The following is a 68,892-nucleotide window of genomic DNA, read 5'->3' on the forward strand; positions in this document are numbered from 1 at the left end:
TTTATGTTGTCAGTAATGGGTTTCTAAAACTTTAATCCCTAATATATAAATTCGTGCAATAACTTGCGTGAGAAAAAACAATCAAACACGTACGTTGTTTGTTACTCACCCGCGCCCCCCCACCCCAAACACGTTCATTTTGCACGTTGCCTATTTGATAATACTCCCCAATGACCTTTATTTAGAACATATAAAGCTTCATCTGTTAAAATGTGTGGAGCAGCAAGCAACACTCTTTCTTAACAGGTATATATATATATTGTGAATCCAAGAGCACCCCAACAAATTAAAAGATTAATTTAAGCAGTATATGAAGATGGGCATGAAGATGATAAAAGCCATTGGCATGCTCTTCGTGGTTGTGATGGCATGTACTGCCAACGTGAGTAGTAGCGAAGAGCTATCGGAGTGTGCCAAAGAATGCGTATCCTCATGCTTGCGTCAAGTGGACGCCCCAACCATTTCTGCATGTGAAAACGCCTGCCAACCTAATTGTCAACAAATTTCTGGAAGGAGCAGTGCTATTCCTTGGGGATGGCCCTGATCATCTTAATTAAGTGATCAACGCCATTAATTACTCAAATATTATATATTTCTTAATTTTTATCTACGTAAAATAGCTACTAGTTTCACGGTGATGGGTGTATGTTTGCCAATAAAGAATATATAATGAGCCTTTCGATTGGCTTATTAATGGGAATTAACCTGTTCACATTGTATATATAAGCAAAGAGTTACAATTGTAATCAAGTTTGACAAACTCAAACTTGATACAAATTAGGAGAACTAATATAATACAAACAAGCAGAACAAATACAACTAGAACACAAATACAATTAAAACACTAAAAGGAAGAGATAAAAACAACTATAAGGATGAGTGAATCCAAAATAGACTATGTTAGTTCTTTAACAGTTTAAGAGCCTGTTTGAGATTACGTTTGAGAAATAGAGTTTTTAAGTCAAAAAGAGCTTTTGGCCAAAAGCTTTATTTTTTGAGCTTTTGCCAAAAGTGTTTTTTTTTTTTTTTTTTTTTTTTGCTATTTTTAGGCTTTTTTTACCCTTAAAAGCGCTTTAAATTTTTTTACCAAATGTGTATTTTTTTTTTTTTTTTTTTCAAACGGACTTTTTGAGTGTTAAAAGCACTTTTATGCCTCTCAAACCCAATCTAAGCATTATATTGGTCCAACCTTAAAGGCAGGCATCTCTCTCTCTTTCTTTCTTTCTTTCTTTCTTTTTTTTTTTTTTTTTTTTTTTGGTATTAATCATATTCAAAACTGGGCTTAATGGTACTATGGAAACTTGACTTCATAAAGATGGTGAGTGACAAACATAAACTTGAATAATCTGAAAATCCTCCTCAATTTATCTCATTGCAAAGGAATTTCAAAACCTTAACCGGTTTCCACTTTTATCAGATTGGTTGGGGTGTCGGGTTAGCCGGGTTCAAGCGGATTTTGCCCTCCCCTAAAAACAACAGTGTACTATGTACTTTTTATCATCATATGGACCCATCAAATCAATCATCATTATTTGCATAAAACCCCACCAATTTTCTTGTTGGTCCCCTTAGTTACTTTCTGAGATAAGGTAGCATACCAGCACAACATTTTATGTTGACTTACGGTAGATTAAACTAGTTGAAATAAATAAAGGCTAATGCATGTTTAATCAAAATATTCAATCTAATTTGTTGTTAAAAAATTAATAATTTTTTTTAATATTAAAATAAACAATAAAGATTGTAAGATTAAGAAAAAAAGTTTTAATTATTTATTTTTTTCACCCGAGGCAATCTGCATCCTTTGATTTTGCTCAAAGATCTTCAATAATTTTTTCATTGAAAGTAAGTCAAACTAGTTTTACTATTGTAGTATGCTTTAACAAGCGATGAAACTTACATGTAGCTACGTGTCGGGTTCGGATTGGAATAAGGCGAATTTGGCATTCAAGTTATCACCTTTCAACTAATATAAGATTTGAATTATTAAATTTAACCAAAAATACAAAATAATGAAAGAATTTTTAAATTTTGTTTAAAATTACAATTTTGACCTGCAACATCTTATGAGATAGAGGCATAATCCAAAGGGTTGATACAGTGCCACGTGAACCTTAAATGGGAAATAAAAATAATTTTGGAAAAGTTATTGGAGAACTGCAATTTCTAAAATTACTATTGAAGTTGTAATTAATTATTATTAAATCAAATAACAATTTTAAAACATACAAAGAATCATCAAAATTCTATATATCTGCAATCTTGATCATCACCGGATAAGGTAGTAACGTACCCCTGTTTCACACCTTAGACGTCCCTATCTTGATACTTCAGATACCGCTTGAGCTAACATGCGCCACTGGGTGTACAATACGCCCAACTTTGCTTAGCTACGCTTCACCCATCAAAACCCGACAGCAATCGTACGGCCAAGGAACCGAGCGACCTAAGCGGTGCGCTATGCCCCCACGGGGTAATTTAGCTCCACCGCTACAGAGAATGCTATATTGCGCCGGCTAAGAATGTTGCTCAAAACCTAGACAAAACCCCCCTTTCCGTCCTCCTCTCTCTCTCTCGCTGGTGCTTTTAAAGGTCAATCATATACACTACTCATCGCTGTTTCAGGTTCTATTGCTTATTTTGTTTACTCAATTGCCCTTACATTTCTGCTATTTCATTAATTTCTATGCTTAATGTGGTTTGAATCACAACAAACCCATGTGCAATTTCCCCAAATGATTTCAATCTAGGGTTTCAATCCTTAATGCTCGTTTGTAATCTGAACGAAAGTAATTGTATATGATTGAGTACTCCTATATGATATATACTATTAAATTTGTAGTATATTGATTGTGAATCTTGGTTGTAATGGGTAATGTTGAAATACCCAATTGGCTAAAAGGGTTGCCATCGGCACCTGAGTTTCGCCCAACGGACACTGAATTCGCTGACCCAATTGCCTATATATCGAAAATCGAGAAGGAAGCTAGTGCTTTTGGTATTTGTAAGATTATCCCACCATTGCCTAAACCTTCTAAAAGATATGTATTTTGCAACTTAAACAAGTCACTTTCAAAGTGCCCGGAATTGGGTTCTGATGTAAATACGTCGGGTGTTTGTTCTTCGCCGAAAATGAGTTCTGGGGATTGTGGTAATGAGGCGGAGGTCCGGGCTGTTTTTACTACAAGGCACCAAGAATTGGGTCAGACTGTGAAGAGAACAAAAGGGGTGGTGCAAAATCTGCAGTTGGGTGTTCATAAGCAAGTATGGCAAAGTGGAGAGATTTATACATTGGAACAGTTTGAATCCAAGTCAAAGGCTTTTGCACGGAGCATATTGGGAACGATTAAGGAGGTTTCACCATTAGTTATAGAAGCAATGTTTTGGAAGGCAGCTTCTGAGAAGCCTATATATGTAGAGTATGCAAATGATGTTCCTGGGTCTGGGTTCGGCGAACCGGAGGGCCAGGTTCGCTATTTTCACAGGAGGAGGAGGAAGAGGAATTTTTACCAGAGGAATAAAGAGACATCTGATTGCAAGAAAGATGTGATAGATAGTGTAACGGATTCCCCTAATAATGAGATCAAAGATTCTTCTGCCAAAAATGAACCAAATATGTCTTTGGAGACACCGAAGCCATCTTCTACTTCCTCAATATTGTCAGATGAAACTTCACATTGTTCTAGGCGAAAGAGTTCAAATGCTAGTAATGAGATGGAAGGTACTGCAGGTTGGAAGCTGTCAAACAGTCCGTGGAACTTACAAGCCATTGCTCGTTCACCTGGCTCACTTACGCGATTCATGCCAGATGATATTCCAGGTGTTACTTCTCCTATGGTCTATATTGGTATGCTTTTCAGCTGGTTTGCTTGGCACGTTGAAGATCATGAGCTTCACAGCATGAATTTTCTTCACACTGGCTCACCAAAGACTTGGTATGCTGTCCCCGGAGATTATGCATTTGCGTTTGAGGAAGTCATTTGCTGTGAGGCTTATGGTGGCAGTATTGATCATTTAGGTATGTGAACTTTTTTAGTGTATGATTATTTTATAAAATGTTTTGGGAGTTCAAAACTCTAGTTCAATCTTGCCAAATATTTTCTTGTAGTGTTAATTTTGGGTGTTCTTGTATGCACATATCAAAATAGTTTAATACAGAAGGCTATATTTCTATATTATATAATGATGGAGAGGAGTCTGCTGTTTGTATAGTGACAGGCGTCTTTGTTTCTGCTGGCATTACCTGTCTTGCATGGCTGCCTGTTAATAGATATAACTGAATTCTGCATATGTATGCCTCAACATTATGTCCATGTGATATCACAGCAAGCGCAAGTTGCTGACTTGGGATGACTACAATAGCTTTCAAAAGATGACCCACTGCAGAAACAGAAATTCTTTTGCCATTAATATGTTGAAGCATTTCTAGTGCATGTTTCACCTTTAAATGTGATTGTATTTTGTTCATTATATTGCATTTAGCCAGGATGTTTATCTTTTCCATTGAATATATAATGTCTGTGACTGATATTCCCATTTTTTTTTTCTTTTTTCAATTGATTATTCCCTGTGATAGCCTTATTAATGCTTAAACAATAGTAAATGATTTGTTTTCTTTTTCACCCTTTGAAAAAATGTTTGCTTTGTGGATCTCTGCTACTTAACTATTGGTTGCTACTAATATATATTGTGTTCATTTATGCCCATTTACTCATCTGTTGTGGAAATAGGGTTTTCAGTTTTTAGAATTTTCCCAGTATGTATTATTTTGGTGAGTACCTAAAATTTTCTAACCAATGTTAACTCTAGGTTTAGTGTAGGGGTGGCATTGAATGCCTGGGGATATAAAAATATCCCAAATGATAGTGTGTTTGTCCATGGTGTCGGACTAGTCAATTCTCTGATTGAATTGGATTATGGTAAAAAGAAAACAGATAAAGAAAACCTGCTATCGGAGTCAAACTGATGATAATTGCATTTCAAAATTGTGCTCTGACCTCTGATTGAGCATGCTCAAAAAACAGAAACTGTACATGCATAGAAATTTAGTAAACTTCTGGGGTCTTAGCCATTCAGTGTTGATTCTTACTTATTCATAATTAATATCAATATTTTTTAATGAATATAATTAATATCAATATAAAAAGAATATAGAATAGAATTTCAAATATATACCCCAAAGAAGTACCTTGCTGAAACAAAATTCAATTAGGTTGTCCCAAATTGGACCTGCCACTTGCAGGGAAGGTGATTTTGTAAGTAAATGAAGATGGTGAAGCATTATCAAAACTTGGTCCCACAAGTAATTTTGATTTTCTGGAAATTTTAAAAAAGAATCTTTTATTTGCAATTGTGTCCCGATTTGATTGGGATTTACTGTCCAAAAATTGACATTTCTTAGTGTGAACACTTCTTATTATTTTATTCTAAGTTGACTTCCTTTCAATCTGAATTAGTTTGTTGTGATTTCTTCCATAGCATTTTTGTAACTCTGGTCCAGTTTCTCTTATCTCCAGCTGCTCTCTCGTTATTGGGCGAGAAAACAACTCTTCTATCACCTGAGGTAGTTGTTGCATCAGGCATTCCTTGTTGTAGGTAGGTTTCTTCCATTCTATTTCATTAAGATCTTTCTGGTTCTTTAGCATCTGAAAATCAATGTAAAGATTATACTTTTCTGTAGTTAAAAATGTTGTAGGCATGATTTGTGGTGCTGTGAATGGTATTGTTGTTTCTGATGATTTCCTTGTTGAAGTTCTATTCATGACTATTTCTGGTTTTTCCTTTAGGTTAATACAGAACCCTGGTGAATTTGTTGTGACTTTTCCAAGGGCTTACCATGTGGGATTCAGCCACGGTAATTGCTTTATAGTTTGCATATTTTCAAGATTTTTTTGGAGTATATAATTGTTTTAATTTAGAAGCTCCTGCCCTGAAGATACTGCTCTTAATGTGTTGAAGGCATAGCATCTGCCAATTGCTCATGGAAATACTTCATGTTAATCCAAGACTCAACTAAGAAGATGGATATGTCCAAAATAGGAAAGAACACTTTCTTTATGAGCAAGGACCATTTTGGCTTGCAAATGTGTAGTTGGCCTTAAATATTCAAAAGAAGTTATAGGGTACCTTCCAAGTCTTCTGCCAAATGACTTAGTTGTATGGTTATGAGAAATGGTCAGGTGCTATAAGCAAACTCCTTTTTCTGCAAGGCCATCGGTAATTCATTTTTGTAATGGCTGATGTATTATTAGTGTTATATATACGAACTGCAAAAAGAACATTAAACAAGATTACAGAAGAAAGACGAGTGACAGGGGCACCCCCTTTGTAAGCAAAATATTATTGCTTCAAACTTATATATATATATATATATATATATATATAAACTCAGGTGCCAATTCGATTAATTGCCTACCTAATGAATTTCCACAATATTCACAAATTATTTATTAGACGAAAAACTCTCATACTCTGCATGTATAATAGCTCCCCTTAATATAGGGATTTCTCTGAGTCTTTCAATTGATCACTATAGCCTTTCTTTATGTAAACTAGGTTTTAATTGTGGGGAAGCTGCTAACTTTGGAACTCCACAATGGCTTAACGTAGCCAAGGAAGCTGCAGTGCGCAGAGCTGCTATGAATTATCTTCCCATGCTCTCTCATCAGCAGCTGCTATACCTGTTGACCATGTCTTTTGTCTCAAGGTTAGCTTATTATAGTTCCTTCAAATATTCTATTGATCCTAAGACGTTTAGCGAAACTAGTGACTGAAAAATCCTGTCCATGCTACTTCATAGACTTTCTCTATGAAGATCTATACAAACATAATTTCTCATGAATGATTCATATAAAAAAAAAAGGGACCGGGGGGGAGGGGGGGGGGGGGGGGTGAAGGACAGTTCTCTTGAATGTCTACTGATTGTAGTGAAATGAAAGTATTCTGGCTTGATTACTCTCTCCAAATATTTGATGTTCAATGGCCAGATTTTTGTGGATGTGCTTAAAATTTTGTATGTGTTTCTTATTTATCAAAAAAAAAAAAAAATTTGTATGTTTTTCTTTGTAAACTTTTTGAGAGGGTTTTCTTGTTACGATTTTGCTAGCTTTAGAATCTGTTTGGAATTGCGTTTGAGAAATAGAGCTTTTAAGTCAAAAAGAGTTTTAGGGCAAAAGTTTCATTTTTAAGCTTTTGCCAAAAGTGCGTTTTGACCATTTTTAGGCTTTTTAGATCCTTTTAATTTTTTTACCAAACAAGTATTTTTTTCTTCAAACAAACTTTTTGAGTGTTAAAAGCACTTTTAGACTCATTAAACGCAATCCTAAACAGGCCCATAGTTTCAAATATGTTTTAATTTATATATGCTTAAAAAAAATGCATTAATTTATATGGGCTGGGAACCTGGTACCTTGACTAGCTTCACTTGGGCTTTATAATGAGACCAGTCATAATGGAATGAGTTGGGCTTCAATTCACATCATGTGAAAACTGTAAAAGGGATTGTGTAGTGGTTGCTGGAGAGGAGAAAGACAAAAGAGAAGTACAAACTGGTAATTTTCCTTTTATACCCTAAACAAACCAAAAAACCAATAATAATAAAACAAAATAAAAGAATTTTTTTTTTTTTTTGGCAATTTCTCTTCTTTAGTTGGAGGGAGTTCGTGGTGGGGGTGAAACTGTGAAAGTTTTTCTGTGCATGATATTATTGTTATATTTAACATTTTTTTTTTTTTGATAAGTGGTCATATTTAACATATCAGTGGTCATAGATGAATAACCAGACTAAGTAGGCAGAATTCTACTGCAAACCTTAGTGTTTAAAGCTGTCGTATGAGTTAAATCACCTTGCAGATAAGTTATCCATTTCAGAGACCAGGGACTAATTGGCTCACATTCACCATTAATTTAATGAACTCATATTGAATTTTACTCATTTTAAACATATGGAAAGTTGATCCCTTGTCTGTTTGCATTTACCCATACTTTATGCCACAATTAAATATTGCTTTTATATCATATCATGTCGTTGCTCATTGTCCATAAGAATATCACGTGTACACCAAATCTGTAGTTATTTCTTATGTTTGATTGCCTTACTGCTTTGATGCCAGAGTGCCAAGATCCTTACTGCCAGGTGTGAGGAGTTCTCGTCTGAGAGATCGCCAAAAGGAGGAAAGAGAATTGTTAGTAAAGAGGGCTTTTATAGAAGATATGTCAAATGAAAACATTATGCTATCTGATCTTCTTGGAAAAGTATCAACTTGCCATACTGTTTTATGGAATGCCGATTTACTGCCATTTCCTAGCAGAGATTCTCAATTGCCCAGCATGGCTGCTGCCAATCCTACCTCGCCAAGAGAAAATGCTTCCAATAGTCGATCCGAAAATAACAAGAATAGTCAGAATGATCTGTTTCACGAGATGAGCTTGTATATGGAGACTCTCGATGATTTATATCTGGGTGGTGATGATTTGTCGTGTGACTTTCAAGTTGATTCGGGGACGTTGGCTTGTGTGGCTTGTGGAATCCTTGGTTTTCCATTTATGTGTGTGATACAACCATCTGAAAAAGCATCAACGGAACTTCTTCCTGCAGATCATCTTTTGGTTCAAGGAGGACCCCGAGTCTCAAAACCTGAGAATACCCGATCCTCTCCAGAACTTGATGGGTCTGTTAAGAGCTCTATTTCAGGTATTTGGTCTGCATACTTTCTTGCCTGGTAATTTGGCCTTGTTCTCAATCACTTCTGATATTGATTCTTATTCTGTTTGAAATTCTCCCCCTCCCCCCCCCCCCCCCCCTCCCCCAGTTTAGTATATCTTATAGGTAGATCTGACCAGTGCAAATTGTTTTAGTGCCCTAAAAGAGTTGCTATTTTCCCACATAATAGGCTTCGATGTGGGTATCTTTGGGAGTTTGGTGATGTTCTATGCCTGGTAGACACACAAATTACAAGGAAGTACTGTGGTGTAGGGAGATGCCTACTATAACTACAGCCAATCATCCTAATATGTTCTTAATTACACGCCTTGATGTTCATCATCGTGTTGTGGGCTACATAATCTTGACTCGATTTGTTAATTTTTGCATCTACACATTTTTACCGCTGCTACTAATATTTCTTGCTTGACCTTGAATCAGATGACTTTGCTGGACATTAAAATGTAGAAAATGGAATTGTAGAAGAATACAAAGAATTGGTCTCTTAAGTGTCAAAATTATATAAGTTGGGTTTCTATCTTATTCTGAAGATGAACTCGCAGGCCAAGATTTTCCAAATGAGGAAATATCTTGGTGTGCAAGGGCTATAGTTTACAACCATGGGGAAGTTTTGACTTCTATAAATAGAGGTGTATGTTCACTTGATGCTAGTTGTTTCTCATCAAAGCAAATGAAACATTAAACTGAATAGGAGCAATCCTTTTGACCACTAAACTTGGCCTCTTTAAATGCTGCAGTAAATCAATTTATGCTTTGTTCTGCAGAGAATCTCCCTCCTGTTCCTGATGTTTCTCCACCACCGAAGGATCTGCAAATGCCATTATTAACCAAGTTTGAGAAAGGATGGAACACCTCTAGTAAATTTCTGAGGCCACGGATTTTCTGCCTGGAACATGCCATACAGGTTGTGGAGCTCTTGCGGTCAAAAGGTGGAGCAAACGTGCTTGTGATCTGCCATTCAGGTAAGATAGACTTTAACTCCATCCATGATTTAGGCTGCAAATTATAGGTTGTATGCTCACACCAACTTTTAAAGTTGAATCACTTGTCCCTTTTTTTTCATTCATCTTTGTCACAACAATAGACCAGGTTTTTAAATAAATTTGAAATCAATTAAAATTTCAAATGTGGCACATATCATTCTATTTGTCAACCAACCTTTATAGGTGTACACATGTATCATCTAGATTATGGCAATAATTATTCTTCAATTTTTTATTTTTTTTAATCTATGTAGACTATCAGAAGATGAAGGCACATGCCCTGGCCATTGCAGAGGAAATTGGTAGACCATTTAGTTATAATGATGTTCCATTAGATATTGCATCCCAGGGAGATCTTAACTTGATAGATCTTGCAATTGATGATGAAGAGCATGTTGAATGTGGAGAAGACTGGACCTCAAAACTGGGTATCAATTTACGATACTGTGTCAAGGTGAGAAAGAACTCTCCGTCTATGCAAGTTCAGCATGCACTGACATTGGGTGGATTGTTCTCTGACAGAAATCCCAGTTTGGAATTCTTGACCATCAAATGGCCGTCCAGAAGATCACGCTCAAAAAAGTTAAATCGTTCGACCTATAGTAAAACATGTGACAGCACTCAATTAAAGAAGGATGAAGTGTTAGAGGGAAGGTTGGATGAAATCATTGTCAAAAAAGAAGAAAAACTTCTTCAATATTCAAGAAGGAAGCTCAAGTCAAAACTGGGTGGTTCCACATGCAAAAGTATGATTCATGGATGCCATGAAAAGAATTTGTCAGAAGATGTTTCAGCTGCTACTTATGGAGATCTTGATAAGCAAAGTGGAAAGACTTCTGCCAATGACCTTTCTGAGAAAGGAAATTCCCAAAATGAATCTGCAGGATTAGCTTTGTGTACTGCTTCTGGAATGTCTGAAATGCAAAATGAAACCACATTGTTTGCAGCTAGCGTGGGTATAAGTTTGATCTCTGCTCCTTCACGAATTGAAGACTCCCTTGCCTCTGCTACACTAGCGGTGGGAAATGTTGAAGTGCAGAGTCAGAATCACACTCTGGTTAGTATTGACATGGATGACAAAGCTTGTAATTTAGTAACATGGGGTAGTTCTGAAATGCAACACGAGATCAAGGCCACTGATGAAACCATTGAGGACAAGATCACACGTGTTGAAAAATGTGCTTCTCCACTTATCATTTCAACCGATGAAAGGTTTGGAATGCAGGGAGAGAATCGAAGTGTGGAAAAAATCAGCATCACAAATGAGTCTTGTCATCTGGTTACTGAAGGGCAATGCAATGTCTCAGTTGAAGGGGATGCTTTGATGAATGAGGCTTCTGATCTTTCTAACCCTGCCAGTATACATGTTGCTGATCCGGTTGTGAGAAGTGGTGAGGCACAGATGGTAAATGTAGATCTGGAGGAATCTTGTGTCAACAGTGAGGATCGTGCTTGCGTGATTTTAGATAATGAAGTGCAGCAAGAGATCCAAACCACCAACAGAATTAACAATGCCAGATCAGGTAATGTTGCACCAATAAACCAGCGTAGTCTTGCCTCAATGGAAGATGTTTCTTGTAATGTCGCAATGAGAAACCAGCCTAATCTTGCGTCAATTCAAGAAAGTTTTGAAGGTCCTAGAATGATCTGTGCTGCAGAAGACATTAGCATTGCTGTGCCTGCAGGAGATGTAGTGGGGCAAGAATGTAAAACTAAAAATGGAAGTAGTGAGGATGAACCAATTTCAAGTTATGTTAGACTGACAAATGGGCCTACTCTCACATCAAGAGAAATCCAGTCCCTTGACAGAAATAATGAGGAACTTGTCTTAAGTTCTGTTTCACCAATGGAAGTTAGTCAGCCTTCTTGTGCATCAGTGGAACAATGTCCTGAAGTTCCAATAGGGATCTCTGCTGAGGAAGACATGCATGATGGTGTGACTTTAGACACTGAAGCGCAGCAAGAAATCCAGACTACAAATGGAACTGATGAGGGGGAACCCATCTCTAGATTCATTACGCAAGTCGATAATGAGCATGTAACTGTTTCAGGGGTAGAATGCTCTGAAGTTCCAAGAGGGACCCATGCTGAGGAAAACGTGAGTGGTGGAGTGACTTTAGATAATGAAGTGGAACAAAAAAAGCCACTGACAAATGAAAATAATGAGGAGCTTTCTGGGCATGATACACATATAAAACCGCCCCATCCTGCCTCAATCCAGAAATATTCCAGAATTCAAAGAGGGGTCCTTGCTGCTGAAAACCAACTTGGCAATGAAGTTTGTTCATCACAGGATGATATAGAGCTGGAAAGAATCGAGTCCACTGTACTAGACCCTGGACCAAACTCAGAAAAAAGAAGAAAAAGAAAAACGGAAGTCGAATATATAACAGAAAACAAGTTCAGTTGCAGTGGCTTTATCAGAGGTCCATGTGAAGGGTTGAGGCCAAGGGCTGGGAAGGATGCAACCAGTAGATGTGGGATTGACATCAGTAAAACAGATGACGAAAAGCCGGTGAGAAAGAAGGTGAGCAAACCTTCAGGTGTTTCTCTCCCTCCTAAGAATAAAAACACAAAGGAGTCTCACAGGTGTGACCTCGAAGGCTGCCGCATGAGTTTCAAAACGAAGGCAGAACTTATCTTGCACAAACGCAACAGGTGCCCACATGAAGGGTGTGGGAAGAGGTTCAGCTCCCACAAGTATGCTATGCTTCACCAACGTGTCCATGACGATGACAGGCCCCTTAAGTGCCCGTGGAAAGGTTGCTCCATGTCATTCAAGTGGGCATGGGCTAGGACCGAGCACATACGGGTGCACACGGGTGAGCGCCCATACAAGTGCAAGGTCGAGGGCTGTGGCCTCTCTTTCAGATTTGTATCAGATTTCAGCCGGCACAGACGGAAAACCGGGCATTATGTAAACTCACCCGCCTGAAAAAAAAAATGTCCTCTTGATCATGCTGATTTTGTAATATATATGCGCACGAGCAAGTGGGGGGGTTTCTGAGGCCAAAGGGGCCTCGAGGTCGAGGATCATGTGTAAAATTTACAATGTTCTGGTTAGGTGTAGGGGTAGGATTATAGAGTGATCTTTTTGTAGGTGAGCATTCTCCATTCATTGGATGGCAGTGATAGTTGAAAACTCTCGATTTTTGATCTCTCTGGATTCTTCGTTGTACGATCCAGCAGCATCATCATCAGCGGGAGAGGAAGCTCTCCAAAAGGGATGCTACACGTTGGGTGGCCAAATTAGTGAAGAAGATAGATACTCAGATGTTCTCTCTGTTTTCCCTCGATCAGTAAAATGGATAGACAAATGAAGTAGATGAGTGAATCGTGGGAACTGGAATTACATAATTTAATCTTTGAGTGTAATGATCAATCAGCCATTATTGAGCGGGTTCAAGAATGTGCCAATGTGGGTTTTTTTTTTTTTTTTTTTGATGAATTTGTGATCTTATCCCAAAAAAAAAAAGAAAAAGGAAATCTGTTACACTGCACCAGATTCATTGAATCAATTTGATATTTCACAATTGACAAAGAGAGTGACAAATCATTTTTGTCTTGATTGTTTTAAAACACGATTTCTTAAGTCAAATCTTGAGTAAAGATGATTAGCCTAATCCCAAGTATATCTTCCAGCATAATTTGAAGGAAACACGTTAACAAACAGCCTCAAACACTGTGAATGGAGTATACTTTGACCCGTGAGTAATTTTTTTTTGTTGTTGTTATCTACAACTTTTGACATTTTTCTTTTCATATATGTGTGATTTTAACATGCTATTGGATAAAGCTAACAAGTCCGAATTTGCTTTGGCGGTAGAGGAGTGTTATACATTCTAATTTTTTTTTTTTTTTAAGTTAGTTCTCAAATGATATGTCATCATCTTATGAGATTTATTATTTTGAAAAGTGTGTCACAAACTCACGGGATTGTAACACATCATCCATTTTGAAAACTAACTTTTATGAAGAAAATTTAAAATATTTAGCATTTTTCGAAGATAAAAAAGAAAGAAAGCATTTTCTGTAAAAATGAAAATAATTTTTTAAATTACACGCTTCCCACTTAAGAAGTCTTAATTATAAAACCACACCCCTTAGATAGTATTAGTAGCCTCGCAGCTCATTGGAATTGTTGTTCATTTCTTCACTCCCAACCTAATCCAAACACTCTAGAAATTAGTAGAAGAAACCCATTTCTCTATAGAAAAGAAAAATGGCCGCCGCCGCACCGCCGCCGCCACCAACCCCAGCGGCCATAACGCTGCCAGACCCAACCCCAACGGGGCAACCTGTCTTCGCCCGCGTGCGCCTGGGCAACGCATCGGACGTCCCCCACATCCACAAGCTGATCCACCAGATGGCCGTCTTCGAGCGCCTCAGCCACCACTTCTCCGCCACCGAGGCTTCCCTCTCCTCCACCCTCTTCACCTCCCCTCCCTTCCAGTCCTTCACGATCTTCATCCTCGAGGTATCCCCGAACCCATTCCCACCCACTATCCCTCCTCACCCTCTCTTCTCACCCATTACTCAAATTGCCCCTCTCGACCTCCCCATCAACGACCCAGAAAAGGAAGCGTTCAGATCCCACAACAGCGGCGGCCTCGACGTTGTGATTGCTGGGTTTGTTTTGTTTTTCCCCAACTTCTCGACTTTCTTGGGGAAACCGGGGTTCTACGTGGAGGACCTGTTTGTGAGGGATTGCTACAGAAGGAAAGGGTTTGGGAAAATGCTGCTCTCTGCCGTGGCGGCGCAGGCGGTGAAAATGGGATATGGGAGGGTGGAGTGGGTGGTGCTGGACTGGAATGTTAACGCTATCAAGTTCTATGAGGAAATGGGTGCTAAGGTCTTGCAGGAGTGGAGGATTTGCCGCCTCACTGGTGAAGCTCTCCAAGCCTATGGAAGTGCTCATAATTAATTAATTAATTTTTATTTTTATTTTTTATGTCAATTTCCTTATGTTTTCTCCCAAGTAATTTCACTGCTATGCCTTGTTAAGTTCTTCAAATCTACTGTTAGTGAAAGAACATGTTGCTCTTTAAAGTTTCTAATTCTGGGTGTGATCTTAGCATTTATATTTTATAGGCTTTATTCACTTGAATATCATCATCCATTTTGTAGTATTAAATGAAGGAAAAAATGCAAAATTAGTTTTTGTGGTTTACCTGATTTACAATTAACTTCCTTTGGTATCAAAATGAATTCAAAGGTTCCTGAGGTATGCCAAAAATATAATTTAGTCTCTACAATCAAATTTTGTCCACTAATTTAACAAATTTCTTTCGTATGACATTAACTTAAATAGGATAAGTATCATAATTATATTGGCTCTAACGTTTTATGCTGTTAAAAATTTTTAAGTCAGTGAACGGAATTTGATTATAAGAACTAAATTATTTTTTTAGCATATCTTAGAGATTTTTGAGTTCATTTTGATATTACAAAGAATTAATTATTGTAGTATTAATTACAAATCAGGTAAATAACAAGAAGAACTGAATTTACATTTTTCCCTTAAATGAATCTGCCTCGGAAAGGCATAGACATAATCCAGAATCTGTGTGGAACTATCTTGAGGGTTCTAAATTTAGTTTTCTCGGTAGAAATCGATCTTTTATTTTTTAATAAAAAAAAAAAAAAAAAAAAAAAAAAAAAAGGTAGGCAGAGAGACTAATTATAATTATTTTACCTGACTATAATAGCACTTCTCGTTCGGAGTCCCACATATGGTGGGAATATAAGCACTCTCTCAAATCCAAAGTCATAGCCCTGATCTAATATCATCAAAATATCAATTGAGATTTTTTATTTTGAAATTGAACTCTCATCTTATTACCTGTTGAACCACTTCAAAATTTCTTAGCCGCGGCCTTGCGCCACAGCCATTATGGTCCCCATGAAATCGACTTGACTGGTATAGTGGTCACCTGTCAAAGTATAAAGTTTCTCCACCGAAAGTTCTAGACTTCCGTGGAGAACTCTGTAAATAATAAAGTCCAAAAATGTGGGTCATGATTTGGGACGTGTGTCTGGGACAAACCAATGTGATTAGCCTTGTTTCTTTCTTCGCTAATGAGGGCTGAAATTAATACATAATCTCAAATTCATCTTAAAAGAAAAGAAAATAGATTAGAATTAATCCTGCCATTGTCAATTTTATTGCATTGAATCCAAAGCCACCTCAAGCTGCAAATTGGCAACAACATAGCCAGAGATCAATCTTCTGGTGTTATGAATTTTATCATTAATCTTGGGTATCATTAATGTGCTCTACCACAATCTTATAATAGTTTTTCCTTTCATGAGAGCAAAAGGAGGATTGAGAAATTGTTGGATTGATGAAACACGAATGGGGATGATCGGGAAAATTAGATATTTAGTTTTTAGGGTTCACAGTAGTACCAAACTAATTGTTGGATGTTAAAAATATCTTAAAGATTTTCAGGTTAAAATACTTGTTGAAAACGGTCTCTTGTCAACTATTTGATGAAAACTATTACATACACACATAAATTCACATCACAATCAATCGTAATGAGTTGACCTATTGTAAAATTATACGACCCAAGAAGAGGGCCCACATTTGCTTCAAAAAGCAATCTCATAAAGTAGCATTGGCAAAAGTTTAAGGGATTGATGTTGCACAATCAAAAGGCCGCATGATCCTACGACCCAATCAAGGTGTAATTGCCTAATGCAGGTAATCCACTATGATTAGAAAACTTGCAAATTAGACTTATGAAACACTATTGCCAATAATTCATGGCTCGCAAACATATTGGGCAATTGCAAATGTAAGGTTGTGTACCCCAAAACGAAATATTGATCAGCACATGGCGATGTACCCTAGGATGCATTGTATTGAGAAATTGATCAATATATTATCACGCACCCTAGAATATATTACATCGGGCAATTGGCAAAGAGCACAACCATGAACCCCTAGATTAAATGTGGCATTGGCAATTGACTAGCATGTGGTCATGTATCCCATATTAGATTGCATTGGAAAATTGACTGGCCTACGGTCATGAACCCCGAATTAAATTGTATTGGGTGATTGGCCGATGAACGGCTATTCCAAGTCAAGTTTCTTGTAACCCTTTCCTCATTTGCTTTTGAAAAAAAAAAAAGAAAAGGGGCCAACTTATGGCCATGGACCCATACCAAGACGTATTGGACAATTGGTCAGTATGTGAACATGACCATAAAGTACCAATTTTGTCACTTTTTAAAACTCAAGTAGGTTTTTGATAAAGAAGTAAACCACATGTAGCAATTATGTGTTTAACCTAAACAAAATCCAATGTCAATAAAATTTCCTGCCCAAGTATACCAGCCAGATATTGATAAACGCGTCCCCGAGGACTAGCTCAATCGGCTGTGAACCCTGCTTAATGAAGCGGAGGTCACTAGTTCAAATCTCTCTTCCCCCTTTCCTTGTATGGACATGTCAAAAAAAACAAAAAAAAAGATATTGATAAACGCAACTCAAGCTGACCTTTTCTATGTATAAAAATTTATTCATCAACAGAAAAAGAACTTAGAAAAAAAATTTCTACAGAACAATGTGAGCCAAGCGTCCCTAATTTTAGCAATGAGAATCCTTACTCATCTTCCATCTCTGCGATTACGCCACTCAATTTCTTTATCTTTTAAAAAGCCTAGGACACCAAGTAAAGCAAAAAGGATCCATCCACCCGATGATTTATCTCCGCCGCCACCACCGCCACCGCCACCACCGCCGCCATGATAGGGTGGGAAACCAGACCCGCCATCATAGAGTTTTGGTGACTTCTCCTTGCCTGAAATTTTATTTAACAATTATATGCCATTTGAAATACTCCAATAATTTAAAGAGGAAAATTAGAATTTTAAAATAAAATAAAGCTGCATTGTCCCAATAACTCCAAGTAAATTCCCAAATAAAAATAGATATCAAACACCCATAAAAGAGGATTATACAAAATAAAGAGAAATATGGCTCTAATTCATTTGTAGCAAACATTTATCCCTAAGGGCACGAGCAACGACAATATATCAAGAAAAACAGGTCTATTAGCTGCATCCTTCTGGCAATCCATAGGTGGAAAAATTTAACCATCCAAACCAATTTACTTGAGATGCCTTAGTAGTTTATTCCTTCAATGATAATCTCCTCATTAATTAGAAAATTTTCCTGCATAATAAAAGCTCCTTATTGGGCATATCATCTGTCTATGATGGATAGAGTATGTGAGATCCTAGAATACACTTTGTGGAGCAAAAAGTACAACCAACAGAACAACATCTCACAAATAATAAATTTAAAAAAGGAAAAGGAGACAAGTCTAGGAGTCGAAGTGGATGTCAGTCGAAAGTACAATTGAAATGCGAATAAGTATTTCCTACAAAGCTAATCTCACACATGAGAGAAGGATGCATATAGTGGTCTGGCTAGGACAGCAAGCATTGACTAAACCATATATTTGGCAAGTAAATAATATTGAGAAATAGCAATTACCAGGAATACTAGTAATTGTTGGAGCCTTCCGTGTAACAGTTTGGGTTTGCACTGCAGTAGCAGCAGCGTTCCTTGCATTCTGCAGAAAGCAGAGTGAGAACAAGACATTAGAGACTCGCGTACCAATTGCTAGAAAATATGTCGTAGCAGTAATACTTAAATAACAAAATTCCTATGCATCAGAGTATAGCTCCAAAATCAGATGGCCAATTGACTAATTTCTTCGCCAACTCTTTCTTTGAATGCTAAAACTATCAATCTCAACCAACTTAGTACATTAAAATTAGAAAATAAACATCCAGATACAGTCTGGTAAAGCTCTGAACTTGGGCTTTCCACATCAATTTAGATTTACAGTTATAAGAGGCAATGAATCACCTTATGCAACAGTTACATTCTAATTGCATAAGAAAAATGGATGAAATCTCAAAAATAGTAGTAACATGCAATCAAAACTTACTTGTAAAAAACACTTCCTTTAGTCATTGTGACAGAAAACTAATGTACAGGATTTACAGTCAAAGGAGATATGATTAAAAGAATCACATCTATCAGTATGAAGAAAGCAAACATATATAAAGGTAATATGCAGAAACAAACATACCGAAGCGGCTTTAATAATAACAGAAGTAGACCGCATTTGAGTGGAACATGCGCTGGGCCTTCTTCTATCAATATGTGAAAATGGCTTGGAAAGCCTGATTCCAGATTTAGCAAGTTGAAGACGTCCCCTGCTGTAATCATAAGGTGGAAACCGCATGCAGGCCCTGACTAGATTAGATCTAGTTAGCCTACTTTGCTCCATGGACAGACCATTTGTTCTAACTGCATAAAAATAAAAAATAAAAAAGAATCGTCAAGTAGCATTATCAAAATCAAAATCTGCACTGACTCTTCGTTTTCCATGTATAGAAGTTGCTAAGCAGCTTTTTTAGTGTCAAAATATAAATAATCTCTTCAACCAAACTGCACCATGATGTATCTTTATCTCTCAAGTTTTACACCTCTTAAGAGAACTTCAAGTGAGCTAAAACCAATGTTATCTCTTCCTTAGTAGAACATATTGCTGGACCGCCAATCAGCAATAAGAGTCTTACCTCACACGCATAACCAAGCCATGTCCAATAACAGGCACTTCACACATCTTAGGTGTGTCAATTCACTTGCCCATCACCACATTAATTAAAAAAATCTAAAATCATATTTCATGTTCATTTATAGAGATCGATAAGAAATTCTATTTTGTGGTGATGGAAATCAAAGGATATATAATCTTATTCATCACTGCTAAACTCAAAGTATTTATAAATTGCAATATACCTGGTGCTAATGGAGGTGAGGTTGCAAGGTTACTAGCCATCGTGGTCGACATTTTTATGGAAATTTACCTACAAGATAAGCTGTTTGCATTATACAATGAGAAGTATACATGAAAATTTTAAACTAAATAGAGTAACATGATGCGTTTAAAGCAGTCCAATAAAATCAAAAGCCAGGGAAAAATTAGAAGAAAAAAAAATGCTAATCAACAGAGATATTCGTTGCACATCTGATTACACTGTAGCTATCAAGTTCTAGCTCGATTACACCAAAAAACAAATCAATATGCAAGAAATGAAAAATAAAAATCTAAACGTTGTATTTCCCTCTCAAAAAGCAAATAAAATTGAGTGAAGCTCCCTAGCTGCATATTTTCTTTTTTCAGCGATGAGATAAGATTTCCAAAGTTCCAATCCCTATTTACATTTCTTTGTCCTATTTTTCTCAAAAATCGAACGCACCGCCTTATAATTCAATCACAAAACAGGAAAGCCAAACAGGTCGCACCACAGGAGTTGCAACAAATGCTAACATCAAATGAATTAATACATAAAGTACCAATCAAATCTTTCACCGAATTTCCTCATTCTCACTTTTACATTAAATTGCACAAACAACGCGTAAATTCACGTATACATGCACACATAAATACATACACTCTCATGCATATCTATGTATATTTGCCTTTCTATGTGAGAGAGAGAGAGAGAGAGAGAGAGAGAGAGAGAGCACCTGCTAGTGGTGGTGATCGCTGGTTGGGAAGAACAATAGGGTTTCCTGGACTCTCTGTTGTTATTTTTGGAGGGGCAGAGGGTCGAAGAAGCGAGGGTCGAAAGACCGACTTATATGGAATATACACAGACAAAAAACATGGGTTTCCGGATTTGCCCTTGGATGCTTTTTATTATTATTATTATTATTATTTAATGGAAAATCCACTGCTTAATTCAAACTATCACTCAACTGATTAATGTCCCTTTAAACTTTTAATTGTGGCATTGTCTTTCAAACTATCAAAATATTGTCAATATCTCCCAAAGTTAGCAAAAAGATAAAAATACCTCTATAAATTTTTCAATAAGACAAAAATACTCTTATAAATTCAATTTTTAAAAAGAAATTTTTAATTTTAAAACAAATGATTTGTTTTTTAAAAATATTTTTTTAAATGGAAATGTTTTTTTTAAAAAAAAAACGAAAATTTTTTAAATTATGTTTTAAAAAACCAACATTTTTTATTTTTTTAAACCAAAGTTTTTTGATTTTTTTAAAACGGTTGAAATTTGAAAAAAAATTCTTATAAAAATATTTTAAAAAATAAATAAATAAAAATTGGCCACTTTTTGCAAATTTTTAAACATTGAGGCTCAAATTTTAAAATTAGTCATCGAAAGAGTAAAGTGCATTTTTTCTTTCTTTTTTAGTTTTAGGTTTTTTTAAAAGTTTTAGTTTTTTTTTTTTTGAAAAATGCAAAATCAGTCTTTATGGTTTACTTGATTTGCAATTAACTTCTTGTAGTATTAAAATGAATTCAAAAGTCCCTAAGGTATGCCAAAAACATAATTTTTCAAATTCGTTCACTGACTTAATAAATTATGATAACATGAAACGTTAAAACCAATAAAATTGTGATACTTGTTATATTTAAGTCAGTATCACACTAACAGAATTTATTAAATTAGTGGACAAAATTTGACTGTAAGAACTAAATTATTTTTTTGGCATATTTCGAGGACCTTTGAGTTCATTTTGATACCACAAATACTTAATTATAAATCAAGTAAATCACAATGACTAATTTTTTATTTTTCTCTTTTTTTTTTCTATCTTATTAAGGATAATTTCATTATCTAAGTGACATCACAGTTGAAAGTTTAAAAATATTAACAATTAGATTAGTTTGAGGGGTTAGGTGGTACCCTTCTTTAATCTAAGGTGACCGGGAACGCTCGTCATTGGCAACATTTGACAACTGAAAAAGGGACCCAACTGCTGCAATTCCAGAACAGAAGACGATCGATCAAAGTATTATTCTCTGTTGTTACACAAAAAAAAAAAAAAAACGTATTACTCTCTATTCTCTGCTATGATACGCCCACACCGACCGGCGCACTTTAGCAGCCATCATTCAATCCCGGACGGGACCACCAATTCGTTGGCAATTCCAATGTGCAAAACGAAGAAGAGCACAGAAGCGATCGAACCCAAGAGAGCGGATGCGGAGCCCCGGAAGTCGTTTAATTCATCCTTCTCTTCGCTCCCAGACCCGTCCGCCAACAATTTCACTAGCACCGCCAACTTCCCCAACACCGGTTCCAGCAACAATTACAAGAATTACTCGTCCAAGTCTTCGGCCTCAAGCCGAGCATCTCTGTCTAGCCTCAAGGACTCTCTTCCTGAAAACACTCACGTCTACGACTTCTCCGAAATCCGCGCCGCCACTAACAACTTCCTCGCGAAGAAATTCTCCTCCTCGTCCTCATCCGCCGGGTGGCGCTGCACCGTTCGGAGCAAGGAGGTCATCGTCTTCCAGCGGAAGCTCCGCCGTCCGATGGAATTGCCGGAGCTACAGGGCCGGGTCTTGACGATTGGCCGGAGCCACCACAGCAGCTTGGTCAAGCTCCTCGGCGCGTCGATGTCCGGGAATTACATTTACCTAGTGTACGAGTTCGTCGACGGCGCGAACCTCTCGGAGTGCCTCCGGAACCCTAGAAACCCTAGCTTCACGGTCCTCTCCACCTGGCTCTCGCGCATGCAGGTCGCCACGGACCTCGCGCACGGCCTCGAGTACATCCACCATTGCACGGGGCTGAGCTCAGGCTTCGTCCACAACCACATCAAGAGCTCCAGCATCATCGTCACGGGAGAGTCTCTAAACGCGAAGATCTGCCACTTCGGCACCGCGGAGCTGTGCGGAGAAATCGTCGAAAACCACAACTCCGATTCGGCAAAATTGAAAAGATCGGACAGTCGAGGAATAAAGCTCGAGGGGACGAGAGGGTACATGGCGCCGGAGTTTCAGTCCACTGGCATCGCCTCGCAGAAGAGCGACGTGTACGCGTTTGGTGTGGTGGTATTGGAGCTCCTGTCCGGAGAGGAGGCGCTCAAGTACAGCTTTGACGAGGAGGGTGGTGGGTATAGGAGGGTGAGCGTGATAGACACGGCGCGTGAGACGGTGGTGGAAGGTGGTGGTGATGGGATGGTGAGGAGGTGGGTGGATAGGCGGCTGAAGGACTCGTACCCGGTTGACGTGGCGGAGAAGATGGTGCGCTTGGGGTTGGATTGCGTGGAGGAGGATCCGGATAAGCGGCCGGATATGAGTCGGGTCGCGCTTTGGGTTTCCAAGTTGTATATGGAGTCTCAGAAATGGGCGGAGCGGATCGGCATGCCCACGGACTTCTCGGTTTCGATGGCCCCTCGATGAAGTCCCTAGTTGTTACCGGTTACCGACTGCTTGAATTAATTTTTTGTTTGGATTTTTTTTATAAAAACAAAAAAAAAAGAATTATAGGTTTTAGAGTTTGACTAATTCTTTTTAAATACACTGTTAAGGATATTGACAGAAGCTTGCGGATATTTGTATATGTTGTCAATAACACTAAAAGAGAAGAGAATTGTTTTTGTGTTTGTTTTTGTTTGTTATTTAAATATATGTTTAATTTTTTTCAAAAATAATTCTTTAGTGGACTCCATATAAAACATTTTCTGAAAATGTAGACTCTACCAAAAAAAAACATTTATCAATTTTTTATATCACTCCAAATACTTGTAAAATCATTTCTAAACATACCTCAAAGACACGTTTTTAATACTACTTCTAGAGTGGTCCCTTTATAGTTTACATGTGCCCCATCTGAGTGATTAAAAAAGAAAATATGAAGATGACCATTAAAGTGGCCCAAGCCATGCATTTGCCCGATCGAGAAGTTATCAGTAGTGACGGTGGTTCAGTGGTTTCAATAAAATCTTTAAAGAAATTGTGCACGTGTTAGGACGTGAGTTTGACCGTTCGCAAAATCACTTACACAAACCTTATTAGTATTAACAATCTTGAGTTCTATTGATATTCTGGTAGGACTAGTGAGGCTATTAGCACTGGTCAAACTATGGCTTTAATTGGTCTTAAGGTAGCACTTGCAGTTCCAACAGTTTGTGCCCCTCCTAAGTTGTTCCTAGTAGGCATATACTACTATGGTCACATCTAAGTAAAGTAGTCACAATTAATCGTCCACTCTTGCCTTTTTATTATAAAAAAATTAGACAAATTTGAATGAATTAATTTTCTTTACACAGTTTTTTGTTATATATGTATATGTAATTTCTTCATATTTAGATCCTACAAATCTAATTAATAATAAACTTTTAAAACAAAGTTATATAAGAAATTGACAATAATTGAATGGATTAAAGTTCTCATAAATAAGTAGATGATGATCTGAAAACAAATCCCAAAATTCTCGATATATGATTTGGCTTGTATAGTTTAAAGCTCTCATTAAAATATATGCAACTCATTGCCCGACAATCTTTCAACCAGTCTGGTGTAGATGTTCTGTCGGCTGACCACTTCCAACTCTCTTGAGGAGAAATTGAAAGGATGACAAATTAATTAACATACTATTTCTTGTATATATATATATATATATAGAAAGCTAATGTTGTGGCTTTATATAATTATGAAAAATATTATTTTGTATTTTTTTAGCATATTCAATTAACGTGACATGTTCAATTTATTCTTTGACCAATCTTAATTAAGTAGAAAGAAAAAAAAAATAATTAAGAATGAATGAAGATGTCACACCAGTTGAATATGTCCAAAAAAAAAAAAAAAGGATGATGAAAGAATGTAAATAACATTTTTTATATCTTAAAAAATTTATCGTGCTTTTTCACAATCGGTGATCTACGAAAAATAAGAAAAACATAAAACAAGCAATTACAAAACACATAATTAATTTATGTAGTTTACCACTAATAGTTACGTCTACAGAGTTTTAATGAGATTTCATTACTTTTTGAAAAACAATACATGAAGGGTTAATTATATCCGTTCAAAACCCTAAAGTTAGGAGCGACTATAAAATACAACTTCCAACTAGGTCAAAACACCGAAACACTTCCAACATCAAATCCAATCGAGTACAAACTAAGTAAGATACAAACTACGCTCCAAGTAACCTAACAGTAACGTCATTGAATTGAGACCACTTGGGAATTTTTGGAGGAGATCCATCTTAAGTTGATTGATGATAGTCAAGAGAAAGTATTATATTCCATTCCAATCCACTCAATTATGAAGATATGATGAGACGGAAGGTGCTTGAGAAGTGGCATTGGTCTACTCTGAAGTCTTCCTATTTATAATTAGTCATCCGACAATTCAACGTCTTTGAATGAATGATGAGTGTTATTACAGAAGCAAAAATCATCATGTGCTTTTCATCTGACATACGCAAGAATGCAATCGTGATTTGTTTTTTATCTTTTCATTCATATTTTCCAGTTTCCCAATCAGAATTTTGACAAGAAAAAAGATGAGGTTGATGACGTAGTAGTACTAGGCTTTAAAAAGCAGCCTGCAGGGCAAAGTGTCGAATATTCCTTCTACCACGCCACTTTGCATGAAAATATATATAATTCTAATAGGCTGTGTTCGGCAATCGGCTGAGTATGGCAAAAGGCCGGATTTGATCGGATCTAAAAATTTAAAAAAAATCTTTTCAAAATCAATTTTAATATTTTTATTTTTTACATCATATCAATTACTTTTTATTATTATTCAAATAAAAAAAATTACTACAAAACAAAATTTTTACTTTTTTATACAAAATATTCTTACTTTTTTTCTATCATATCAATCAAATCTGCTACAATATCATTTCACTCTCTTTTTCCATTCCATTGCCAAACACAGCCATCAAATTTTTTTATTTTTTTCATTTTTTTTTTTTTAAAAGTAGGGACCCCTTCACAGTCAATAAGGTGGTCAAACACCTAAAAGGTGGACATCCCCCTCTCGTTCTTAGAAGGGGTGGCCAACTGCTTCCCTCGTCTTATGAGGATAGTTTCGACTACCTTTAAAGTAGAAGGTTTGGGAGATATTGCATCATCTCTTGGGGGTGGTTAACAATTACCCTTAAAGGGTGAGAAATGACCCGCCACCCCCAATGAGACAGTTCGATAACGAATTATCTTCTTTCGATTGTTTTTATTATTTTATTGTTGACGTATCTCAATTTAAGTCATTCATTTAGAATAAACGGTTTGGACAGGACAAATTGCCATGTAATTTCAAGAAATCGTAGGGCGTTTCCATTTGTAGGAAGTTGTAGTTGTGGACAATATTGAACATATCACAAAACCGAGGTGGCAAGGCCTAAAACAAAATTCAATGATTATTAAACCTTACAAAGAGATACATTTTATTTTTATAAATTGGGTTGAAAAAAGTTTTTCTAACCCAATTTTCAAAGAAAACTTTGTCTGTCTGAATTTGACTGTTTGAAATGCTACCAAATAAGAATATGTTAGATGGATCTGCGGTCAAAGATTCAATCTTAAACTGAATTCAAGCCTTATGTACATTTGACCAATTAGAATTTGAACATAGCCATAGTTAAAGGCAAGAAACTAAATTCATTATATGGAAAACATATTTAATTCCTAAGATGAATATATTTGTCCTCTCAGAAACAGATACACCACATGGCACATATATCCTAGAAACTATATTTTTATTCAACTATTATCTCACTCTAGCAGCATGACGTAGTAGTTTAATTAATCTTTAAATCTTTTCTTCATAATAATGACTAATTCAATAGTTAATTGATATTGTCACGTCAGCATGTAAGAAAGTAATGAGATAAAGTGCCGCTTTTAACATTGTTTATATTTTTTGATAACAATGACTAATTGGCACACACTCGAATAAAATAATAATAAAATAAAAATGTAATTTATAATCGTCCCTGCAATAAAAATAGTTGTTTAGACCTTTTTAAAAAAAATAAAAAAGCCTTGGGTTGAAATATATAAATCCCAAAAGTTTAGGTTGAAATATATAAATCCAAAAAATATAGGGGCTCATTGTACTTTTCTCTATGTCTAAGACACAAGTGGTACTCTGGATTTTACGTGCGTCTCTATACTGCGAAATTGGGCGGCGACCGACCATGGCGGCGAGGCTTTTGCAGAAACGACTACTCTCACTCCTCGTCCGTAACCAGACTCAGCCTCAGACCGCTTTCCTTAAAGGTGCGTCCCACTGTCTCTACCCTTCATTCAAAAATCCCAGAAATTATACTCGCTATGATTGATGTGTCTGTGTGTGTTATTTTTGCATGATTCACTTGTCCTTGGAAGTTGGAACCGTGATGTTTGTTTTTTGGTTGTTGGGGATTATGGGTCTTGGTGATTTGAAGCCTACGTGCTATGTTTGGATTTCTAAGAAAACTGAGGAAATTGAAACGAGTATGCTAAAATTTTGAAGGCTTTGCGCTTTCTTTGTTGAGTTGGAATGTTGTTGTAAGGTTCTAAATTGAAATGACAAAGAAAATAGAGGAAATTGAATAAATGGAGTAATTCCGGAGGAGTTATGGAATTGAAATTACACTGGAATATAACATAGGTAGCTATTTCAAGATAGCTAATCTCCTAACAAAGGATTACAAACAAACATGTTTTCAGTTCATACGTTTTCCACTTCTGAGCCCATTTGAAATAGGACTATAATCCCAACTGACTGCCCACTACTGCCCAGTAACTACCAACAAGGCACAGCCCACTAACAAGACAACTGCCCATGACATTCCAGCAGCCATAAATTCCACTTATAAACATACAATCCAATTACAAAACTCACACCTACTAAACACCTTAGCTACACACCTATTAAGTACTTTAACTATTTTTTTTAGATCCATAACAGTTGTGAACATGTAGCTAAGTTGTGGGTTGTGTTTGGTTCTGCTAAGAAGTGTTATCAATGTCAATATTCTACTTAAATTTTAACTTTTGAGTAGAATGGAATTGAAGATTGGATCCAAACTAGTCTTCAAGTTTGCATTTTTCCTAGGTATTCATAGACTCCTATTCTTGTCTTATGAGGCATGGATTGATTTTTTCCTTGATGAGCGGACTTGAAGGGTATTTTTCTTACCTGAAACGGAAGAGGGATTATCCTGTAGTTTTTTTTTATCATTGTTGGCATTTTCTGAATGAAACAAACTCACTATGGAGCATGTAGAAGAATTGAGAATGGTGTTGCAAGCATCAAGTTTTATGGCACTATCTTTTTCATTTCAATGTTTTATCTTTAGTATTTCCTAGGTTGTAAGATCCCTGTTTTATTGATGGATTAGGCCAACTAGGAGAATCAGACATAGTACATTTGATTGAATTTTGGAGACCAAACTTTGGAATATTGGCTTATTATTCTTTTTTGCATTATTAATCTATGTGAATGCTCTGAAGATTGCATGACGTGCCTTTGCATTTTGTTTATTTTTAAATTTAGATATGCTATGGTGGGTCATGGATCTTGAAGTTCTGAGGTAATAAATAGAGATGGTCTTGAGGGGGTTGATTGAACCCTTTTAGCAATTGTTTGACTGCATACCACAATCAGTCTAGCAGCAATTACCAATCAATTGCGATGGTCAAGAAAGACAAATCCTTGTATTAATGTTAAGGATATGCTTGAATATGTTCTGATCATCTTGTATTGCAGTTAGAACTAAAAAAATCTTTGATTCCTCTGTTTCTAGCCTTTAAACTCAGATGCTGCTCTGAACTCCAAGTGGATGGATGAAGTATTGATGTTAGTCTTAGGTTTCATGTTACCATTATACTATTTTATTTATTTATTTTTGGATGAATGAAATATTTCATTGAACCAAACAACAAATACAACCACACTTCTAGCACAGCTCTAGAACACAAAAACTACAACACCAACAATCAACTCTTCTACGAAATAAGAGGGAAAAACCTCAATGTAAAATATTTAAATCAAGACCCTGGTTATTACAAAGCTCAATATTTACAGCAGAAAACCAGAACTTCTTTTCCTAGTTAATCCTCTGCTTAACACCCCAAACCATACTTTTTAATTGCCCTCTTGAGATCTCAAAGTATTGCCATGTCTAATAGCATTTCTCTGCAACCAAAAGTGATAAATGGCAGCACTTAAGCAAAGCTTGAATAAATTAGCCAAGAGACTAGTTTTCCTCCAATGCTGAATGCCATAACTCACGTCATCTGCCCAACCAATAGGGGGGTGAGTAATGCGTTACCATTATACTAATGAAATATATTACTTGATATCAATTATAGTAGCTACATGTTGTCCTATGGTCATGTAGTAAGTTCATAATACTCATGTGACCACCGCATTAATGAAGCATTTTACTTAAAATCAGTAAAAATAGAGCGGTAAACAATTATAGAAGTTAAAGTGGAAAATGAGCACTTCAGGAATGTTGAAAGTTTTTTAATTGATATGTATATTAGCTTTCTGCACAAGAGTTTGTTCTGACCCTACTGGTAGTGGTTGAGCCAAGTTTCCTTTTGTCATTCATACGTTTCACATGGATGTCTTCCTGTGGTTACATATTTTCCTGCTTCAATGTTGATCATTTTTTTTTACTTGGTATCTTAGTCATGTGTGTATGTGTGTGCTTATTGGTGGCAGAACCTTTTTGGCAATTTCTTCCTTCTGCAAATGCAACCTTGAGCAGATCCAAATTTTGTAAAAGAGCGATTCAGACGCAAACAAATCCTACCAGCCATGCTAATGAGGATTTGGAAAATCATGAAGCTGGCACTTTGAAGCCTGATTGCAACTCAGCTAATGTTCCCTCCAATACAAACAGTAATGACAGCTCACCTGTGAAGTATACTGCTAATTCCAACCTGAAAGCATCAATAAGGCATGACCTTGCCATGATCTTTACTTGCAAGGTCTGTGAAACAAGATCTGTCAAGACAGTTTGTCGGGAATCATATGAGAAAGGGGTGGTGGTGGCACGGTGTGGCGGGTGTAATAATCTACACCTGATTGCAGATCATCTCGGAATGTTTGGACAACCAGGAAGCGTTGAAGAATACCTGGCTGCTCGTGGCGAGGAAGTGAAGAAAGGTTCTGTTGATACCCTGAATCTGACGCTTGAAGATTTAGCTGGAAGCAAATGTTGAAATATTTATATAGCATCATTTCAGATAAGGTTTCTGAGTTATGTATTTCACTTTAAAAAAAAAAACATGGGCATGTGTGTTTTTTCGTCTAGTTTAACGATCTTGGGTTTTTTGGCCAAGTATTGGTAGTTGGTGGGAGTTGATTGTAACATGTGGTAGTTCGTGAGGACGACATGTAAATGAGTGGTAGTTGAGGGGGGTTAAAGGTAATTAACCCTTTGTTTTGTTTAAGGGATTTTCTTTTCTTTAATCTAGTGACCTGTTCATGTGTTCCAAAACAAATAAAAATGTTCTATGCGCAGTATTTTCCACCTGGGTATTTGTTGCAAGTGTTGTGCTGTGGGTATCAATTAAAACCCGCAGGTCTTTTGAACAAAAGATGGAAAATGGCAACATGAGGATTGCACTTAATGCCACACCATTTGCTTTCTTGTAATCAAACATGAGAAGTGCTGCCTATCAACAATGCAAGATTGCAAGATTGCCAGCTGGACAGTTTGGACAGATGGAAGGTTGCATGCATGGCTGGACAGCTGGATAGTCGAGAGCTAGAATGGTTTAGTTAGATTGGAGTAATGCTTTCTTTTTGTTTTTTTAACGGAAATCTCTAAATTTCATTGATGAAATGTGAAGAATAATTAAGAGCATATTGCTCTTACAACACAAAATATAAAGTTCTGAAAAATCATAGTTAAAAGTTATGAGATTACAAAGTCATAGATACAATCATAAAAATCTTATAATCAAATACATATTTATGACTTCAAACTTCTGCAAACCCATGTACAATTACAGTTAATGAACAGATCTGCTTCGAGCAAACTAGATCTATGACATTGGTAGCCTAAATACACAAAAAAATAAAAAATAAATAAAAATCCAGCCGTGAAAGATAAATTCCCACACCGACCTACTTCTCAGCCCGAAGGTCAAGAGACAATTTTATCCTTGACCTGAAGGCCAAGACAGAATAAAAAATAAAAAAAACAAAAAATCCCCACAAACAACAACGGAAGAGCACGGTATCGTAGACGTCTACAGGAAAACACGTCTTGGCTAATTACTTGATGGTTACATAGTGTTAAGTCACTATTTATTTTAGTTTAAATTGTTATAAAATGATTGGTTTAATTATTTAATTAATATTTTATCACTTCCTATCACGTATGAATATAAAGATTTTAACAATGGCAGGAAACAATTCTATTGATAGACCATTGTTCAAAGTGAGTAGACAAATACGATTGGTGTTGAACTAGATTGCAAGTGGAAAGCTAAGAGCTTGAGAGGGCAGCCTAATGAATTAAACGACTGTCGTACTATGGAGAGTTATTCACAGCGATTGTCGTATACTGGCTTATAGCATACACAGCGAACAAGAAGTTGGCAACGGGTTAATGGGTCGGACATGGGTACCGTATGTGAGCTCTATGAAGAAAAGTTTGTAGCCAGTGTTCCTACGTGGTATCAAGCAATCCAAAGGGGCAAATGAATTTTTCTCTACCAGAAACTATGGCGAGTCGTTGTGTTACCTCCACTTTGTCACCTCCTCTTCACGGGTTAGCCGCCAGAATTTCCATGGCAACGGTGGGTTTGACATCTTGCTCGCCCAAGAGCCTCAGGCCACTCTCAATCACCAAAAGTTTCAGCTCCATCTCTCTTTCCGCCACAAGAAAACCTCTCACAAAGTCACTCCAGGGTAATCTTTTTCAATGCTAATTCTTTTAATTTTTTCAATTTATTTCGTGGGTTTTGTGTTTTTTTTTTTTTTTTAATCTTTGTAAAAATGCTAACATATATGAGTGTATACTAATACGAATATTGAAACTTTCACTGGGATTTTAATTGGGCATGAGTTTTCCTGGGGTTTGATTAATTTGACAGATTTGATGGGCACCCAATTGTCTGTTTTCAACCACAACTATGTTTGGTTATAATTGGTGGATTGTTTGGTTAAACTTGTATAGAGTAAGCACATAGGAGATGGAGAAAGAAATGTGGAAACTAATGGCTAATGGCTAATGGCTAATGGGAAAAGAAGGGAATGGAAGATTATTACGGAGGCTAAGGAATAAAATAGTTTTTTTTTTTTTTTTTTTTGTGGTTTGTGGGATAAAGGTAGAGCACAAATTATATTAAGGCTTCATTTGCTACAAGAATGTATTTATTTATTTTTCAATAAGAGAGTAAAATGTGTTAACCCCAACAGCAAACTTTCTTTTTGTTTGCTATGCTCGTTGAGGTTTTGACGTGTTTTGTTGGTCCGCGAGACCACAATGGTCTCATTTATGTTAAAAGAACGTTTTGATGGAATGTGAGCCAGGTACCAACTTTTTCTATGGGTTTGGGGTTTGTTCTTCGATTTCTTTCTGCCCTCAACGCTCAGTCTTTTGTTGAGAAAATATAGGGGAAAAAAAAACTGAATTTTGAATTCCCGGGGCGGGGGGGGGGGGGGGGGGGTGGTGTGGGGTGGGGTGGAAGACTGTTTCAATTTATTTTTCCTCTTAACACCCAGTCTGTTATTGAGAAAGCATATGGAAAGGCAGAAAAACGGAATTTTAAATATAAAATTTCATTTTTTTAAAAACAATTTTCATTGAAATGAGCACAATATATTATTTATTCAGATATAATAAGAGAAACATAGCATTCAAACTGATCACCTTTTCTTTTTCTCTTAAACCTGAATGGAAGTTGTTGGTTACTCTACCTGGATTAATCACTGGCATATGAAGTTTACACCATGATTTAAGTTCATGGTTCTGTACAAACAGAAATAAGTCATACTTGTGGTTTCTGTGTAAGGATGAAATGAAGCAAATGAAATTTTCTGCTTTCCTTGCTGGAAGTCTAAACGTTATTATTATTTAGAAGGCAATAAATGTGATGGGTCAAGTTTTGCTTCATCTTATGAGCCTCAGCAGTTTGGAAGGATAACATTTCAAAGAGAATAATTTGATGCTATTTGTGCAACTTTGGAGGACATAAGTTGTGCGTGTCTTGAATATTTAATGTATGCAACTTTTTTGGCAGTGAGATCGGTAGCTACTCCTGCAGAAGGTGTTTCTGTGTTTGATGAAATGGTTTCTGGGACCGAGCGGAAGTATTACATGCTAGGTGGAAAGGGAGGTGTAGGGAAGACGAGTTGCGCTGCCTCACTTGCAGTTAAATTTGCTAATAATGGACACCCCACTCTAGTGGTTTCCACTGATCCGGCACATTCCTTGAGTGATTCTTTTGCGCAGGTTTAAAAGATTTGTTTTCCTTGTTCTGCATTCAAATATCTGCCAGCCAAGTAGCACTGAAGTAATTGTATTGAGTGTGCGCGTGTGTGTGTGTATGTTATTTATCCTAGGATTTGACTGGAGGGACTCTGGTACCAGTTGAAGGACCTGATTCTCCATTGTTTGCTCTTGAGGTATATACAAAGCTTCCTGTATGATTACTCTTTTCTCTCTCTAATGATTCACTTTTGTTGGTGTTTGTGTTGATGATTTTGTGGTCTCCTGTACTTAGTAAGTTAAATTCATTAGTTTTATGACAGATAAACCCTGAGAAGGCTAGAGAAGAATTCCGCACTGCAACTAATAATAATGGTGGAACTGGAGTAAAAGATCTCATGGATGGTATGGGCCTTGGAATGATTGCAGAACAGGTAAAGCTTTTTCTACAATTCTTGACATTGCAACTTGAGCTTATAGTTATCTTCCCCTGGTAAAAGTAGGATAACAATACACCATGGATGTTCTCAAATCGATGGTTGAACCTGTATAACAGTCATAAATAACTTCAGAATTTCATTTATCCAGTATTGAACTGATTGGTTGTTCCATTTAAAAAAAAAAAAAAAAACAAAAAAAAAACTCTCTCCTTGTTAACTGCCTAAGTGGTTGGTTTTACACACATGCACTAGTAGAGTTGCTCACTTATGGTGCAAAATTAGATCGGGTTTAGAGCCACATAGAAGCCAGAAAAGTCTTTTTCTTCTCTCTCTCTTTTTTTTTTTTTTCATCATAAATTTACTCCTAGCAATTTAGGATCTATCTATCCATAAAATTAATATAAGAAAAGAAGGGAAGACAAAAAAAGAAAGTGGAAATCTGACAATGTACTGACTTCTGCATTAACTGAACCCTAGTTTCTTTGATTGATGAAGTTAGGAGAATTAAAGCTAGGAGAGCTGCTGGACACACCTCCTCCTGGTTTGGATGAAGCTATTGCAATATCCAAGGTATGTATTATATGCTGCTCTTATTTTGCAGATTGCATCATTTTGGTTCCTTGCTTCCTTACTACTACCTACAAATCCTTTTGCCAGGTGATCCAATTTCTTGAATTACAAGAGTATAGCATGTTTACTCGTATAGTATTTGATACTGCACCCACGGTGAGCACACAATGAAATGGTATTATGTTACTTAAGTTTTTAGATTATCCATTGAACTTGATGAGCTGTTTTTGGCAGGGTCACACTTTGCGGCTTTTGTCTTTGCCGGACTTCTTGGATGCATCCATAGGAAAAATATTGAAGGTAGGAATGTGAATGGAGAGTAAGAAAACCTACAGAAATGTTTTTGTTACCCCCTAACACACACCCCCCCCCCCCCCCCCCCCCCCAAAAAAAATAAATAAATAAAGAAGAAATTAATGCATACAACTATAAAGTCTAATTATCACCAACAGAAATAAATGCAAATTTTCTGCAGTGTCTTAATTCTTTCAGCAGAAAAGATTATGTATACAATGTCTTAGTACATAATTCTAGTACTTTCATAGTCCGATTTTGACCCATCATTAAAATTACTATATTGCTTGACAAAGGATGGTTTCAGGCTCTTATTGTCCTGGCAAAGCAACTAAACTTCTTGTTTTCAGCTTTTACAGCTTTTGATTACTTATTTTAAAAGAATATGGGGACTTCATAGTTAAAATGCTGATCCCTAGGTATTGTTTTCTTTTGCTTTTCAAAGGTCTGACCATACTGTGTAGATACTCACATATGTTGTGCCATATGGGATTGGATTAAACTGCTAGTAAAATCATGGCTATACTTATCTAAAAGTGAGCATCCTTGCGAATTCAGAAGTATATTTTGAAACCACTTCTCTATACTACTCATGGTGCAGTGTTTCTAGTGGTGTTCTCCATTTCTATTGACATTCTTCTTCCACTCACATTGGCTGTTGCAGCTTAGACAGAAAATAGCATCGGCCACCTCAGCCATCAAATCTGTTTTTGGGCAAGAACAAACAGGGAAGGATGCTGTAAGTCGGATATCACTTGGAATTGGTGTTGTGCTCTCTTTTGATATAGATTTCCAAAATATTCTGATGTTGCTTTTTAATACAGGGTGACAAGTTAGAGCGACTGCGGGAGAGGATGGTAAAAGTGCGTGAGCTTTTCCGTGATGCAGATTCAACTGAGTTTGTCATAGTAACAATCCCTACGGTAAAAACATTTGGAAGTATTTTTATACCAATTGTTTGTTTGTCCTCTAAATGGTATATTAGCGCGCTTTGCTGTACTTCCATTTGCTTCGACTTTACCTTAAACAAACGTAGGATAGCTGATTAACTTGTTATGAGTGACCTTGGGAGGCAAAAAATAGTTTGGGCTACATGCCTCTATCATAATTATTCACATTTTTAGTATTTTTCCCAGGTGATGGCGGTTAGTGAGTCGTCTAGGTTGCGTGCCTCCTTGAAGAAGGAAAATGTTCCTGTGAAGAGGCTTATTGTTAATCAGATTCTTCCTCCTTCTGCCTCAGACTGCAAGTTTTGTGCCATGAAAAGAAAGGTATCAATCAGTATACTCTCTTATTGACAGATCATATGCTTTCAATTGCACTATATATGAGCATAACTCTTATTCATTGAGTTCAGTGACCCCTTCAATGAACAATCTAAACTGTTAACATTTGTCATTAACACAAGAAGAAGCATCTTTTCTTTCTATATTTAGCTATATCTTTTGGTGGGAGCGGAATGAAAAGTATATAAATGTTTTTTTTTTTTTTTTTTCTAAATATTTCAGGATCAGATGCGTTCTCTTGATATGATTGGGAGTGATCCAGAACTCTCCAGCTTGACATTGATCCAGGCACCACTAGTTGATGTGGAAATCAGAGGTGTTCCAGCTCTTAAATTTTTGGGAGATATTATTTGGAAATGACCATCTGTACTATGATTAATTAGGTAAACCTTTCCTCTAATCTTTTGTTAGCCTTCACATTTAAGATCCAACTTAATCTTTAGAAATTGGGAGAACCACATTTCGGTGAACTTCTTTTTCCCCCTACAGTGAAACTGGAGAATTGCTACATGGCCAGCTGCAATGACAAAGCACGTTTGATCACTCATGACTGTGTGCCTTGGCAAGTTCATGTGGTCAGGACTCTCAACTTATGCAAAATCTGTCAGTTTACAAGAAATCTAGAGTTAGAGATGCCAGAAAACTGGGTTTTACCCCCACCCAGAGTATAAATTTGGATGGGGTCTCACCATTCTTGCCCCAAAAATCTTTTGAGACGTGTATAGAACGGTTTTCTTTTCCTATTTAGCCTTGGATAATTCACATTTTCTCTCTTTTTTTTTAATCAATTTGCATGTATTTGTGTTGGGCATGCAGTTGAGGCTAGTAACTAGTAAGGCTTGCACGTATCCACACAGGAACAAAAAAAGAAAAGAAAAGAAAAGGGAAATTAAAGAAAGGTGGACTTGATTAAATGATTAATATTAGTACTTCATGAATTTGAAAATGTCATGAAAGTAGTTTCTATTTCTGCTTAAGCCATCTTAATTAATTAATAAATATAGTCATCTTAATACATGCTGAGCAAATAGTTGAAGCTCTCAATCAACATGAAGTGATGAAAAAGTGGGCTAGCCGCCTGGCTGCGGCAACGTCGCCCATGTAAAAATAAAGTTACATAAGTTTATACAAGCTTATCCGAACTAAGTCGAGTTAATACAATATGTATCATTTAAATTTCAAACATATTATAGTGATCGTGAATGGCTCATTTATTATTTGAACAGAGACAAAATCGAGTTTAACCGAGCCAAGCCGAGTCGAGTTCACGAACGGTTGGGCTCATCTTACACCCCTACTGCTGGCATATTATGGGTAGGACAAATAACTTTTTTATAACGTTTGACACATGTATACATATTAGACATTTAACAACTTTCGGTTCTAATCTCATGTTGACACATGTCAGAGTAAGTAGTATGACTAGTATTTTTTTAATGAGTAGAGATGAACGAGGTTGGCTAGTAGGGACGGAAGTAGAGGGGGTTGTGGCACCTTGGGCTTTGAACTTTTTCTTTAGCGAACTACGTAGAAATTAAAATTATTAATGATTTGAATAGTCCAACTAAAAAGTTATAGACTAAACCTCAACGCCCCGCCCTTGTTCCTTCCTGATTCCGTCTCTATCATCTATGGGCTAAGGTATCATCTACGTTATGAACAAAGTCCGCTTATATTGACCGTAAAAATGAATCCATCTCCGGCCAGCCATGTCCCCTCATTGGCCTTGCTTGTTTAATATTTTAAGCTTCTTTGTTAATTCCTAGTCATTGTCCATTAGAGCACTAACAACAGATTTAAAAAATAAATAAATACTTCTTTGACATTTTTTTTTTAAAGTCAAAACCCATTTTTTTGAGCTTTTCCTAAAGAGAAATGTATTATAATTAACTTGGACTAATAAATCACACAACTTCCTAATCAATTGTTAATTATTCATAAATTAAGTAAGAATAACATGGGTGTGTTCATATTTTATTTGTAGCATACATATGTGAAAGTTACATAACAAAAACGACTCCTTTTATGATAATATATAGGAAATTAATCCCGATGGGTTGGTTGTTTATAATATAAACGACAGCCAGAAAACACCTGCAACAAATGGAATCCTAGCCAGGGAATAAAGATAGATAGGTATGCAAATTGAACGACAGTGTGTTTGACATTAACAGTCAACTTAATTTGTTAATTAACTGATAGTATTATGGAGCACGACTTAATCTATTTCACTCATTATTGGAGATTGTTTTCATGGCCGACCGGCCGTCTTGCATGCTCTGCAATCCTGGTGATCGATCCAGCAGCTAATATCATCTATGTTTTGTTGAAACCCGAATGTAAAATCCATCTCCAAATCCTAAAATAGATAGGAGACCGAATCACCTCTCCGTCCTTGGCTGCAATCCACCTAGATGGGCATGCATATAATTCAATTGAAAAAAGTACATATTCCCTTTGAAAGTACTACCACATCGTTAATGTCTTCCTCTTAACTATAAAACAATGTCAATGTCCCCTTAAAACATGCGCAAAAAAAAAAAAAAATTGATTTAGGAGAATGACAATAACACTGACATTGTTTAAATAATTTAAAGGGAGACATTGGTAATTTGTAAGAGTACGTGTAATTTTCTCAATTCAATTATGATTGAAAAAGTCAGTTCGATCTATTTCAGATCAGCTATGTGGAACATGTGCATGCATGCACGTAAGCATAAGAGAAGTACGTATATGTACGTACGCACCTGTATTTGGAGACAAAAACATGAAGGAAAACACACATTAGAAGCTTGCTGAACTCTTCTCCTACACACGACTTCATGCCTGCTCCAAATGGTATGAAATTCTTTGCTGTCACATTCGCTGACATGTCCTTAATTTACATCATAGTTAAGGAAAGATAATTAATTAGTAGCAGAATTTAAGGTAATTGGTCCATGTTTTACTAATTAAGTTGTCTTCTTTCAGTCTCCAAGAGGTAGCTCAATCGGCTAGAATCACGCTTAATGAAGCGAAGGTCACTAGTTCGAATCCCCCCTCCCCCTCCTGTGCGGACATGTCAAAAAAAAAAATTGTCTTCTTTCAACGACCAACCTGCCAGCGCCGTGGATTGAAGGCAAGAGGATCTTCTTAAGTGTTTGGATTAAGTTGAAGGGCAGCAGGAACAACCATAAGTACCCAGCCTTTTGGAATTGTATACCCTGTATATATAATTCCAATAAAAAAAAATGATAAATTTTTGTTATTTAAATTAATATTTTAAAACTTTATGTTCGGACCATTTCAATTGAAATAAGAGATAAATTAATTACTAGTTATCTTAAAAAGCTTAAATGAATAAATTAAAAAATAGTAATTAACTTTTATTATATTGAACTTTCCATTTACTTGAATGTCTTGAATTGTTAAATTCTTCGCAAAATCCCAGGAGCAACACTGGCCAGTCTTAGCGATTCATTAACAACCTATTTTTCCAATTCATACGACAAGTTTAAGAAAATTAATTACAAGCCCATGCATGGAAAACTGCATGCATGCATATTTAATCCACTCACATGATGGGTAAATGTCATGGATTTGTATTCCTTCCACGTGAGTCCAGATTTGTATTCCATGCTTGCGCAAGCCAAAGACGGAATTCTAATAAAATCCGGATGGTGTGTGATATGAAAGGAAAAAAATGGGAGTCTCAAGAAGATATTGGCAATGCATTTGTGGATTATTTCAGCCATCTTTTCTCTACAGGGCACCCGTCTGGTTTGGAGGAGTGTTTGGAGCCTATTCATAGAAGGGTGACTCATGAAATGAATGAGAGGTTGTTAAAGCCTTTCACGGCTGAAGATGTTTGTACCGCTCTCCATCAAATGGCGCCCCTTAAAGCTCCGGGTCCGGATAGATTTAATGCCTGTTTTTTCCAAAAGAATTGGGCGTTAGTTGGAACGGAGGTTTGCAATGATGTGTTTCTTTATTTAAATTCCGGCATTTTGAATAAAGAATTGAATTCTACTTACATTGCTCTCATTCCCAAGTCTAAGAATCTTATTTGTGTTACTGATTATCGCCCAATTAGCCTATGTAACGTTTTATATAAAATTATCTCAAAGGTTTTGGCTAATAGGCTCAAAGAGGTTTTGCCAGATATCATATCACCGTATCAAAGTGCCTTCATCCCGGGGCGCTTGATTGCGGACAACATTCTTGCTGCGTATGAAACCCTTCATACCATGCATTCCCGAATGTATGGGAAAAAGGGGTTAATGACAGTTAAGCTTGATATGAGCAAAGCTTACGACAGGGTGGAATGGTGTTTCTTGGATGAAGTAATGAGAAGGATGGGGTTTGATTATAAGTGGATTAATCTGATTATGATGTGTGTGAGAACAGCTCATTTTTCAGTCTTGGTAAATGGTATCCCAATGGGTCGAATTACCCCTACCCGTGGAATAAGACAAGGGGATCCAATCTCTCCTTACCTTTTCCTTATATGTGCGGAAGCTCTCAGCTCACTTTTGGCAAAAGCTGTTGTTGGAAAAAGCTTGGACACAATTGTTTTTGTATAATCAAGATTTTAATAATGTCTTGCATCCAATAGCGAAATCAAACCATTATCTCTACAAACACAAAACAGAAACATAACTAGATTTCAATGCATAACTTCCCACATAAAGCACTCTCTAGAGCTTCAACAAATTCAAAATATTACAAGTAACAAAACCTCATTGCACCATTAAATTATATATTATATACATTCAAAATGATTTGGTAAAACGCCTTTTACATGATTTCTCCTGTCAATGTGAGCCAAGATTGAACTGATAATTTTGAGCATCCTCATCTCATTTTCATGAGACATTTAATGGTTAATTCAATCCTCTCAAAGCAGCATTCCATGGCTGTGTGTGTATAAGTAGTACAGCAAAATAATGGTTATAAGCCTGATCTCTCATTTCTTTTGGAAGATCAACATACAAAAAAATGCTATCACACGACTAACTATCCCAGCGAGGATGAGGATGCCTATACAAAGAGTCCAATCATGAAGGTTATATCCAGCTTTCAGAAGCGAACCGCAACGAGTTATCAGCCATACACCATAATACCTGTAGGGCAAAGATGAGAAGTAGCATCATGGAAACTGCAATCTCTTAGGGAGAGAGAGAAAAAAAAAAATATATATATATATATATATATATATATTATCTATTTTTTTCTTTAGTTTGACTCTACCACAAGCATGTTGCATAAAGAACGGATGCAAGATCTACATCATACACATTGGAAAGTTACTTTATTCAGAGGAAGGGTGATTATGCCTTACCTTTCAGCATTTGCAATGACAAATGCTTCCAAAGCCCACTTAGAGTAGCCCAAATTAGCTAAAATCTTCATAAATTCACTATCTTTTGGCTGAGTTGCAATGAGAGTTAAAACAACTGGAAGAAGAACGGAACACTGCAAGAAACAGTACCTTTTCAGTAAGAACTAAATGATATAAAAAAGGTCAAATTGGTGAGCTATCAATTTTTCAAAATGTGCTTCTATTACTCACCAGCTGGGCTGTGCCTGGTTCGAATACGATAGCCAATGCATAGGCTATACCAGTTACACAGTACACTAGACAGCACAAGACAAAGTAATTATCTGCAAAGCTAGATCTTGGGTTTGTGAAAAAATAAAACATAGAGAGATATACTGCAGGTTTGATCACTGTATTAAAATTGTCAATCGTATCCTTTGAGAGAAAATAAGCCAAACTGCTCATTCCAGAGGCACTCTCCCTCCAGTAGTGTAATTTGTCCAGAGAAAAGGATCTCAACGCCGCAATTTTGCATAGAAGAGCTGAAATCAGCAACAAGTATCCCAGTAAGGAAGTTATCTTTGAGCATATATAGGTGATATTATTTGACTTAGCCAGACTAATTCATTAATGCCACATTTGACGCAGTTATTGATTGTTGTTACAGTTTTCAGGCCATATAAAGAAGATTGCAGTTTGTTGTTTTAGGAGTACTAATAACACAAGTGTCTGTGGAGGCAAAAGTATCTACCAATATTATTGAAATTCGTGTTCATAATCACCAAAATGCAAATTCAAAAAAAGCCTTGTGGAGTGAGCAACTGAGAATTTTTTGGACTTACAAACTGCAATGATGGTATAAGTATAAGCAGCAGCACCAAAGGATTGATCGCTCACTTTAACAAGTGATCCTAAGCAAGCTCCAGCAAGTAATAAGATCAGATAATCCATTGCTAGTATTCTAGCTTCCCGTAGTCGCTGCTTACCAACCCTGAAATGCCGTGGGAACAGAGAAGATGAAAAAGATGCTCGAAGTCTATGGAACTTATCATGGTTGGGTAATTCTTAACTGTCATATCATAAGAAGCATGTGACTATGTTTTCAAGAATATTCTTAGAAAAAACATTTTGCTATGAAATATAGAAGTAAAAGCCCAAGTATTCTCCGTATTATATTGACTTAATGGATTACCAACAAACTTGAGACGCATGACTACACCTTTTACCCTCCTTCTGATTTTCCATACAGGGGAATGGAAGAAAATTTTTTGTAATTGTTTAAAAATGCTTAAGAAGGAACAATTTCATCACATTTGCTAGGTTTTTAGTGTCGGCTAATTCAATGTCAAAACTTGCTGAGTTGTAAGTTGAGGTTTAGGGTTAAAGTCAGTCTTAAAATGTGGTTCAAGACTGGGGTGAAATTTGAGGAACAAAAGTTCTTGATCACAACCTACATCGATGCTCATTTGATCAAGATAATTTTCAACATTCAATATGCAAATCATAACATTTTGATCGCAAGCATGATCGAAGGGAAACCGGGCAAGGTCATGAAGACTTTTCAAAATTGAGCTCCGGAATGCCTTGATTGCACTCATGATCATGTTAGGGAATAGGGATTATGCCCTAAAAGCCAATTTCATTATGTAAGACATTTCCGTTTTATTAATAAAGTTCAGTATTTTTTTGAAATTTATTAGAACATTGGGCATATACGTATGCATATCATTATATATATACAAGTGCTTTAAACGATTTAATCTGTGCAACACCTCGTAATTACCATTCAAATGCAAAAAGTACCGTTTAACGTAAATAAATAATTTTGCAAAAATAGAGTGTTTTTCAAGTTTAAAAACTAACTATTCATGTATTCTCACAACTTAATCAACCCTAGGTTTTGCAAGGTCCAATCTAACCACCTAAGGTCATGGTCCTAGGTTTCTAAGTTACTTACCATCTTAAAATACTTTTGAGTTTCTGAAATTTGTAACATGTGGTTTGTAAGGTGTCCTCAAAGGATGTGTAATGATTCTTCTTTCACAAACTACATGACTTCTTAGCCTTTGAGTTAGACCAGTGTTTTCGTCTTACAGCATATGGCACACATTATTGACTTAACAATTCTGATGAAGAGCATATAAATACATAGAATTTTGGAAATGTTAACCATGTTGGAGCTTTCTGCAAATCAATTATCTGAAATTTGTGATATTTGAAGGTAGCTGCAGCTTACCTCCCAAGAAAGTATTTATATTGCTGGAGTACACCTGGAGTCCTCCGGCTTGTTAAGTCCTTGGACTTCAAAAAATTGTGTTGTATCTTATCCCGCCGCATCTCCACATTACTTTTCACACCTTGCCATATCTCTCCAGCAAAAGAATTTTCCTCCATTCCAATACCAGCGGGATTTGTTCCATTAGATGGAGTTACATCCATCGAAGACCTAGCAAGTCCAGCAGCATTCTGCTGCATATCAGGGGGTACTGAGTACCCATTATGAAGCATCCATCTGACCGGAAGTTCTGTATAACTCACTCCTGAGCTGCCTCCAGGTACCACTATACCCTCCAAAATGTCAATAAAGTGATCTGGAGGATTTACACGCTCTGGGATATTGATCCCAAGGCCAGAAAAATATTCTTCAACTTTCTTCACTGGTCCATGATAGACAGTAAGACCACCTTTTGCTAGAAGTATCAAATCATCAAACATCTTGAACAAGGCATAGCTGAAGCAGAAATTTCACCCATTAATAGATAATAGAACAAAAGTGCACCTACAATAAACCAAACTTAAAAATACACCACAGAATCTAAGATGAGCTTTGAATATAATTTTCTTAACCCAGGTTATAGCTTATGAGAATTAGACATGCCTGCTTAGCCTATACAGACTCCTTTTTGATAAGTTTTTAGTTTTTTATTTTTTATTTTGGTTAAAGTGCTCAGCCTACACAGACTCCTCATGAGCTGTAGAAAGCAATACTTTAAGTACCTCTTTGAGCTATGATGTAAAAGTAGTCCTAGACTCTAGTTCTAAAAAGTTCCAAATTGATTTCATTTTTAGTTGTCCATAAATACATCTCACTGGTGTGAATTTCAACTTTTTTTTTTTTTTTTTTGGTATATAAGTAATCGAGATATTATTAAAAGCATAAGGCACCTCCATCTATACAGGAAGTATACAAGAGAAGTGACCTAACTAGTAGGAGCAAACAGGACAAAAAAATCATCATAACTAATCACTAAAGGAGAAACATAAGCAGCTATCCACCTATCAAAATATCTATCGGCTTAACATGTGAAAAAATCAGAATAACTGTTAGCACTTCGCTATATGCTCAAAGCCAAAGGTGATATTTTCTCTATTGGACAATGGAAAGAATCTAACTAAAGGGCCCCACCTTGCCCACCAAAGATGCCTTTTTGTTCTTGTATAGATAATTGAGCAAAACATTTGAAATTCGATAAATATGCAGATATGTGATTGGAGAAGTAACCTTGGTTGGTGAACCACCATGCAGATATTTACCCCTTCAAGAGCTTCACGTCGAAGTGCTCTAAGAAGTTGCAGAGATGATGCACTGTCCAAACCAGATGTGGGTTCATCTAAGATCAAAAGTGAAGGTTCCATGACCATTTCTAATCCAACATTTACTCTCTTCCGCTGGCCTCCAGAGATTCCTCGCTTTTCCACCGTTCCAACCAAGGATGTCCGCACTGTCTGAAGCCCCAAGAACTCAATAACTCTTTCAACAACTAGAACTTTATCTGCTTCTGACAAATCGGTGGATAGTCTTCAACAATCAGAAGTCCACAAAGAAAGAAAAGAAAAAATAGTAGCAGTTAATACAGGAAGATTGACAGAAAAATCATCATGCGGAACGTAGTTAAGCAGAGTGCACAAGTAGAAAAGAGCAAGACAAGCAAATACAATCTCAAAAAAATAGCATCCTACAATAGGAAACCGTATTAAAACCCTGAACTGAAGGGAAACATTTAAATGCACTTTGGATCAACTCTATTACCATGCTGTAGGATAGGAGTATGGTTATACTTCTTTGGGATTCATACCTGCTATTTCTGGTACTTTTGCTCAAATAACAAGGGATTAAGGCTATTAAGTGACTTCATATTTCAGTCTAAAATTAAAATAACAAAGAAGAAACTACTATATAAATGATGATATCGATTATACTTTGAGAAATGTTGCCAACGTATATAGTGACTTGTGATTTCAATCTCACGTGGTTATAACATGCAATGGGATGATAATTACACAGCTAAGCTTGTAACATACCAAAGTGTGTTAATTTATGCATTTTTTCTTTAAAATAAAAATTTCATCACGAGAAATATGAAAACAAAAAGGTACCACTCAAGTACATAAGGAGTATACAAAAGGACCTCCTAAAACCTACAACCTAAAGTTTAAAAGATCCAAGTACTCCAAAAAGTAGGAAGCATGTAAACTGCCCAAAGCAGTCATCCAGTCAAACAGAAATCTCAGAAACAATAGCAGCATGCTATATTTGGGCTTCAGCAATGATAAAATGTGAAATACAAGAAATAAGACGGCAGCATCAGGCAACATGTTACTATCTTTTGAGTCCTCTAGGCGTGGGAAAGCAGGGCTCACATACTGTAGCGTTGAGTGCTTCGTGTCGGTTTTGGGTTAGAGGGCTTTTGGTGATTTGTGGGTTTCGGGTTGGTGTGCTAGTTGGGTTTAAGGGTTTTGTTAGGTGCTTCCTGTGTATACTGCATGTATACTTAGGTGTGCCTTACGCTTTTTTAATAAAATTTTCATTACTTATATGTATAGAACAAAACAAAACTTTTGAGTCACGCTTTTATTGCGATTCCTAAACCAAGCACCATTATTCGGCTGTGTAACACAGTGAAAAAGATTAAAACTAATTCAACTAGGTAGTAGAAACTCAAAATCTGAAAATTTGCTAACATTGAAGAAAAGCACCTGTACTGAATTAAAAATTGTAAAGCTATTGGCTTTAATTTCCCATTCAAAAGAGCTGTTCTTAAATCATGATGCATAATCACCAGCATAACTGCACCCAACTTCATGTAACACTTTAGAGGATTTAGTATGGGAAAATAAAAAAAAAGTTTATTGCCTTTTGGTCATAAACTTTTCATCCATGGCAGTTTGATGATAAACTTTGGCACCAAATCACCATCCGTCAAGTGAAGATGATAATATAAAGAGTATATGATATGCAGCATGAATCTGCAAGGAGATAAATGAGGTGTACCTGCACTTTGCACTGAACCAGAGATTCTCTTCCACTGTCAAGTTTCCATGCACAATATCATCTTGTGGCACAAAACCAATGATTTTCTTATAAGAGTGGATTGAATCATTCTTTCCATTTATAAGAATTAAACCAGTCATTTTACATCCAATTGCTTTTCCCGCTACAGCAGAAAGAAATGTTGTTTTTCCAGCCCCAGATGGACCCATGACCGCAGTAATGCGGCCAGGCTTGATTTTCCCAGTTACACACCTCAATAAATGCTTGTTTTTTGCTTTCAAGGTAAGGGTCAGATCTTTGAAAGAAATCTCAATTAGAGGCCTTTTCCTAATTTCGGTATTAGTAGCCAGTTTAACTACTCCTGAGAAGGTAAGTTTCTCATTTTCTTGCTGCTGAGCTCTCTCTTTCTCAAGTTGATTATATGCATACTTAAAAATTTGGCTATGAGTTTGTTTACCCTTTGGCACTTGTACTTGAATGCTCTTATCTCCAGTTCCAATATCGAAACCTGGATAACTATCAGGGTCAAGTTCAATTTTGTGCATCACCTGCATGAGGTCACTGGGTTCCGTTTTCTTTTCTATTGATAATGCACTTGAGGCCAGAGATGCACCCGAAGTACTTGGATGTGGCGGTGGCAATGGATCATCATCCATTTCAGATTTAACTTGATCCAAAAACTTAAGTTTTTCGGTATGTGTTGCTCCTTTTTTTCGAGAAAAAGTTTGTGATAGATGAGCTTGCAATCCACTTGCGTGCTTCTTAGCAGCGTCTTTTGCTGCGTTCCACCTCTGGCGTGCATTTGCTGTCTCCCTTGCACTTCTGGCTGCTGCTTCCCTGGATTTGGCCAGTCTCCTTTCCCTAGCGGTTAGAACTTGGTCAGAACAGTTGTAAATGATGAGTAGCAGAGTACTTAAAGCAGCCTGCATAAGTAATTGAAACTTGTTAATTTCAACTAACCCTTTTTTTTTCTTTCTGTTGTCCTGATGTTAATCATGGTTTCGTAAGAGCTAACAGCATACTACTTATTGTGTAAATATGAATATAAGATAGAAAGCCAAGAGAATGAAAACTGAAATTGAGAAATATTCTTAAAGGTTTCTGGGGCGATAGCAATAAGACTACATAGTTTGTTAGAAGAAAAAAAAATTATGCTGAGCCATGGAGCCATCCAAGATCAATTAACCACTTTACAATTCAGAAGTAAAGTGCACAACTTACCAAAAGCATAATTCCATATGCTTGAATATTTTGATTTGCAGTGTTTGGATTACACGAAGTCAACTTGAAGCAGCCTGAAAGATAATTGGCAAAGTGTTAAATATACCTTGCAGCCAGCATAATAGTGAAATGGAACTCCTAAATACAGTAATTGGGAAATAATAATTAAAATTAAATGTGTAAATTCTGAAAATTCACCTACACACCACTAAGAACAATTTTTTTTTTTTGTTCAGAGAAAAGATGTGTGGGTGCGGATAATATGCAATTTCAAGATGGGATTATCCAGTGGAATGTAATTTCTACTAGACCAATTCAAGAAAGGGAGGTGGAGATGGTAACTCTCTTTCTTCGAGAGGTTGTATTCTTTCTAGTTAAGACATGGAGAGGAGGATATATTAGGTTGGAGCCCTTCCAAATGGGGTAAGTTTGAAGTGAAGTCGTTCTATAAAGTGTTAAATAGTCAGGATGGTCCTTCTTTTCCATGGAAGAGTATCTGGAGAGTCAAGGCACCTACGAGGGTAGTTTTTTTCTTTTGTGGACAGCAGCATTAGGGAAAATATCAATGCTTGATAATTTGAGAAAGAGGAATGTTACGGTGGTTGAGTGGTGTTGCATGTGTAAGAAGAGTGAGGAGTCCATTGACCATTTATTGCTTCACTGTGAAGTCGTGAGAAAACTATGGAGTTATATTCTTAATTTGTTTGGTGTAGAGTGGATTATGCTAAGACGGGTCAATGATTTGCTGAACAACTAGGGCGGTCAGGTTGGGTGCAATCCAGTTAAAGAAGTATGGAGCCTGGCTCTGATGTGTTTAATGTGGTGTCTTTGGCGTAAATGCTCGGTACTTTTGAAAATGTAGAGACATTGGAGACAGAGTTGCAGAAGATTGTGTTTAACACGTACATCTTTGGATAGCTGCACATCCTAGCTTGCTTGTTTCTAATGCAGATTTTTTGAATTTTTGTTCTTTTTTTTTTTTCTTCATATTAAGGATTCTCTTGTATACTCCATGTGTACTAGGGTTGTGTCTCTTTGCGCTTTATTTATGATATGCAATTACTTATAAAAAAAAAAGAACAATTTAAAAAAAATAAAAATTCTCTTGCAAGCATTCAATTATTACTATACTATCATAAGCAACTTCATAGTTTTATCAAAAAAAGGGGGGGGGGGGGGGGTGGAAGAGCTTACTTTTCTCGGATGTAGAACCCATCTTGCAGTAATGTCTGCAATTTCATGAAGAAAAAAATAGCATTAGAAAGGTATTCATGGAGGCAGAAAGAAGCAATTATATTATTATACAAGATATTCAAAGGCAAAATAAAATAAAAGTTGTATATCCATACTTTCTTGTCGAAACGTGATGTAACAAATGGTACCGGGTTAAAACTAGCAAAACGTTAGACAAGGTTGTTAAGTGACCAACTTTGAGGAAAAAACTTATACCCACTACTGCAAGTTAATCTGCTGGTGGTAGTTGGACAAAATGATCCAGCTGAACAGAATAACTCACTACTACTACCAACATCAGCCCAAATATTTGCTCCTCCACAAGTATGGTTTGGCATCCCTGGAGGTAGTTGGTACAGATATCTGCAGAAACATATAGAAATATGTAAGTGGTATTCTTATTGAACATTTAAGATAATGACAAATAAAAATGATATTAGGGCTAGAAGACGAACTTACGGTTCACAAACACCAGTTGTTTTGTTGAGCATAGCAAGGGGACAATAGGAACCTAGTGGGCAAGCTTCAAGGATATGATACCAAATGGAAAAAACCGGAAGAAACATTAGAGACATTTTTTAACCAAGATCAAGAACATCTTGCACTTTAAAGCAGGAAAACAGATGACATTTCAAAGTTCTTTATCCGAAGGGTAAAAATTTAAATGTAACCTTATATTCAATAACTTTTTTCTTTTTTGTCGGGGAACCTCTCCAAGGTAGGGTCCTTCGGACCCACCCTTACAGAGTAAATCCCGGTTCCGTGCACCACATCCTCAGAAATTTTCCTACACAGAACTAGTTAAATCGTTGACTTTTCACAAGGGGGTGTGGCCCCAATGGATTGTTTGCACCCATGAGGTGTTGAACTTTAGACTTTGAAGGGATAACACCTCAAGACCAAGGCCTCCACCACTTGGGCCAACCCCTTGGGGTTATATTCAATAACTTAGAATCACCAATTTATTATGGCAATTGATGTCTATAAATGAATCGGTATTTGAAGGCTTATCAATTAGAAGCTACTGTCATTTTTAGAGAAAGAAAACATGTAAAGGATTCTCAAATACTTACGTATCATGCACGTAATACCATGAGGACAGAAGAAACCCTCACAACAAGCATGGCAGTCGAGAGTTCTTGAAGGGATGACCTTTGCATTGTTAAGGTCAACCTGCTGATCTGGGCCAACACTACAAGCCCATCCTGGCTCACAACCAGAAACCCACGAGGTTAAATTACAGTTCTTATTAGGTTTTAGGTAATTTACACTTTCAGATCCTTCAAAGAAACTATTGAAGTAAATCTTTATTTCCGCTGCTGTGCACAACCGCCGTGTAATGTCTCCTGTTGAACAATGAATACCACCACAATATGAGAAGATACAAATTATAACCAAAAAAGATTTACTAGTTGGTTGAGAATATTCAGCAAGGGGAAAAAACTGCATATGTTGTTCATATTTTTTATGGTGGATTTTTTTAGACCCTCCTTGTGCACATTGTCCTTTTGGCCTAAACATGAACTTGCCAAGGCAATGCAGGATGAGGAGCACACCGGTGCTATAGATAGCACCTTAGCAATTACTAGCTAAAAGAAATTGAGGGCAGGCAAACCAAGTCTCTTTAGTAGCATATAAAATCTGAATGAGTGTTAACCATGGCATCTTTTCTGATAAGTTAACGTTTATTAAAGATAGCGTGAACCAAAAAAATTATGTTGAACCCAATGTGCCATATAATTACTGAAATTTCACAAGAAAATGTGAAATCTAGCAAAACCCATACTATCCCAAACCCTATGACACTGTACTTTCATTTACTTCCATCTAGCCAATCAAATGAGGCATGAATAACTTGTGCCTCTGTGATCTTTTGACCACAACATCAGTAATCTTTCAGAGTTTTACATCAGTGCAATAACAATGTGAAGTTTCTGGCTGACAAATGAACACCTCAATTGGTTGCCAAAAAAACTGAGGTAAACAAAAGAAAACAAGAATCTAGAGCATACGATTGACGATCTGTGATTTCCCATCAAAATGAAAAGAGCAGCATTAACTTTTTTCTTAATAATTATTTATATTACTTATACCATTGGTCTTTTGAATGCAAGAAGCCAAGAAGTCCAAGTTGGATGAAAAGTTAAATGCTCGGTTCCAATCAGCATCCCTGAAACAATAAAGTGAGCTTTAAAATCCAATCAAGCAAAATTGAACCCTATAGTACTTGTAAACACATTTGAAAATGTTAAAAAAATCAAAATCAAGTCTTTGTTAGTTTGCCGAAATATTGCAACAGAAGAAAGGAAATTAAAAAGGTTGATACTTAAAAACTCTCATATATGAATTTCATCCAACTGCTTACTTGAGTTGACTGTTCACACCCGAATGAAATCAAAATAACAAGATTCAACATTCTACTTCCGTTTCTTTTCATGCTTTTCTGAGCAACCAAAAAAATAGGAAAGCTAAAACGAATCACTCACCAATCCTTAATGCAGAAGCTGGAGCGGTTGCTGAAATCCTGACCAATGGCAGCCGTCAGATTGGAAACCTTGCTGTAGACGACCGATGTGATAAGCCGAAGAGCCGCAGGGTTGTCGAACTGGCTATTGTAGTCATTCACATCTTGGCATCGGACCAACCCCACCAAACTCAAACCCACAGTGGCTAAAGCGAGAGTTGCCCACAACTTGAATATCTTCACCTTCTTCTTTAAGCTCATTTGGGCAATGGAAGATATGGGGATTGGGAGGCAAGTATTGAGACTATGAATCAAATATGTTGAGCTCATAAAAGGGTAATGGAGTCCGCACAATGTGGTTGCTCTGTCTGTCTCTCTGTGGTATCAGAGGTCAAACATGGAGAGAGAGAGAGAGAGAGAGAGAGAGAGAGAGGTGGAGGGAGTGTGGAGGGACCAACTGGGGAGAAGGAGAACACGTCCTGACGACTTGCGTAAGTTGCGTTTGCCGGCTATCAGACATGTTCGGTTTTTGTTGTCCTTTTATGGTTGGAACGAGAAAAAATCGAACATGGGAAGGAACAAGTACACATATAAAACAAATATTCTTAACCTATAAAAACATTTCTTAAGCAAAACTCAAGAGTTTAATTAAATTAAAAATACGAGAAGTGGAGAAAGTAAAGCATTTGGATGAAAACAGGTTAAAGACAATACTTTTTTCTTTTCTTTTCTTTTTTTTTGAAAAAGACTTTATATTATTCATCTCATAACATAATTAAAGGAAGGTTGTGTTGTGTACTATTTTATGTCAATACCAATAATATTGTTGTTGCATATATACAATACTTAAGGGGAATTAAAATGTTGTTTGGTGTTAAATTAGAAAATGGTGAATTTAATTATTTAATTAATATTTTAATATTTTTTACGTGTAGATTTTAATATTAGTACATGCAATGCAATCTTTTTTATTTTTCTTAAGCAAATGACCTTATGGATTCAATGATAATTTTGAAAGGTGTGGGATGGAAGAAGAACTAGAGGAGGAAATATAGCGTTTTCTTTTTTTAAATTAGAGTTATCAATATTTTTCTTAATAAGTTTTTTCCATTTATGTTATAATATTTTTATTCTCCTTTATTATATTTCTTTTCCTTAAGTAATTTATATCTACTTTAAAATGTATTAATCACTGCTTATTGTTTCTCTATAAATAGATAGGGTTTGTTCTTTCCCTAAACCCTAAAAGAAATTTATTTCAAATCAGTTTGAAATGAATAACCTTCAACTTACTTGAATAGGTAACAAGTATCATCTCTCGCAATTTTTTTTTAATATTTTTAAGAGTAATTTATTATTATTCTACTAATCTATGAATCTAAACATTAATTTTTGAAAAAATCAAAGATTTTGAATGACACTTGTCATTTATTTAAATATGTTATAGGAAATTTTCTCTAAATTTGGAGGAAATTTGTGTCATTGTTTCATACCGTAAATATATAAGATGTAACTCATACGTATCTCTTCGCTTTCGCTTTCGCTCTTTTTTTTTTCATATTTTATATATATTTCGACAAAATTAAAGAGATAGGTAATCTTAGTATCTATTTGAGTTATCCATAATAAGAGGAAAAAGTATAGAGATGGATCCAAATACATTGAGCATTCACATCCGTTTATGCATCCTTGCATTCTATGTAAATTTTGGATAGAACCCATATAACAATCCCACACCCATCATTATCATGATCCTATGTAAAATTTAGATAGAACTCCAACCACCCTACACCCATCATGTATCCTTAAGCTAAAGTCAAAATGAGCTACAATATCAACCCAAATTTGGGTTGGTATTGTAGCTTCTCCATTTTTTTAAATTCTCATAACACACACATTCTTTGTCTCTTGACTATTTATCCTCTCTATCTCTCTCTTCTCTCCGGCTGCCACAAGCGACCGGCACATGCAAGGTGGCAAGCTTGGTGGTGAGCATAGTGGCGGTGGGACAACAACGAGCGGAGGCGAGCAAAATAACGAGCATCAAGCGTGGTTCACAAAAGAGTGATTTAATTGAACACGAGAGAGGAGAGAGTGAAAGATTTGATAAAATAAAAATAATTATAAAATTATGTAAAATATTAGTTTAATAGAGTAAATAAAGATTTAGAGAGTGAGATGTACGACAATTTTGACATTTTTGTAGTTAAAATAGAAGAAAAAAAAAAAGGTATTCTAGCTAAGGTATATATAGATAGAAATAGCTAATCAGTTACTAATGCTCTAAGAAGAGATTTATCATGAGATTTGATCCATTACAACTGGTCCAATTTTCCATTACGGGTAGTAATCCCTAATGTGATGTTTGGTTTGCAAAATATAACATTCCTTTATTCATTCACATTTTCAGGAATGTGATGCATAAGAATATAAATTTTCAGGAATGTGAGTGCACACACATTTGAAAATTGATAAGAATTTGATAGGATTCCCAATAATAGGCATTATGTATGCTTCCCAATATATCTTTATTGTTAAATTATCAGTTATCATAAAAGTTTAAACTGATAAGAAGAGCTAAATTTAATCACTTAATCAACACGTTAACACCCCTTCACGTGTGGGCTCAAACTCCCTTTTAATAGTGAGACCCAACACGTGAAATATTTAATTTAAATGGGGGGTGATTTGACGGAGTCAAGGTTCAATCTCATGACTTTTAGCTTTGATACCATATTAAATTATCAGTTATCCAAAAAGCTAGGGTGCTACGTGTGGCGTTGAGTGAAACAAAGAAAGAAAGAAAGATGCGGTCCAAAAGTGACCACATCACGCACGCCACATCGTCAGTTAGGTTCGGTGCACCGATTTGATAACTGCTCAAGTAGGCTCATTTTCTTTTTATTTTTGGCCCAAGTTGGCCCTGGCTAGTAGTCGGCCTTTTTTTATTATTATTTTTGGCTCATTGTCAGCCCTGGCCCATTATCAGCCCCCTTTTAAAGTTTGACTCATTGTTAGCCCAAGTCCGTTGTCAGACTTTTTTTGGATTTTGGCCCGTCGTCGGCCCCTTTTGAAGTTTGGTTTATTGTCAGCCCTGACCTGTTGTCGATCCTTTCGAATCTGCATTCACCACCCACATGCCGCCGTCGCTAGCCGCCCGCCAGCCTCTATCTCCTCCGGCAGTCGTCATCATCTACGGCCTGTTCCCCGCCTCCACCACTGCCATCATCATTGTTTCTGATTTCAAACTCAAGGTTCCATAATATTCTACCTTGAGTTTGAGGGGATGTTATAATATATATTTTCCGTATATTCCATAATGAGGTTGATATCAAATATTCTCTATTTATGGTTTGATTGTAATCAAATATTGAGATTGTAATCAAATCAATTTTCTTTGATTACTATACTTATATTTAGACAATATCCTATAAATAGAGACCTTTGTATTGTAGACAAATCAAAAAAGTTAATTAGCACAATGTAGCCTTTAGGAGTATTTCAAGTGGTAGACGTAGGTGTCTAACACCGAACCACCCATAAGTTCTTTGTGTTATTTCTCTCTCTTGCTTGCTCTCATATTTCTGCATCTTCATTATTTCAACATCTATGTTTCTCTCTTTAAGTGCATAAAATTGTTTGATACAAAATTATTTAAAAATTAAATAAATTATCACTTAGTTTAACTTTTCGTGTACAACCATAATAATATCCAATAAAATAAAATAAAATCCAATAGTAGTATAAAAAAAATTAAAAAAGTCCTTAAACAAATAGCTTTTACATTCTTGATCTATTAATATTGTAAACAATACAAAGATGAGATTCGTTATTGCAAGAGAAAAGGAAGAATGGCCCTCTTCGTGCTAATCAATATGATGAGATTTTGATGGCAAAATCCCTTAATCTTCCACAATTTTTTTTTATCGCTTTTGCAGTTATCTTCTAGAAAGTCAAAACTTTTAATTTAGTGGATTTATATTTAAAATAAAACTTTTCCAAGGCTAGACAACGTCTAATGTTGTCTTGGAAGCTGTCCTTGTGGCGATGAAGAATGGCCCTCTTCGTGCTAATCAATATGATGAGATTTTGATGGCAAAATCCCTTACTCTTCCACAATTTTTTTTTATCGCTTTTGCAGTTATCTTCTAGAAAGTCAAAGCTTTTAATTTAGTGGATTTATATTTAAAATAAGACTTTTCCAAGGCTAGACAACATTTAATGTTTTCTTGGAAGCTGCCCTTGTGGCGATGACAGGTTCACGAAGCATCAATGTACAGAATCAGACAACCTTGCCAATGGTTTTCAACCTCCATCTGCCTTTAAAAATCACCAATGCATTAAAGATAACTCGGTCTCCGTCATATACTGCCGTGTCTCTAATCTATGATTTTCTTTTGGAAAAAGCCACCATCTTCTCACTCGGTTTTCGCTTTCACCGCAAACCCTTTTTCACACCACACCACTTGGTGATCACACGCTCTCTTGCTTTTTCTTTATTCTTTTGTTTTTGTTTTTGTTTTTTTTTTTTGTGGGGGGGAGGGGAGGTGAGTTTACTCTTTTCTTTTTTAATGTAATGGGGTTCTTGGTTGGTAACCTGAATTCCAGCTGCCTTCTGTTGACTTCCCGCAGATCATGTAGAGCTTGTCCTGTTCTTGCACACACACAAACCCCTCCCTCGGCTTCTGGGTTTCTCTTAAGAATTCCGAAAATGAAGTTGTGTGAGTGTTTTCAAATTGTTCCTTCAGTTCTATCTATTAGACTTATATGAGAGGTATGTCTTTGTCTTCGTCTACTTCTTCTTTTCACTTTGGTGTTTTCGAATGCTAAATTTCTTAGATTGAACTTTTTTTGTCGTTGAGTGTGAGTATTCAAGAGAGTTCAATGAAAATGGAATTTTGGGTTTCAAAATATTGACTGTTCCCCTAAAGAATTTAAATTTCCTCCTACTTTTTTGTGTTCTTGCACCTCAAGTGTTCTGCATAACTCATCAAAGTTGGAACATGGGTTCCGTAAAATCACTACTGAAAGGGAGTTCTAGAGTATAGCGTATGAAATATGAAGTTGTTCTAGGAATCCAATTTGAATATTTGACCGTTTTGATAAACTTGGAGTCTGCAATAGAAATGGGGGATCATTTTTCTAAGCTCAGCCCTGATTCTGTATGAAAAGATTTTCTCAGAGGAACAGGAAATTCAAAAGAGATGAGCTATATATGCAAAGTGTTTTACAAAATCTCATAAGTATGGCAGGTTTGACTTCTTAATTTGTTTTCATCAAAAGATGATAGCTTCCCTATTGTCGTGTTGAATTCATGGGGTACATTTAAGCCAAATATATTACAATCATCTAACTATGTGAAAGGGAAATTTCAAATACAGTTTTTGAGTTTCATAAACATACTTCGACTTATAAACATACATTTGCTCTTGGGTTGGTCTTGTTTTCCCACCATAATACAATTGTTTGATGTGCAGTGAAGCATTCAGTTTTGAGGGGCTATGAAGTGTTTTAGTTTGTCCAACAAAGCGAAAAATGAGGAACCAGGCCCACCAGGGACTACAAAGTCCATTTCGGTTCGGTCCACTTCCACGTCCATGTCAATGGACCAGGATCCAAGGAGGTCTGGATCTGAATTTAATTCTCAGAATGTCTCAGAATTTAGCACAGCATCCTCTGCTAAGTCATTTGCAATCTTGTCTCAAAGACAAAGTAATCTCAGAGAATTCACATTCTCAGAGTTGAAGACGGCCACTAAGAATTTCAGCCGCTCCCTCATGCTTGGAGAGGGTGGGTTTGGTGGAGTATATAGGGCTGTGATCCGGAGCACAGATGATCCGCACAAAAAGATAGATGTTGCCGTTAAACAACTAAGTAAAAGAGGATTGCAGGCAAGTTTTCTTCATCTTCTTTCTGTATTTGAGTGGAAATGTACGTCTTTCAAATCTCATTATGCAATAATCACTAGTGTAATGTTGGCTGCAGGAAAATTAGAAAATTTTCATACATATATTTGTATGTTTGTCATGGTAATGGAATGAACTTGTGTGTTAACATGTAGGCTTTATGTAGGGAGTGCCAAAAACGCAATAGATATGTTTTTGTCATATATCATCTCACCCTCTTATTGGGGAAGTTTAAAAAGAAAAAGTATTGAGGAAAATTTATTGTTATTGTTTTCTTCTTTACATGTCTGTCTTTGTAGCATTTAAAAATACTTGACTGCCTCTTTTAGAGGTATGATTTTGTTGATATCATATCTTGTCTGACAGGGCCATAAAGAGTGGGTGACAGAAGTAAATGTTTTAGGGGTTGTTGAACATCCAAATCTTGTTAAATTATTGGGCTACTGTGCTGAGGATGATGAAAGAGGGATCCAGAGGCTGCTGATATATGAATACATGCCCAACAGGAGTGTGCAGGATCACTTATCAAGCCGGTTTCATGCACCTCTTCCGTGGACCACAAGAATGAGAATAGCCCAGGATACTGCTCGTGGCTTAGCATACCTCCATGAAGGAATGGATTTTCAGGTCTTTTATGTTCTTTTGAGTCTGGATATGAGATTTTTCTGAAATTTAGTAGAACTATTTAGAAAAAAGATTAGCCATTATACATTGAAGCTTCTGGATCAAAAAGAAAGTCCTTTTTTTTATAAAAATTTTATTGGCACAGATTATTTTCAGGGATTTCAAGTCTTCAAACATACTTTTGGATGACCAATGGAATGCAAAGTTGTCGGACTTTGGATTGGCTAGGCTGGGGCCTTCAGATGGATTAAGTCATGTCTCGACTGCGGTAAATCTGCTACACTTGCACAAGTTGGTTCTCACATGTCTTTCAAATTATTCTTGAATTAGTATTAAATAGGGATGCAGGCCATATGCAGAAGATGGTTCATTTCTGATCACATTTGTTATTATAATGATCTTTTTCGTTAAAAGTATCTAGCTTCTTTCTAACTTGGAAAATCCCTGTTATTTTGATCATCCTAGTAATGCACTTCAAAGGATAATCTATTGTTTCATGTGTTCGAATGTTGACTTGTCTATTTACACTTTTTTCTGCATATCTTATTCTTCTTGTTGCTGGAACCATTATGGAAAATTGGAAATAAACCATGACTTATATGCTTTCTGTATGTTGGTGTTAGTTCACAGAAATAGAGGAACCAATTTTCCTAATTTTTATATAGGTTGTAGGAACAATTGGATATGCGGCTCCTGAATACATTCAAACTGGGCATCTTACATCAAAAAGTGATATCTGGAGCTATGGAGTTTTCCTTTATGAACTCATCACTGGCAGGCGCCCTTTCGATCGGAACCTCCCCAAAAACGAGCAAAAACTGTTGGATTGGGTCAAGCCACACCTCTCTAACTCGAGGAAGTTTGAGCTGATTTTGGACCCGAGGCTTGAAGGAAAGTATTCGCTCAAGTCGGCCCAAATGTTAGCTGCCATAGCCAACCGGTGCTTGGTGCGGCAGCTTAAATCACGCCCCAAAATGAGCGAAGTCTTGGAGACGGTGAATCAAATTGTGGACACAGAAGATGTTGAATGCCCCCAACCCCCCATGAAGAGTTTGGCTTCAGAAGATGATTCCATAGAGTCCAAAAGAGAACGTTTACGGAGATGGTTTTTGGATCCAATTGTTGGAGAAAAAGGTTGTTTGAATTGGGGAGCATGGAGACCTAAGGTTGTCAGGACATGTTGAACATAGTTGGGGTGAAATGAAGGAATCATCCCACCCAATTGGTGCACATGCCAGTTAGGCCATAAGGCAACTCTGAAAATTTACTCTGTTCTCTATATATGTATTGTGCAATTGAAGTGTAAATCTCTATCAACATAGACGAGTGTATGTACATTTCCAAAAGTTGCCTTTTTACAGTTTGACTCAGAATTACTTCCATGATGAATGGTGATTCTGCTTTGTTTGGCAAAGCCTTTGTTTTTCCTTTGTTACTATTCATCACATTTTCCCCCAAAAAAAAAATTAATATTAAAACATTCTAATTTTTTTTTAACTTTTTTATCATATAATTCACTTTTTTGACTTTTTGACTTTTTCATTTGTCATTTTATTTTTTCACATTAACTACAGTATTTAAGGAAAATACTTTGCCAAACAAAGCCAAAATCATCATTATGTTATGATGCCCTTCATCCCTTTTTTTTATTTTTTATATTTATATTATCTTATTTGTTATACTGGAACCAATGTACCTATATCAAATCGTGTTTTTTTTTTTTTTTTAACATGTCTATACAAGGTTAGGGGACGAGGGATAGCGATTCGAATTAGCGATCTTCGCTTCATAATACGTGATCTCCAGTTGATTGATCTACTTCTTGGGGACTATATCGAACTGTGTTAACTCCTATGTTTATCTCCCGTTAGATATCAATTTCTATCATTTTTGTATCCGCAATTCAATATGGATGTATATATACTAATATATATTATACATGCCCTTTCTTTCCTATCAATAAAATATTAGAAAAGTTCTTTTTTTTTATTATTATTATTTTTTTTTATAGAAAAACATAACATTTTATTCAATAATACCACGAGCATAAAACTCTTACATTACAGAGCAAAGTTCTGAAGCAACCATAGCATAAAGCTATAAAATTATCAAGTTTAGTACAAGATTCGAGATCAATCAGCTAACCTATGACTAAAGTCATATTTAATACTAGATCTGTAACAGACAGACTCAACCAAATGCATGGATAGCAATTATTCCTCGACCCTAAGAGTGGAAAGACTCTCATGCCGAAACTCTTCCTCCTCGACCCGAAGGCCAGGATAATGATCACATCCACAACCCAAAGGCCTGGACCAAAACTAATTAATCCGAAGGCGACATAGATCGAGTGAGAGGGGAAAGAACCTTATTACAAACCAAACAAAACATGAAAATTAAACAATACAGGAAAAAAACACATGCCAAAACACAAATACATCTTAAAGAAGCAAGAGAATAGGGAAATAAAATAAGAAAAAAATAGCACACTCTGATCACGCACACGTCGAGAACCGAAAACCCAAGGGGCGTTGGAAGCTCATCGTGGCGGGGACGGGTTGAAAGGCCCAACAGTGGACGGTGGGCGGCGAACAGGTGCGGAGAAGACTGGCAAAGCAGGACCTGAAAACAACTACAAACAAGAAAAAAAAAAAAACAAGAAGGAGCCACAAAAACAGGGGAAATGAGCACAAAGTGGGAAGACGGTAGCCAGAAGGGAGCCCGACCCGTGCACGCCAGAAACCGCCGCGTCAGGGGTGTGGGAGCTCGAGGCGGTGGGTACGCATGAAAGAAAACCCTAATAGCGGGCAACGAAGCGGCGACACAGGTCGGCGGCGACCACAGACAAAATTCGAACCCACAAAGAGTCAAAACAAAGCCAAGGAGCCCGCTGCAGAAAATGAAGGCGGGGAAGAAAAGCGGTAGGGAATGGGCAAAAACGGAGAAAAACGAAGGGGGAAAGGAGCGGCAAGGAAGGAGAAGAGAGGAGGCACCGAAGCAAGGAGGATGAGGAGGAGGAGGGAGGCTACTAAACGGCCAACCCTCCTCCCCTATGTGGTTGAAGGGTTTCGCTTTTCTCTCTGGCTGCTAAGGGTTTCACATTCTATGGCTTACATTCACACGTTAAAGTGGCCCTTATTTCTCTCACTTGGTTTTTAGAAAATAATACACACCTAAAATCTGAAAAGTTCATTCTTTTTCCTTTATATTAGATCAAATAATAATTATAAACACTTATCTCTCATCCTATTCTTATATTATTGGGCTAATGAATGCCTATTTGGATCAACCTCTCTCATATATATAAAATCTAAGGGTTGATGAGACTGCCATATTATTAGCTCAGTAATATGAAAGTGAGACGAGAGATGATAACTTAGAATTATTTTTTAAGAATAACGCTATGTCAAAAACTTTTTTTTTTAAACCAAAATTAAAAATATATATTTTTAAAATAAATACCCTCATTTATGGTGCTAGCATGACACCACGTAGCCTTTAATAGTTGCGATTTCACACATGAATAAATAAATTATGTATACTTACCAAAAATAATAATAATAATAATAAATAAATTATATAGGATGACGATCTTTTACAATTCTTAAAGTATAATTTTTTAATTAATTAAATAGTTTTAATATTTTGCACGTTAGTATTTATTACATTTATTTTCTCAATATTGTATATTCAAAGATAACCTTATTACGTGCCACGTCAGGCCGCTGGCTGTTTGATAACTTAAGCGCGCACTGCACAATTGCAAATGTACGAAAAGGAGACAGTTTTCAAGAAAAGCAGGCCTAAACAGACGGCGATTTTCACCGACTTCGCGAATATCCGCCCCCACCTATATTCTTTCCGTCGCAAGTCCGTATCCATAGCTGCTCGACATTTAACTCCCCCCGGCGCGTGCGTTCCCACTCCGTTTTCTTATCTCAAAAGGATTCTTGAGCTCGCGCGCCTCCACAATCTTTCTTTGGGCTCTCGGAGGTACCTTTCTGTGCTCTTAAGCAATATTTTCATTGCTTTGTCGCTTTCTTGTTGTGGGTTTTGTTGGAGTTGATTTGAACTTGAAAAGTTGGTAAAAAAATTTGAAAACGATGAAATTTTTAGGACTAGGTTTTTGCGGTTTGTGCCGGTTAAGGATGGAATTTGAGTTTTCGTAATTGTTGTTATGGGTTGGAATGAGCTTTTGTAATTGTTTTCGATTTTTTTTTTTTAATTTTTTTTTTTAATTTTTTTTTTTTGGAGATATTGAATTTAGAGGTCATAGAGATGCATGCGATTTGAATTTGGTGAAGAACAGATTAAATTATTCCTCTTACGATGTGAATTTAATATACCAATGTGCTCCTTGTTCTTCTCTAATTTAAAGATAGATAAACTCTTACAATTTTGATTAATTAATATACCAATGTGCTCCCTGTTCTTTTCTTACCTTGTTTTGACTTGGTGTAGAAGTTTTATGAGTTTATATTGGAAAAAAAGATCTATAGTATGATTGGAAGTTGTCCGCATGTTTTTTTGGCCGTGGATGAAGCAAAAAAATGAATAAAAAAATATTTTTATATTAGAATAAGTGGGATTAACCATCGGGGTCTTTTAGGTTGAAGACATGCTCTGTAATTAGGCGTGTAAAAGACTTTTGAATTGAACTTGGAATTTTTTTTTGGTAGTTTTTCGCCTATTAACACCTCCTCCTTTTTATAAGAATGGGAGGTGAGGTTCTTGGTTCAAGACCATTGGGTGCAAGTGTAATTTTTCAATAAAAAAGATACTTGGAAATTTTTTTGGCATTTATCTGCCATTCTTTTAAGTGGGTTGTGCATATATGTTTTTTAGGTGGAATGTTTGGTTTAATGTGACTAATTTACTTGACTTGGCCAGTTACCGAAATCTTTTCGGGTATAGAGATAAAGCAAGCAACATATTTGTAGGAGTAGACGGTACCTTTTGGGTATTGACATGCGAATGGCAACGTATGATTTAGATCCTGATGTCACTCGGTGGGGTCTCCATCTACTAGATGTTTGCACTCTTACAAATAATGGTTGCTGTAATGCCATTACTCGATATGACCAAGATTTGAGTCAAGTTGAGTATGTCAACGAAGGTTACTGTGAGAACGCTTATGTGGAGAATGATGAGGCTGTAGCACGTGCTCTTCAAGAAGAATTTACGCGAATCGATTCTTTAGAAGCTTCTGGATTATCTAATGTTGGGGAAGAGAATATTCAATCATCCGTTCTTGCACAGGACTGGCTTGGCCCTTCAAAAAGACACTACAGTACTGGTAATGAAACCTTGGCTGCCACAGTTCTGATTATTGTCCATTTTGGTGTTATTTCCTGTTTTTCTTATTGCGATAGATTGCCAACAATATGCAGGGAATGACAATGATAAAAAAGGCACAAGTAATCCTGGCAGAAATATGGAGGAGGCTGATGATTGTAGCAAAATGGAGAATTATGTGGTGGCTGAAATTGGAAATTTCCATCCATGCTTTAGCCCAGGAGAAAAATCATCATATGTGGAAGACTTTTCAAATACATTGGACATAACAGATGAGTCTGTACTTGATGGTGAAGTAGGCAAAAGATTGAATCAGATGGTTCCTGTTCCTGTAAGTTTTTTTTTTCCTCCCTTGAAAGTATAGTATTTGAAGTTCTTCGGTTGGAAACATATATTTTTACGTCATTGATTATCATTGTCATCCTCATTATCCCCCTTATCATCATCATTATTTGTGGGTGGATTCTGCAGTATATTACAGCTCATAGGAGGATTGAAGAGCTAAAGTGTAACTGATTTATATTCGTTATGTGTAGTGGTGTGTTCTTTTGAAAAGTATGAGAGAGAGAGCATTTTCGGCAATATGAAAGTTTTGTATGCAGGATGTTTAACTCAAGCTCATATTTTCTTGTGACATTGCAATATTTTTTAGTGAGACTGGCTGTCTACTTATTCAATGATGGGTGTTTTAGGTGCTTTTTGATTTCAAACTTCTCTTAAGCATATTTTGATACCTTGCCCGTTAATTTGCTGCACCTAGGTTGAAGATGGTGCATTGTAAAGCAGATTCCACAACTGGTTTAGGATAACTTTTATTATTGCAAAATCAGGAGACTGACAGGTCTGCTTAAAGTGAAGGAGCATCCTCTACTTTTTTCTAGGGGTGCTGTTGGGAATCCTCTACTTTTTTCAGGGGACTGTTGGGGTATATCCTCTACTTTTTCAGGGGACTTTTGGGGTATAAACTCATCATAAATCTCTTATGAAGCAAATTATTTAGTTATGGTACTAATTGGCCATTAATTCATCTGAAACATAGTTGGAGAGAGAGAGGAACGTGCGGAATTTTGAGGGTTGTGAATTACCCTTGCTGAAGTTGAAGTTTCTGTTCTTTCATTCTCTCTATGATTGGACGGCGGGTACGAGTTGTTTCTCCCACTCAAATTTGTGGGGGTTAATTGATGTTATAAGCTTAAGATATTAGCTTTTCCATTTGGGTGTTTCTCTTGTATTCTTCCAAGTATTAGGGTTGTGCTTCTTTTTGAGGATTTATTTTTTAACGAAATTATCCACCAAAAAAAAGAAGAAGTCTGAAACGAATATAGCTTATATTTGAGCAGAGAGATGTGCATTCTTAATTTGTTGTATAGGCTGTGGCTGTTGACGGTTATTATGAACTGCAATTGACACTTCCCTCTTTTTTTTTTGCAGCATGTTCCTAAAACTAATGAGAAAATACCCTCGGCTGATGAAGAAATAACAGATCATCAAAGGCTGCTAGAGAGGTCTTGTGTCATTTCCCTTTTTCTATTCCTGTGCTTAGTACACTTGAAATATTGAGTTGTCTAGGTTATATGTTTATGATGGTGTTTTTTTTAAAGATAAATTACTGAAAATATCAAAACTATTAAAGCCGCCGATACTTGGAATTTATCAAAAAAGTAGGAATGATCCTTGAGCTGCTTGCCCGAATGTGTTAGATTTCTTTACTGATGGATATACAAGAACTGAAATTCTTTGCTTTGCACAGAATCAAGGAGAGCTTGAATCATGAACAAAGAGCGTAAATAAGACACTAGAAGTTGAAATTATTGCACCCCCTCCGCACAGACCGGGTAATACTCCGGCTGGCCCCAAGGAATTGTTTGCACCCAAAGGGATTCGAACCTAAAGCTTGATGGAAACACCACCAAAACCAAGGCCCTTACCACTTAAGCCAACCCCTTGAGGTTAAAGTGATTATTATATTAACTATAGAAAAGAAAGTGGTTACTATATTGTTTGACATATGGCGTGGTGTTGGAATTAACAAAGAGGTGCAGGGAAAAGGGGAGAGGGGGGAATGGTTGGAGGGAAAGTGTCTCTGAGTAAAGCTTTTGCTAAATCGCTTGGGGTGCTACTTTTGAATTCACCTCAGTTTAACTTAATAAGTAGTAGTTTTTATAGAGCATTAATAATTAAGTGCTTTGATTTATGGGAAAAGGGCTGGCCCCAAGGAATTGTCTGCACTCAAAGGGATTCGAACCTTAGACTTGATGGAAACGCCACCAAGACCAAGGCCCTTACCACTTAAGCCAACCCCTTGAGGTTAAAGTGATTATTATATTAACTATAGAAAAGAAAGTGGTTACTATATTGTTTGACATATGGCGTGGTGTTGGAATTAACAAAGAGGGGCAGGGAAAAGGGGAGAGGGGGTAATGGTTGGAGGGAAAGTGTCTCTGAGTAAAGCTTTTGCTAAATCACTTGGGGTGCAACTTTTGAATTCACCTCAGTTTAACTTAATAAGTAGTAGTTTTTATAGAGCATTAATACTTAAGTGCTCTGATTTATGGTGTATCCTGTTATCTGCCGCACATTATGAACAATTGATTATGGTATGTCCAGACAATTAAATAATATTTTATGAAGTTAAGGCATGATTCATCTATGTTTTTAACAAATTTAAGATCTACATATTATGTGTTTCACGTGTGGAGAGACTATCTGCATGGCTATGTGCAAGGGTCTATAGTAGCCCTTGTTACATTTTAAATGCATTTTGCTTGTCAATATGTTCTTACATTTTTATAAGTTATTAAAACTTTCATGCCTCATCTTTCTTTTTAGGTAGTTTCTAGTATTAGAAATTTGTTCAAATTACTGTATGTATGTTGACATATTTGGTCTTTTCAGACTGCAGTTATATGATCTGGTTGAGCTTAAGGTTCAAGGCGACGGTAACTGTCAGGTTGGTTCCCCCCCTCTTTCTCTCCTCTTATCTTTCTGCGTAGATGCTTATACTTGGAAATGTAAATGAGAGGTTCTGTGTTGTTGTTGTCTCTGATTAAAACAAAAAGTGTTTGGTTATTGCATATTTAATTAATTAATTTTTTTTTTTTTTGGGGGGGGGGGGGAGGGGGGGGGGGGGTTGTTAAGATGAAGAAGTGCAATTGGTAATGCCTGCACATATAGTTTTGGTAATCATTATTCATGGCTTATTACAAGTACCACCCTGCAGTGTGTTCTTCAATGTTGTTTGTCTTTATTTTCTTCTGAGTCCATGACCTAAGAAGCAGTTCATTGGCAAAGGAAATTAGCCTTATTTTTCATGGAAATGAATAGTTCAACTTAAATTCCCTTCCAGGAAAGGAATCCCAAATAACATGGAACTTAATTTACCTGATGAATCATGTACAATAGAACTCTTGAGTTGTCATTTGCTAATATACTAAGTCAACACAGACATTGGAAGCTCCTATTTTATTTAATAAGTTTTAATTTATCTCTTATCCCAAAAATTTAAACTGATAGGAAATTGTGAATTTAATTATTTAAATTATTGTTAAGACTCTTTCACGTGTGAGACCAAACAACACGTGGACTATTTTAATTGAAATAGGAGATGAACTATAGAGTCAATGTTCGAACTTGGGACTTCGTCTCTGATACCATGTTAAAACAATACTTATCCCAAAAACTTAAATTGATAGGAAATGATGAATTTAATTATTAGGATAATTACCTTTCACTCCCATGAATTACAATGCATTTTCAACATGGCACCATGAACCGACACTCTTGACACTTGGCCACATTGAACTACTATTTACTTACCAAAACCCCTCTTTTGTTAGTAAATCTCGTTAAAAAAAAGCTTGAAATGTCGCAAATACCCTAAGTTTAGAAACAAAATTTAATAAAATACCCTTAAAATTAAACAAATTAATATATATATATATATATATACACCAACAACAACAAAAAAAAGTTATTGCTGGTGGTTCTGCCACCCCAAGTCTTTTTTTATTTTTTATTTTTTATAAAAGTTTTTGTTCAATTCTTAAGTTTTAATTTTTTATTTAGTTTTAAAATTTTAGTTTTTTTTCTGAGTTTTTAATGTTTATATTTTTTATTTGAGGATATTTCCGTCCTTTAACTAGATTTAACGTTTTAAGAAGGAATATTCTGTTTGATTTAACGAGATTCCCTAACGGCAGGGATTTTTTGTAAGTGAGTGGTACTTCAATGCATGCGGCTGAGTGCCAGTTCATGGTGCCATGTTGAAAATGCGTGATACTTAGTGAGGGTAAAATGTAATTACCCTGTAATTATGTAAATTAATAGTTTAACAATAGGCATCCGATGAAAAGCGACAAACCTTAATTTGGAATCTTCTTTTATAATTTGCAGAAAAAGGGTAGCCTTGCCTTTTAGATGTTTCACTTGAATATATGATAGGTTCATAACCAAGAAAGAAAAAAAGATTGTATACTTGATATGATAGGTTCAGTTACAGTTGGTTTCCAAGTCACTTGCAAATATACTTTATATACAGCTATTTTCTTCTAATTGTTACCAACACATGGTCTTTTGCTACTTCTCTATTTTGTGTGAGTTGACAAATGAAGTTGTCCCGTCATGCTGATTACTGTTTCTATTATTCAACTGACTTCAATTATTTGATAATTAATCTTGGATTTGACAGTCTTTGTTTCTTGTCAAACCCTTGTGTTAAATTAATTATTTATGATATTTAAGTGAAATGGCCCCAGGCTTGCTGATTCTGTTTTCTATAGCGTAACTGAAATTTGAAATCATACAAAACTAGTACACTATCACTAGGGCTGTTATGTATTAATTTTTGTGATGTTTGTTATTAGCTATTGGTGTTACTTGTAAAATTGTGTGCTTCTCAATTTTATTGCTTTTAATATTGTGTTATAAAGATTATGGATTTGAGAGACATCTTATTAGTCCATATTTTCCAGTTTCGTGCTTTATCCGATCAACTCTATCGTTCTCATGAGCACCACGCTGTTGTAAGAGAACAGATTATCCGACAGGTTGGTTGTATTTGAATGTTTACTTCTTTGTGATGCAAATATTTCAATATTATTAGGAGAGTGATAATTTTTTTGTGTTGATGTCATCAGCTGAAGTCTCAGCCGGAAAAGTATGAGGGTTATGTACCCATGGCTTACAATGACTATTTGAAGAAAATGAGCAAGTATTGTGCCATTCCCTGTTTTTGTGGTATTTAATTCGTAAAAAGCTTTATTAAAATATTTTTTATGCTTATATGCCTTCTTTGTTGGGTTCATGAAATAGGAATGGCGAATGGGGTGATCATGTGACATTGCAGGCTGCTGCAGATTGGGTACAATGAATTATAGTACTTTTTTTTTCTCCTCCCTTTACTTTCCACTAGATTTGTCTTTTGGTGATTTTGAGAACAATATTAAGAGTTAAACTTTGCCTGTTGACCCTTCTACCTGATCACCTAAACTTGAATCAATTTTCCTGTAAAAGGAAAGTTTAGCTCTTGAGAGTGTCAGTATTACCTTGTGTCTGAAAATCCTGGAAGAATTTGGTTAGGCCAAATTGTAAACTTTATTACATTCTGTACTATAATTGATAAATGAGCTTGCATACAGAAATGTGCTGCAAGTGAATACAGATGGAAGAAAATTTTGAAATGCTTGGAAGTGACGGGAAACATGAAACAACACTTACTAGGTGCAAATGAGTAAATTATGTGTCTCATTTTTAGCTTATGGTTAAATATGCCAAAGTTTTCGAAATTATTCAGAGTGAGACTTCATTGTGTAGCATATACTTTAGAATTCTCTTGTCGAAAGGTGGTTAAGCAAACAGCCATTCCTAATAAACCAAATCTGCAAAATGGTTATTTCCATTGGCATGTTTCATTTTCTACCACCCCACCCAGTTCATGCAGTATGTCCTCAAAGAGTTTTTAGTGCCTTTTCTTTATGAATTTATTGACCTCTGCATGGATATAATTGATGCATGTTTTACCATATGTTTGCAGTA

At 36.3% G+C, this 68,892-nt stretch overlaps 9 protein-coding genes across 16 annotated transcripts in view; 7 read left to right on the forward strand and 2 right to left on the reverse strand.

The window, feature by feature from the left end:
• The first annotated feature begins 2,404 nt into the window (after positions 1-2,404).
• ELF6 (Zinc finger (C2H2 type) family protein / transcription factor jumonji (jmj) family protein) lies at positions 2,405-12,918 on the forward strand. Its single transcript, XM_059600147.2, has 7 exons — positions 2,405-4,018; positions 5,517-5,595; positions 5,787-5,854; positions 6,556-6,706; positions 8,112-8,692; positions 9,487-9,684; positions 9,960-12,918. Exons 1-7 carry the CDS (start codon positions 2,869-2,871, stop codon positions 12,638-12,640), a joined length of 4,908 nt encoding a protein of 1,635 aa, XP_059456130.2. The 5' UTR covers positions 2,405-2,868; the 3' UTR covers positions 12,641-12,918.
• Positions 12,919-13,836: 918 nt separating this feature from the next.
• LOC132187580 (GCN5-related N-acetyltransferase 8) lies at positions 13,837-14,831 on the forward strand. The gene has a single exon (XM_059601930.2). The coding sequence runs from the start codon at positions 13,928-13,930 to the stop codon at positions 14,627-14,629; it is 702 nt and encodes a 233-aa protein (XP_059457913.1). The 5' UTR covers positions 13,837-13,927; the 3' UTR covers positions 14,630-14,831.
• Positions 14,832-16,892: 2,061 nt separating this feature from the next.
• On the reverse strand, positions 16,893-20,373 carry LOC132188200 (uncharacterized). 4 transcript variants are annotated; one of them, XM_059602608.2, is made up of 6 exons: positions 20,267-20,373; positions 19,535-19,602; positions 18,819-19,039; positions 18,215-18,293; positions 17,323-17,516; positions 16,893-17,145 (listed from the first exon to the last, which is right to left on the reverse strand). In XM_059602608.2, the coding sequence occupies exons 2-5, from the start codon at positions 19,584-19,586 to the stop codon at positions 17,323-17,325; spliced, it is 546 nt and encodes a 181-aa protein (XP_059458591.1). In that variant the 5' UTR covers positions 19,587-19,602; positions 20,267-20,373; the 3' UTR covers positions 16,893-17,145. The 4 variants fall into 4 exon arrangements, with proteins under 4 accessions (XP_059458591.1, XP_059458590.1, XP_059458589.1 ...); XM_059602607.2 differs by having other exon boundaries at positions 16,893-17,150; XM_059602606.2 differs by lacking the exon at positions 16,893-17,145 and having other exon boundaries at positions 17,193-17,516.
• A 1,172-nt stretch (positions 20,374-21,545) lies between these two features.
• LOC132187629 (lysM domain receptor-like kinase 3) lies at positions 21,546-23,138 on the forward strand. The gene has a single exon (XM_059602008.2). It carries the CDS (start codon positions 21,621-21,623, stop codon positions 22,956-22,958), a length of 1,338 nt encoding a protein of 445 aa, XP_059457991.2. The 5' UTR covers positions 21,546-21,620; the 3' UTR covers positions 22,959-23,138.
• A 3,533-nt stretch (positions 23,139-26,671) lies between these two features.
• Positions 26,672-30,047, forward strand: ZR3 (Zim17-type zinc finger protein). Its single transcript, XM_059601456.2, has 2 exons — positions 26,672-26,794; positions 29,232-30,047. The coding sequence occupies exons 1-2, from the start codon at positions 26,713-26,715 to the stop codon at positions 29,732-29,734; spliced, it is 585 nt and encodes a 194-aa protein (XP_059457439.2). The 5' UTR covers positions 26,672-26,712; the 3' UTR covers positions 29,735-30,047.
• Positions 30,048-31,104: 1,057 nt separating this feature from the next.
• Positions 31,105-36,351, forward strand: LOC132186654 (P-loop containing nucleoside triphosphate hydrolases superfamily protein). The gene is made up of 12 exons (XM_059600639.2): positions 31,105-31,433; positions 32,768-32,979; positions 33,090-33,152; positions 33,279-33,389; positions 33,891-33,965; positions 34,053-34,121; positions 34,200-34,265; positions 34,924-34,998; positions 35,084-35,182; positions 35,396-35,530; positions 35,768-35,928; positions 36,035-36,351. Exons 1-11 carry the CDS (start codon positions 31,223-31,225, stop codon positions 35,903-35,905), a joined length of 1,254 nt encoding a protein of 417 aa, XP_059456622.2. The 5' UTR covers positions 31,105-31,222; the 3' UTR covers positions 35,906-35,928; positions 36,035-36,351.
• Positions 36,352-40,251: 3,900 nt separating this feature from the next.
• On the reverse strand, positions 40,252-51,529 carry LOC132187080 (ABC transporter G family member 24). The gene is made up of 14 exons (XM_059601247.2): positions 51,057-51,529; positions 50,664-50,740; positions 49,644-49,916; positions 49,030-49,093; positions 48,787-48,933; positions 48,532-48,566; positions 47,338-47,411; positions 46,117-47,039; positions 44,347-44,643; positions 43,081-43,575; positions 41,687-41,835; positions 41,097-41,386; positions 40,866-40,999; positions 40,252-40,647 (listed from the first exon to the last, which is right to left on the reverse strand). Exons 1-14 carry the CDS (start codon positions 51,362-51,364, stop codon positions 40,491-40,493), a joined length of 3,423 nt encoding a protein of 1,140 aa, XP_059457230.2. The 5' UTR covers positions 51,365-51,529; the 3' UTR covers positions 40,252-40,490.
• A 3,728-nt stretch (positions 51,530-55,257) lies between these two features.
• Positions 55,258-58,978, forward strand: LOC132187636 (serine/threonine-protein kinase PCRK1). Of its 4 annotated transcripts, XM_059602019.2 has the most exons (6): positions 55,258-55,503; positions 55,667-55,808; positions 56,512-56,925; positions 57,307-57,567; positions 57,710-57,832; positions 58,230-58,978. In XM_059602019.2, the coding sequence occupies exons 3-6, from the start codon at positions 56,536-56,538 to the stop codon at positions 58,746-58,748; spliced, it is 1,293 nt and encodes a 430-aa protein (XP_059458002.2). In that variant the 5' UTR covers positions 55,258-55,503; positions 55,667-55,808; positions 56,512-56,535; the 3' UTR covers positions 58,749-58,978. The 4 variants fall into 4 exon arrangements, with proteins under 4 accessions (XP_059458002.2, XP_059458004.2, XP_059458000.2 ...); XM_059602021.2 differs by lacking the exon at positions 55,667-55,808; XM_059602017.2 differs by lacking the exon at positions 55,258-55,503 and having other exon boundaries at positions 55,557-55,808.
• Positions 58,979-61,346: 2,368 nt separating this feature from the next.
• Positions 61,347-68,892, forward strand: part of LOC132188781 (Cysteine proteinases superfamily protein) — a 9,024-nt gene continuing 1,478 nt past the window's right edge. The window contains exons 1-9 of one of the 2 annotated variants that reach the window (XM_059603318.2): positions 61,347-61,557; positions 62,455-62,860; positions 62,955-63,190; positions 64,291-64,364; positions 65,755-65,809; positions 67,830-67,904; positions 67,995-68,068; positions 68,170-68,218; positions 68,891-68,892. The exon at positions 68,891-68,892 is cut by the window's right edge and continues 83 nt beyond it. In XM_059603318.2, the coding sequence (XP_059459301.1) occupies positions 62,533-62,860; positions 62,955-63,190; positions 64,291-64,364; positions 65,755-65,809; positions 67,830-67,904; positions 67,995-68,068; positions 68,170-68,218; positions 68,891-68,892 (893 nt within the window). In that variant the 5' untranslated portion in view covers positions 61,347-61,557; positions 62,455-62,532. Of the gene's footprint in view, positions 61,558-62,454; positions 62,861-62,954; positions 63,191-64,290; positions 64,365-65,754; positions 65,810-67,829; positions 67,905-67,994; positions 68,069-68,169; positions 68,234-68,890 lie in introns of both variants that reach the window. The other variant, XM_059603319.2, reaches the window with a different exon arrangement.

Source organism: Corylus avellana, chromosome 6 (genome assembly GCF_965113065.1).
Source record: "Corylus avellana chromosome 6, dhCorAvel1.hap1.2, whole genome shotgun sequence".
NCBI classification, from domain to species: Eukaryota; Viridiplantae; Streptophyta; class Magnoliopsida; order Fagales; family Betulaceae; genus Corylus; species Corylus avellana.

Coding starts and splice junctions, on each gene's coding strand:
- ELF6 (XM_059600147.2), top strand. CDS start 2,869: ATGGGTAATGTTGAAATACCCAATTGGCTAAAAGGGTTGCCATCGGCA. Junction 5,596..5,786: donor TCAGGCATTCCTTGTTGTAG/GTAGGTTTCTTC, acceptor TTTTTCCTTTAG/GTTAATACAGAACCCTGGTG. Junction 6,707..8,111: donor ACCATGTCTTTTGTCTCAAG/GTTAGCTTATTA, acceptor CTTTGATGCCAG/AGTGCCAAGATCCTTACTGC.
- LOC132187580 (XM_059601930.2), top strand. CDS start 13,928: ATGGCCGCCGCCGCACCGCCGCCGCCACCAACCCCAGCGGCCATAACG.
- LOC132188200 (XM_059602608.2), bottom strand. CDS start 19,586: ATGTCGACCACGATGGCTAGTAACCTTGCAACCTCACCTCCATTAGCA. Junction 19,040..19,534: donor CTCACCTCCATTAGCACCAG/GTATATTGCAAT, acceptor ATTTTTATGCAG/TTAGAACAAATGGTCTGTCC. Junction 18,294..18,818: donor TTATTATTAAAGCCGCTTCG/GTATGTTTGTTT, acceptor TGCTTTCTGCAG/AATGCAAGGAACGCTGCTGC.
- LOC132187629 (XM_059602008.2), top strand. CDS start 21,621: ATGATACGCCCACACCGACCGGCGCACTTTAGCAGCCATCATTCAATC.
- ZR3 (XM_059601456.2), top strand. CDS start 26,713: ATGGCGGCGAGGCTTTTGCAGAAACGACTACTCTCACTCCTCGTCCGT. Junction 26,795..29,231: donor TCAGACCGCTTTCCTTAAAG/GTGCGTCCCACT, acceptor TATTGGTGGCAG/AACCTTTTTGGCAATTTCTT.
- LOC132186654 (XM_059600639.2), top strand. CDS start 31,223: ATGAATTTTTCTCTACCAGAAACTATGGCGAGTCGTTGTGTTACCTCC. Junction 34,266..34,923: donor CCATAGGAAAAATATTGAAG/GTAGGAATGTGA, acceptor TGGCTGTTGCAG/CTTAGACAGAAAATAGCATC. Junction 34,999..35,083: donor AACAAACAGGGAAGGATGCT/GTAAGTCGGATA, acceptor TTTTTAATACAG/GGTGACAAGTTAGAGCGACT.
- LOC132187080 (XM_059601247.2), bottom strand. CDS start 51,364: ATGAGCTCAACATATTTGATTCATAGTCTCAATACTTGCCTCCCAATC. Junction 49,094..49,643: donor TGGTATTACGTGCATGATAC/GTAAGTATTTGA, acceptor ATATCCTTGAAG/CTTGCCCACTAGGTTCCTAT. Junction 44,644..46,116: donor TGGTTCAGTGCAAAGTGCAG/GTACACCTCATT, acceptor TGATTGTTGAAG/ACTATCCACCGATTTGTCAG.
- LOC132187636 (XM_059602019.2), top strand. CDS start 56,536: ATGAAGTGTTTTAGTTTGTCCAACAAAGCGAAAAATGAGGAACCAGGC. Junction 56,926..57,306: donor TAAGTAAAAGAGGATTGCAG/GCAAGTTTTCTT, acceptor CTTGTCTGACAG/GGCCATAAAGAGTGGGTGAC. Junction 57,568..57,709: donor ATGAAGGAATGGATTTTCAG/GTCTTTTATGTT, acceptor TTATTGGCACAG/ATTATTTTCAGGGATTTCAA.